We start from the raw sequence: 65,882 nt of genomic DNA, 5'->3' as shown, positions 1-65,882 counted from the left end.
CCAGACTCCAATCATCTCATCGAGTCCTTGATGAGGTGAATGGAGTCTGGTTGGAAAGAAAACCTGCAGCCACATGGCCCCTTCTGCAACCACCCCCCCTGTTCTAAAGCATCTCAGTGATGCGAGGCGCTTTCTAACCGTGGCCTCAGGCAGCGCACTAAAAACAGAAATTAATGACCTCTATTCTGGTTCTTGTTCTGTCAGGAAGCGGCAAGCAACCAAAAAGCCTCCAGATGTGGCGCAGGGGAACCAGGTAGGTTTAAGAGAAACACTGTGGGGTTGGTTCTGTTCTGAAGAACCCGTTTCTGCTGGGATTAAAAGCCTGTTTGTGTTTGGGTCAGACGGATTCCTCCAGCCTGTCTACTTTCGACCAGGAAAGCTTCTTCAAAGGCCTGCAGCAGGAAGGAGGTCAGTCTCCTCATCTGATTGCACCTGAAACTAGGAGGGGGTCACTTGATGGTTTTAACAATCATTGTGATGGGAACCAGAAAATGACATGAACTACACGAATGTAAATTTCCATTTAAAATAAATGGAAATTACATTTATTTAATTTCTTACTTTATTTTAAATAAACCATTAAATTGTAAAAAGTTAAATAATTAAATGTTATTAAATATCGAAATGGTAAATAATTAAATGTAATTATAAGAAGGGTTTTTATTTAAAAAGCTAAATAATTACTTCATATTTATAGATCAGAAGTGTGTGAAGGATTATGATTCATTTAAAATTTTTATATTAATACTTGTGTCATATAATTATTTAATTGTGCATTTTATAGTTTCATATTCTGTTTAATTAACATTCATTTATTTCATAGGATCATCATGTTTTTGTATTTCTGATAAATGTTCCTCCATCCTCCTCAGAGATCACAATGATTGTGAAAACAATCTCCCTCCTCCTGGAGGGTCCTGACTTTATTAGTCACAGTGTTAGATGATCCTGTCTGTTGTCTAGGTAACCTGCTTCACAGCACGGCCTTAGAGGACCGGAGTAATGTCCAAGAGGAGGGACAGCTGGACAAGGAACCTGGACAGACAGGGGGCGCTGTTCCAGGCAGAAAGAGGAGAGCCGCTGCAGAAGGAGGCGAGGAGGAGAAGGAGGGGAGGCAGAAGAGGACCAATGCCAGAGGGAAGGGGAAAAGAAGGTAACCAATCAGATGGTTCAGTGTTATTCAGCCAGATTTTACACTTAACAAAAACACTTTTTTAAACTCTGGGACCTTCTAGAAAGTCAACTTTACACTGACTGGATTAATAAAAAAAAAACTAAGACGATTTTAAAAAGTCATGTTTGTTTAAAAAATAGGTTTTTATATAGGTTTACATCAGAAGATATTGATCATTTAGTTATTTTGGCATCCATCCGGGTTGTAGTCAGTCCACATCTTCTACTGTGACTGCCTCAACTACAGATATGTTGCTGCACCGCACAGGAAAAGGGCTCCACAGCGCCATCTATCAGAGCGTCGGTGCACAGGTAGCCAAAGTCATAGGGAAATCATATTTAAATGTCAAATCATTCTGGATTAAACATGTATATAAATGTACTCTTTATCAGACGTATCATCCCAAAAGTTAGAACATTTTTATTTAAAAAAAAATCCTGTATTAAAATCTGTGGTTTTTTTCTCGTTATCTTCTGCAGGCCAGTTAGTTATACGTCAGCCTGAACACCTACATTCAGCCAATCATATATCAACGGTCATCTGTCAATCAAATGTTTTTAGTCATAGCATCTTGATTCATATGTCGCAGCTAATATACACAACGATTGAAATAAGAATCATTTCCTTTCCCATTGAGTTCCGTCCCACTAAGTTGCTAACTGGTTAGCAAGATGCTTTAGACAGACTGCCACAACCAAACTTGCTTGTAAACCGTCGGACACAACAATCCCGACCCCTTAATAAACGACCAATCACATTTAGGGGAACTCATAAATTCAGTGGTTGGAGCAGCCGTTTCCCTACGACTTAAAAATTGATATTAGGAACTGAAATCGATATATCGGGCTGCCAAAAATCACCAAAACGCAACACTCATAGTTTTTATATATCTCTCAGTAGTGAATATGAAGGTACTGATCCAATATTGAATCTTTAATCGGCTCAGGTATCGGCATCTGAACATGATCCATAGGTTGATGAGAAATGGTTCCACTGGCGTTGAATTTAAAGGAAAAGTCCAGTCAGCAAGGAATGATCAATGGATTATTTATATCTAAAACAAATACGTTTGCGGTGATTTAATGAATTTAGCATGAATCGTTAAAAAATAAAAACAATAATTTTTTGCGTTATGATCACTGAGTCCAGGAGCGGCCATTTTTGCCCAATATAGTAACCCCTCCTCCTGCCATCTTCCAGCAGTGACGTCACGGTGCGGTAATCCTAGCGCCATTCTCCTCGCTTTACAAGCTAAATCAATGGGAACTACTAGACACATCTGCAATCAACAACAATTATTGAAGATTTCCAGAGGACTTCACAATTGAAATTCACCAGAGCTATAGTGAAACTGACAACGCCCACGTGCATGGCAGCTGGATGATGGAATACATCGGGTAAAAGTGAAAATAAGAGTTCTTTCACCTTTCTGAATCCTGATCCTCCACTGATGAGTGGAGAGCGAGGATTTGCCATCGAACTTCTGGCCAGAGAAAAAACAGGTAATATGTAGCAAACATTTGGAAGAAGAATGTTTTCAAGATGACTTGGATAATAGCGCGTTGTGACAAACACCAGATACAGCACTGGGACTTGATCAACAGCCGATACCGCACCGTGACGTCACAAACCAGTAGGTGGCAGTAGTGTTCTCTGACAAACATGGATGCCTCCAGTAAAGCACATTCACATGAAAATTACTCTTAATTACAAACACATTTACTGAACAGTACGTAATAATTTCATACTTAAAGTATTTTCAGAAGTTAGAATTCTGAATATGAGCGGACTTTCCCTTTAACAGCTTTCTGTATCATTAAATGAGTCGTAGAAGTTGGTCTGATTCATGCTGACATCGTATCAGGTGAAAGTCTCGATGAATACCCAAAGCTGGGACATTATTAGGGGATCAAGACGTCCTTAGAAATGCTGTCAGAATCCATCCATGGACTCATTAGACTTGGAGGCGTTGATGCAGTCAGGCTGTAATCCTGTTTGATTTTGTTTTAAAGTCTGTATTTCTTCCATAATGCAGCGTATTTATCTTCAGAATTAAATCCACTCTGATTAAAGCTGCAGTGTTTGAATGACTAAGTGTTCAGCAGAGATGCAGTGCTGCAGGGCTGCTAGAAATGCTCCGATTCATTTGTCATATCAACAGGCAGGCAGGCAGGCTGCTCCTCCGTCTGCTTTCCATCCTGATCCTTTACTTTGATCTGCTGTTTGCATTCAGGCTTTTCTAACCTTTCTTATTATTTTGAAATTTTAAAATGTAAACAGATGAAGTGAAAATATTCGGCTTAAAAACTTCAGCAGCTCATCAGTTTGACGGTTAATGAGGCATCTTGAAGCCAAACTGCTGATGCTGCATTGATACTGTCTCACAGAATACTGACACCTGCTGGACATTTAAAGACACTACAGGCAGCTTATTTTACAAACTAAACTGTATTGGATTGATGACCTGGTACAATGATAGAATTTAAGGTTTGTAGGTTATATTGTATTATTTCATATCTATGTTTAAATTGAAAATATATTTGATATTTTTAGATGCAGCCAATAAACAATGTAAATATATATCATAACGTAAAAATTTAGTGGAAAATGTGAATGAGGATGTTTGTGGACTAGGGTGTGAAATCGTAATTTTTAAAACAATGAGTACAGAAAAAAAAGTAAATACACTTAGACTCAGTTTGGAATTAACTTTAATTTAGATTAGTTGTGTGATAACTGAGAGCAAAAGGAGGAGCCAACGAGAAAATTAAAATTAAAACGCAGCGGCTGAAATGTTCCTTTTCGTTTTAGGCTGCTCCAATATTTTTGATAATTTTAATGATTAACTGCAAAAGATGAGACTTTTATTTAGCAGATGCATCGTGTTGACAGATACATTTTTAAACCCAGTTTAGTGAGTCAGTCAGTTAGAAACAGCTCCAGTATTGGTCACATGAATTTCTTGAAACAAGACACGCACCGATGCAGTGTTTTACTATATGGGCTCCATGCATGCACGATGCATCGGGGTTGTTGGACCCATCATTGGGGATCAGTTAGACCAGGGGTCGGCAACCCAAACTGCTCAAAGAGCCAAAAACAAATTAGTTTGAAGCCGCAAAAATGTAAAAGTCTTCTATCAGCCTAGTCTAGCAACACAGGCTCTAAGTGTATAAGACCATTATAGAAAAGGACTATGTGGGCTTAAATATATAATAAGCAATCATGATTAAATGTTTATCTGGAGCAAATGTCACACAGCAGCATGAGGTGAGGAAGTAGCAGTAAACGCTCTCACTGTGCGCCACTTCACCGCCCTTCACTGCATGGTTTAGGTTTTGTTGCATTGATGAAATTATAGAAACAGGATAAAGGAATCTTTCTATGGTGGACGTGTTTCTGTTGGGAGGAGCTGATTGAGTCATGAGGAACCAAGCAGGAGCTGACATCCATCAGAGCAGAGCTCTCTGACCATGAAATCAACATCCTTGGTTCCTTGGTGTTGTTTTTATTTTTAGGATTTAGGGAAACAATGAATGAAAGTTCCCATCCCTTCATCAGAGCGCTAACTGTTGGATCTGTGGACGGGTTTCCATCCTTGCAACCAAAATAGCAGCAGTAGTGGAGTTTGGAGATGCAATCCATTTCTTAAATCCATCTTTGCTCTCCTCTAATTTATCCAGAAGTTCTGCAATCGCACTTTTTCTCCTCTTCCCAGCTTGGTGGTCGGCTGCATATTCAGTCTTCCCTTAAAATAAACAAACCAAAAAAATCACATTTTCATAAATTTTGGAAAAGCTCCAGGGAGCCGCAAGGGGGCGCTAAAGAGCTGCATGCGGCTCTGGAGCCGCAGGTTGCTGAACCCTGAGCTAAAAGGAAAAATTAACTTCTAGAAAATGGTCTTCTCTATTTAATCCAGCATCTGATTGAAAAAAAAATCAACATTATTTTGTTGTCTCTGGGTATAAATCCAGGGATTAAGGGGTTAGTCACGCTGACCTTTGACTCCTCTATCAGAAATACAACAAACGCCTCAGATATTCCACTCTATGCATTATAGATCTATAGTTATCGCGTCCCCTGATCATCCCGATGAAATCGTTCTGTCCATCCAGGCCGGCGGTGGACGGGCAGCTGATGGAGGGAGCGAGCCAATCAGCAGCTAAGAAGGTGAGCGTCTGACCGGCTGGAGATCCTCTCCAAGGAGGTCTGGAAAAATCCTGGAATTTCAATGGTCTGTTTTCCAGGTTTAAATACGTTTGTAGACTTGATCTGAGGTTGTTTCTCCATCTGTTGATCCAACCAGGACTCTGAGCCGGACAGAGCCCAGAAGAAGCGCAGAAGGCCCCTATCCTCTGACCAAGATAACGATGAAGACGGCGACTTGGTAGGAGCTCAAATCAGATGCTGCTTTCAGCCTGAACATGGCGGCAGGACCGGATGTTTACGTCTCCTTTGATCCAGACCTCAGGTCCGAAGAAAACCAGAGGGCTTCCTTTGGGAACCAAGTCTGAACCAGGTTAGAGGAGGCTGAGAAAGTTCTGGAGAAGGACCAGTCCAACATCTGAGCTGTTTCTATCGGGTTTCAGACAGAGCGTCATCCAGAGAGCCTAGAGAATCCGACGGTGAAGACGGCGAGCCCGCCGCCAAGGGGGGGTCCCAGCTGGAAGTGGTTCTGAGCGCCTTTGTGAATTTCTGCCAGCAGTACCGGTAAACTACCCAGAACCGACCCCGTCAGAGGTCACATGGTCTAAACCTGCAGCCATTGTCTCCTTACGACCCGTCTGCTGGTTTCCAGGGAGACGGTGGAGTCGGCAGCCGTCAGAAAGTCCATCGATCGGTTCTCCAAAAACGTGGAGGTTAAGCTCCTGGAAAAGGTTGGACCTGTTAATGATCTTTGTTAATGAAGCTCTGTAACCAGTTTTCTCCAGATTCTGATTGACCCTCATCTCTAAGGGGGCGGTGCTTAGAGTAGAAGGTCAGAGCATCTGGTCCAGAACTCGTAGGAGGAGTTCCAGCAGTGAGAGCTTTACCTGCAGAAGATGGAGCTCCCAGTCCAGACGTGCCTCTGGTTGATCTGGTTCATGCTCCTCATCTGATGGTGGTGATGCTTAGAATGTAGACAGACGGGTAAATCAAGAGCTTTTCTTAGTTTTAGAAGAGCTCCGCCCACATTAGACTCAACTCCATCCATCCCGCTCCTTCCTTAATGGCCGCCATCTGTAAAGCTGCACCGACATAAATCTGCTTCTTTCTCTCTTTCCGTCTGCAGATCTCGTGTCTGAAGGAGTTCAGGCCTCTGAAGAGAGAAAACACAAAGGTAACAGGAGAGTCACAGCGATGGATGGAAGCTGGCAGCCAGCTGCTCGGTCTCGCATATGGAGCACAATTTGATCCATCATTTTCACAAGCAAAGAACACACCTGGAAATGGACATTTAGGGGAAAAAACAATCCAGAAATGAACTTTAATAATCCCAAAAAGAGTATTTTTTTAGATCAACTTTGCTGTTATCTTATTTTTTTATTTATATTTTTCATATTGTAAAATATTTTACATATGTTTTCATTTTTTATTTATTTTTAAAGTCATAGGGAAGTCATATTTAAATGTCAAATCATTCTGGCTTTAACATGCATATAAATGTTCTCTTTATCAGACCATATTGTCCCAAAGTTAGAACATTTCTATAAAAAAAAAAATCCATTAATAAAATGTTTTCATTATCTTCTGCGGGCCAGTTAGTTACACGTCAGCCTGAACACCTAAATTCGGCCAATCATATATCAACGGTCATCTGTCAATCAAATTTTTTTGGTCATAGCATCTTGATTCATATGTCGCAGCTAATATACGCAACGGTTGAAATCAGAATAATTTCCTTTCCCACTGAGTTCCGTCCCAGTGTTAACGGGGATGAACGTCTGTGTCTTCAGCAGGCGTAGAGCTAACAGAACTGGCAGCGTTGCGAGGCAAGGGCTCAAACATGTACGGCTGGAAGCCTTCTACACCAAACCAAGCTTCTGACGCCCTGGCGTCCTCTTCCACAACATCTTCGTCCCGCTTTCCTCCTCTAAATAAAAAATGGATGATGGAGGAGACTCATCCACGACCTCTGACACTAAACTCTCCTCCTCTTGCATGTTTCCTCTGTCCATAGCGTTCCTTGACAGTGTCGTTTCTAAGTTACCAATTTAGTGCTACTTGGTCCCAATGGAATTTCCCATTGGGAACCTGCTAGCACTAAATTGCTAACTGGTTAGCAAGATGCTTCAGACAAATCGACCACAACCAAATTGCTTGCGAACCTTTCGCCACAACAATCCCGCCCCCTTGATAAGCAACCAATCACATTCAATTTATTCACTCGTGTAAAGTCGTACACTCCTCGGGAGAATTTGGAAATGCGGCGGTTTAAACAGCCGCTTTCCTATGTCTTCAAGGTTATTATTTTAATTTTACTTATTCAAACTTTACTCTTTCTTGTTTTAATTTATTTTAACAGATTTTCTATTTAGAATTTTCTTTTTGTCCGTTTTCTGAGTTGCGTTCAAGATCAGGATCTCTTTACGTCAGACCCAATAGAAAAGCTGCTCCATCCATACTGGCCAATAGTATCACACCTTTCCTCCTCACCCAGATGAAAGCCCGCCCCCTAGAGGTGAAGAGAATGAAGTTTTTAATCTCAACAAGAGAAAGAGAAATAATATTTGAAAACCTCAAAGTTCCTTAAAACCTTATTTTGATGAAGCAGATTCATTTCTGGATTCCCCATTTTTCCCCACATTTCCTTTCCAGGAATGTTTGAACATGCTTTTCTCAGCCGTCTGTGTTTTTCTCTGCTTCTGCAGATGGCGTCCCTGATCCAATCGAAGAGCCAGAAACTGTTGAAAGCCAAGCAGGAGCTGATGAGGTGAGACGAAAGCGGCGCGTTGAACACTTCACGGGAGGACTCCTGCAAACAGAGGGCGGCATTACTGACAAAATATTAAACAGCTAAACCTTTATCTGGAAAAAGTACTGCTTCTTAAAAACTGAGAAATACAGCTGACAGGTCTGTGGAGGTTTACCGCGCAGCTTCAGGTCACAGGCATAACTTTCTGAAGGACTGGTGTAGACATGTCCCCACCAACAATTTCCCTTTTTTCTTTCTTTCCGCTCATTTTCTTTAGCCAAAGGTAACAGAGTGAGGGGCAGCTAACGGTGTTCAGAGCGTTTTCAGTCTGTTTTTTTCCTCTCTCCCATGTCCCGCCTCTCGGTCTAACATCCTCAGATCTGTCGCTTTGACACATGGGATCTGCGGTCGCATTTCATTGCTTAGAGAGTCGCTACGTGGTTGGAGGAGAGACACAGCAGCACTCAGTGAATAATAACCAGCTGCTACTTCGATGTTTAAGTAAAAGTTAGGAGACGGGTTGGTTGAAATAATTAGAGACACCACCGAAAAATCTGTTCATTAGACATATGGAGGTTTTTCAGCTTAAAATGACAACAGATTATAAGTTTATGAAAGTTAGTATTATAATGCAAGAAGCTTGAGAAAACAGTTTGTTCTTCTTCACTATAAAAGCTTGGCTACTCAGAGGATCATGACTTACAGTTACAGCTTAAATTAACACGTTTTCTTATTGAACAGACAGAATCAGACTGCAAATGTTGTTTCTGGCGTCAATATATTAGTAAATAGGTTCATAAATCTTTTTAAACAGAGAGAAGCAGGCAGAGCTGCAGATTTAAAGGTGAAACAGATTTACTGGGATATGCAACATGCAATAAAATATATTTCCATGTTTACCAGAAAGTTTACAAGAAAATTATCTGCTATGCTATATTTAATGCAGCATATCCATATTCTTCTGGATGGATAGAATTTAAATAGTTCTTCTAGGGATGCATGATTTATCGATCTTGGCATTGGAATCGACTGTTATTCATTATTTTTTTTTGCATGAATGTTTTTGGGCCTTTTATTTATATATATATATATATATATATAAATGCAATAAAAGGCATCTCTATAACTATCTATAAATATAAATATCATTGTATTATGGTTCTCTTGTGTTTTCAACAATAGGAAAGCATTTAATAAATATTTGTTTGAGCTCATTTCTGGAAAATAAAGAAATGTCATGAAAGCGTTCAGGTGGAGTAGCTGTAGGTCCATCACCCTTAGAATGTCCCCACCAACTTTCATCACAAAGTTACAGTCTTGCTTCAGGTTATATAACAGGGATCTCTGAGGAAGCTTTAAGATCACAGTCCCTGTAGGGGGCGCTCTGCTCAGACGAGGCAGGAAGGAGCTTTTATGATGAGCAATAACTGCAGGACCTCTGAGGCTAAGCAGAATGATCTCTGTTTATTCACTGGGTAGCTGATAGACCGCTGGTAGTACACGCTGCTGTAAAGTCACCAGCCGCCATATTGGTACTCCATAGTTAGGCCGATCGGAATGTAAACAATACGTTAGCTGGTCTCCACTCTCCTTAAAGCCAATCACGCTGTTTTATTTCCTGATCTTATTAAAGAATGGTCACCATTTTTCACATTCTACAACTGAGTTGAGAGGGGATGGGATTTATTTATTTTTGTTGTTTTTTTTTTATATGAGCGAGATGCTCATCGTTTTATTTTTATTTAGTCATATTTACAGTAAATGAAGAACTAGTGAATTTATTTTTAGATTACACAAAAAAAAAGAGTAATTGCAATCTTCTCCTTCCTCTCTTTTCTAGCTGTAGCGCTATTTTTCTGTCTTTTAAACACATTCTCCTTTCTTTTTTTTTTTTTTTTTTTGCATTTCTGCATTAAAATCTCTGGTTCCAGTGGGGTGAAATAGGCACTTCCTGTTGCCTGTTGTCATGGAGGCTCATCCAATCGGCGCTCCACTGATCATGGCTTTTCATACTTGTTGCGCACGCGTTTCATTATGAGTGGACCTATTTAAAATTGATTTAATTGATAGCAGCCTTTATCAGACTGAAGACTCAGACTTTAGGATAGATTAATTTAGAGTTGAGGATTAGAATCTGAATTTGTTAAACCTGCTTGGTGAAACGGACCCCATGATCTGTTGTGATGCTGCTAAAGGAACTGAAGTTTAGGACAATGGAGGCCAACATGATTAGCTGGCTCATGCAGGGATCTACATCCTGGTCCTCAGCTACCATTGCTCTGCATGTTTTAGATCCTCCCTTCTGCCAAACGCATCACTTCTATTAGAGAAGGATTCATTTGAAGCAAATGCATGGCGTGTTTTTCTGCTGTCGTTGGTTTGGTATATCATTAAATGAAAGCATAGCTTCGCCCCCAACATGAAGCTGTTGTTTCTGTTACCTTCAATCCAGAGCAGAGAAGGAGGCGTCTCTGCTGCAGAAGAAGAAGGCGGAGCTCCAGCAGCGGCTAGCTGACCTTAGAAGAGGGCGGGCGTTTCTCCAGGACATCAGAGGGCTCACCACGCAGTACCTGGCCTACCCCCGCAGGAAGCCCACTGAGAAGAAGACGGTATGAATGAAAGACGATATAAACCGAAGTTTTGATCATTTCTAAGGGGGGAGGATTTACCATTAGGCAATACTAGGCAGTTACTCAGGGCCCCAAGTTCATGGGGGCCAAATAAAACTCTGTTTACAGGTATGGTTAATACAACTATTCCTTATTTGTGCACATTAATTATGTTTTTGTTAAAGATCCTTTCTTTAAAATGCCATCAGAACGCCTATAATAATGTATGTCTGTTCTTATAAAATTTGAAATTAACTTTAATTCAGTAAGTTGAGTGATAACTGAGAGGAAAAGGATGACATAACGAGAAAATGAAAGCAAAAATGTAACGGCTGCAACATTCCTGTTCCTTTTAGGCTGTTCCAAAATTACAGATCATTTTTTTTTTACATTTATGTTTTTATTGAGAAAGCACATCACATTACAATCATATAATTATATCCATTTCGTTGTCATTTTTACACTCTCAGTTTTTACACTTATTTTTCCTTAACAGAAAAACAGACACCCACACTAAAATAACAAAAAAAAAAAAGAAAAAAAAGAGAAGTGGTGGGGAAGCCTGGGTATTAAGAATCAATGACATCACAAATCCAATTGAACTGAATGAAAGTGAGGTCTATGTAAAATCACTCATAACATGTTTGACATATTCTGTCCACTTCGACCATATCTTGTAGAAACTGTCCTTCTGCACATTAATGATATAAGACAGTCTCTCTAATACATAAATCTACATTAATCCAGGCCTCAATTGTTGTGAGGTTCCCGCTTTAAGTCATTTTCTTGTGACGCCTTTTTGCTCCACGCCAGCAAAATGTCCCGAAGCTTCTGATCAATATAGTTTAGTTTATCGACCGCTTTGTTACACAGAAATATGCATTCAAAGGTTAAAGGAAATGAAATATGAGAATGTTCTGTAAATGCTCATGAATTTGAGACCAATATTGCTGGATGGTTTTAGCCTAATAAACTAGCCCCACCCGACAGCGGCCAAAATCATTTCTGCCTGCGAGTTGGTCTAGCCTCCATCAATGTCCCAGACCCTAGAACTGGCTGGCCAATCAGAACGCAGACATGTGTTTTGAATTTCTGGATGCAAAGTGGGCGGGTTTTTGAGGGCGTGACGACAAAGCTGCTTGACGCTGAAGAAAGCACAACAAGGAAAATGGCAACAACTATAGAACAGTTCTCGTTCAGCTTTGGAATCAGTTTTGGAAGGATTAGAATTTGGGTTTTCGTTGAAACGTGAGCAGGAAGAGGCTCTACGCTCATTCTTTTTTAAGAAGGACACATTCGCCATTTTACCTACAGGCTGTTTGTTTACACTCCTCCACCAGCTTTCTGTCACGTACAGTAAGTTGCGCTCATTGGTCAGAGCATTGGCCAATAGGCACAGACATGAAAAACAGCGGGTTGTTCTCATCAACAATCTTCCGATGTCTCATTCATCGGGACCAGACTAAATAACACATTTAATCTCACATTTAGTCTGTTTTATCGGGCTAGGATGGTTTGACAGCTCCAGAAAATATGGAAGTGATTTGCACCATTCCTGCCACATCTCCAGCAGGTGTCACCATTTCACCTGATATCTTTTTCTTTGCTTTGGAGTTATGAAAAAATCTTATAATACTTTTCCAGCAAAATTTACGCCAACCCTTTGATCTTGTTGTTGTCCATTGGTATCTTACAGATGTGGTCCCAATCGTCCTCTGGAATCCTCACGCTATTTCCCACTTCACTTTAACATAAACAGTGCTGTCCTTCTTAAGGCCAATTTATACTTCTGAGGCATCTGCGACCGTCAAATCTGTCTGTGCGTAACCACGCCCCCCGTGCAGATGTTCTGCAACTGTCGTCGCGCACCACATAAAATATTGATGCATCGGACAGTCGCAAACCCCAAGTAGACCTCAACCAGAAGTGCGCAGACAAAAAGCAGCCGTGATTGGTCCTTTCCGGGTGTCTGTGTGGTCGTCCTTCTCAAATTAGTGCCAGGTCGATACTCCCCAGTCTCATCCCTGGTCTGATTTAAGGGGCGTACAGACACACTTAATATTATTAGCCTTCTGATGGCATTTTAACGAAAGGATTTTGATCAAAAACATAATGTGAATGAATGAGGAATGGTTGTACTAACCATACATGTGAACAGAGTTTTATGGGGCCCCCAGGATGTTGGGGCCCTTGGCAACTGCCTAGCGATGGCCTGTGGGTTAAAGAAATCACTGGAACATAAATTGATGGTAAATAAATTTAAAAAACACAATTGAAATCCCTCTTGCGTTTGGCAGCCAATGGTAGCAAAGGAGCGCTCTAAAACTAACAGTATTAGCCAATCAGAAGAAGAAGGGGGCGGGTGCTGTTTGTGCGGTCAGGCACACTACACATCTCCTGCGCGCTACGCTGACAGCTGATGTACCAGCGTCAATAACTGACCGTGTATGTGAGTTAAAAATAAGGTGTGTGTGATTTCCTCGCTGATCACGACCTCTCATTCACGCTAGATATAGATGCACTTCTGCCATCTTCTGGATGATTTTGGTATTGGATTTACAAAAAGTTAAATTTAGTCTTCAAGCCTTCATGCAGTCTCTGATCCCATGGCCCCCACACCCCCCTGGCATGGCTTGAAAACATACACACACATGCACATATAAAGGAGTTTCTTGCGTGTGTCGGAAAAGTTCAGGCTGTGGATTTTTTTTTTTACTTTAATCCCTGCTAATGGTAAATCCCCCCCTGGATGTAATAATGATCAGATGGGTGAAGGGTTTGGTGTAAAGTTATGATTGTATATCATGTTCCAGTAGAACAACACCTCCTGGCAGAAGGAGAATCCTTCCTGAACCTGCTGTTTATTTACCAACCAGTGCAGCGGATGTGATGTTAATGGGATGTTTTTTCTCCTTAGTATGGAGGATCCAGTTTAGCAGCTCTGCTGCTGGAAACCAAGCTGACCCAGAGAGCCAGCAGACGTCGGACGAGAGCTGCTCAGCAGGCCAGGAAATAATCAGCTCCTCCTTTACATCAACGCAGCATTTTACACATCAAAACTCTGTATTATTACTCAATAAATCAGTTTTTCCCCAATGTATTTCTGTTATTATTTATATCATTCAAAATGGGGTCAGTTTAAATGATCCTGGTGACTCTAACTAAATTTCCCGCTGGCATTGATAAAGCATCATTTAGCTTTATTACTGTAATAGAGTTGAATTATGAGGAATTTTTATTGTGACTTGTTTATTCCAAGGAAATAAAGCAGGAAGGTAAACTGTGCTTCCCATCAACCAATCAGCTTCAGTCTGTGTTGGCCCGCCCACATAGCAGCGGCCTCTGATTGGCTGATAGCTACAAGTTCATACTCTAGTAGAAACATGTCTAATGTTGAACAGACACCTTTTCCTCCATGCTGGTAGCAGCTGACGGGGCAGAGCAGAAGAAGAAGAAGCAGCACCTGTAGCAATAAGGTGAGTGTTTGATCCAGTTAGCTGGATTATTAATCTGTTACAGAATACTTCAATGATAATCTGCTGGAGTTTGATCAGTTTTCAGTAAAGTTCTGGCTGGAAGCCTGCAGGTGATCTTTACAACTGTCAGAAAGACTGACTCATTTCCTGCCGCTTTGATTCATTTTCGATTTGTTTTCATTATCTGCTGATTTATTAAGGACTAGATAAGGTCAGAGTTTAATAACAGGCTGATCTGAATGAAAAGCAAAGCTGCTTCGTTTTCAGCTCCAGCTGCCTGTCAAAGAGGTCAGTCCACCGAGAACCAGCAAAAAAAAACCCAGGAGGAACACATTTTTACTACTGAAAACAATGTAATCATTGCTCTCTTTTGCACATTTTCACTTTTTTTTTTTTTAGATCTGTAAATATATATAGTTACATATGTATTTATGTTTAGTGGGAAAAGTTGTATTTCCTTAGATTATAAATGTGTACAATATGTTGTTTGTAACGAAGATAATTTCATTAAAGTATTTCTGATTCAAACAAAAAAAGCTACCGGTACTTGGAGGAAACAACTACCGAGGTACTGAGTAATTATGGCTCCTAACATCTGATTTAATGTTTAGAATCGATCAAATCAAACCCAATCATTGTTTAAATGTATAAAAGTAGTATCTACAGTAGGGGATACATGAATGTCAGAAAAGGATCAAGGATGTCATTATTTACTGTGTTTCACCTGATTTCTAAATATCTTCTGTGGTCTAAGTAGGAATCACTTTACTTTTACAAGGAAATGATAAGATGGAAAAAATACCATAAAGTGAAACTACTCCTAAAAAATCTTTTCCCCTTAAAGGTTACTCAGCTCTTTGTAATTGAGCAACTAGCCTCTACCCAGAGGAGCCGCCATGTTCCTGTGGGCTGGTCTCTGCTTTGAACAGCTGATGTTCCTGAACTGAAATGTTCTGCTTTCACAGCGAGTCATTTTCCAGGAACAAACAGGTTATATCCACCTCCTGAACGAGTTAAAGTAAAACCCAACAGGATGGTGAATGAAAGGGATTATTTTCCCAACCATGAAATCCTTCAGCATACATTAAAGTCGTAGGGAAGTCATATTTAAATGTCAAATCATTCTGGCCTAAACACGTATATAAATGTGCTCTTTATCAGACTATATTGTGCCAAAATTTAGAACATTTTTATTTTGAAAAAAATCCTGTTAAAGGGAAATTTTTCCTCTCCACTGTTGCTACAAGCATGCTTAATGGCATTCTAGTTAATCAATCAATGCAATCAGCTGGTTTTCCTTAGATAGAAAACTTTGAATCATTTTGACTGTATGATCTGCTGAACTATAAAGAGTCTTGAGATGACATGTTGTGAATTGGCGCTATAGAAATAAACTGAATTGAACAGAATAGAATTTAACCCACGGCTGCAAAAGATGTTTTCAAATGTTTTAACAATAAAAAAACTGAAAAGTGCTGCATGCATTTATATTGGGCTCCATTAATGAATAGAAACAAGAAAGCCTGCATGTTTCTTTCAGTCTTTGGCAGCCTGATAGAGACATTATGTTCTGATTTATCAAAGAAGTCAAGCTAAATCGGATTAGATGAAGTGGATCTTTTATAGCCCTATAACTGGACTTTGACTGGACCTCTCTGTCATGAGATTATGCCTTTATCTGAATCCAGTCTTAAAGTTCGTCCCTCTTGGGTCACATGGTTAATTCTTTAGCAGGAATCATGTTTGCTGAGAAGTGAATTCATCCACCTGATCCAGGTGTGTTTTGGACACCTGACAAACCTCAAAGTAATGACATTCCAGATCTGGAACTGGACACTCCTGACCTAAAATGCTCCATTAAAGTTATTTTAACTCTTACCAACAATTGACAGATGAGGCACCAAAAGCCATATTAAAACTTTATGAGCCTCAAACTTCATGATTGGCTCACTGGGTTTCCTCAGAACCCTCTCCAATGCTTTACTTTGCATTTAGGATATCCCAAACATTGATACTGGGAATTTATTTGCACTTGGCTCCTCTCGATGTGGAGGATCGGCAGCTCCTCTTTGAGCCTCTCACCCTCTCTGTAAGGAGGTGCTTGGCCACTTGGTTAGCCGCTTCTACCCAGGATGTTCATAGCTTTTATTGACAGGTTGGGGACCTGTTTGGGGATAGGTGGCCTAAATACGAATCAGCTCCTCCAGATCCGAAGCCATGGTTCTGGTTCTGGTTCCGGACTGGAAGAAGGTGGCTTGTTTTTTTCAGGTTGGAGGAGTTCAAGTATCTTTGGCTCCTGTTCATGAGGGAGAGGAGAATGGAGCAGGAGATCAATAGATGGATCAGTGCAGCTAATGCCTTGTCTGTTGTGGTGAAAAAAGCCAAGTTTACTGGTTAGTCCAAGTTACTACCGTCACCTATAGTCATTAAGCCTCTGGAGCATAGCGTCACTGTAGTGGACAGCTACAAAAATGTAAATATCTCTTTAATTTTATGGTTTCTATGGTGAAACTGCATATTAGTGTCTAGAATGCTCTCTGCTGCCACACTCCATTGAGGTCAATTTAGTGGTCAGTCATTCTAACTGCAAGTAAATTTCTTCTGAATCCAAGATGGCCACCAATCATCAACTCCTGTCGACCACTGCTGGAATATCCTCTCAATCCTTCTATTGTAGAAGGGCACAACAGATAAAAAAAAAAAATGATGATTTACAGTAACATAAGGAAAGATATTATCAGTTTGAAATATAAAATTTTTTATCCATTATGTAGAAAATTACCGTTAACCATGTGTCCAATGAAGTGGACGTCATGCATCAGCCATTACATTTTTCTCAACATAGGTCATATAATTGCTTATATTATAATTCAGTGTATTAACCTTGGACATATAAGCTATTCATTTAAAATTTACATTTTAGTATACTTTGTATATTTTGTGTAGATAAGCTGTAGTATGTGACTATTTTAAATTGAAAAGCTTCCTGGATTGGAAGCGAAACATCCTCAAACTTGGAAAACAAATTCCAGTGGTTTGTTTTGAAAACTTTTTTTGCAAGGACTATAGCATTTATTTATATTGTAGACTTCGAACACAGCGAAGAATAAGGCAGCCTACAGGAAATTGAGGATGATGAGGGCCAGGATACAGAGGAAGGTCAGCAATGATTAGGAGGCTGTGGATGACGGGTACAGAGTACCCGACCATACTGATGCCCATAAATATATCTGGATAATCCAAAACAATGAATTTGATTGAGACTTGACCAAGGCTTTCATAATTAATGCATCAGAGGGTTAAATCTGGATCATGACTGAAGGAACGACATCCTGGACCCAAGCTGCTAAAATGAGCTTCCTCTGAAGGGTGGCTGGGCTCTTCCTTAGAGAGAGGGTGAGGAGGTTGGTCATCAGGGAGAGGCTCGGAGTAGTGCTGCTTCTCCTCCACATTCAGCTGAGGAGGATGAGACATTTTTTTCTGATGCCCTCATGACGCCTCCCCCAGGAGGTTTTCCAGGCACGTCCCAACCAGGAGGAGGCCCAGGGGACGACCGAGGGACCATGGAGGGACTCTGTCTCTATGCTGGTGTGAAGTTAGGAAGCTGAGACAGAGGCATTCCTTGCAAGAAAAAAACATTCAAATGTATTTAACGTCCTCAGACGGAGAGATACAGCTCTGACTGAGGCAACGCTCGGTACTTACATTTATACCTTAAAAAATACCAACACAGACACTCCCCCCAGGGGAAACAACCCATCCTCTGCATAAAGAACTTTCTCACACTTGAACATTTGGAGGAAAAAACAACTTCAGTTCATCAAGCCCATTCCCTGTTAGGTTAATATATCTTTCACTGGCCAGATGGATCTCCTCAAAACAGCAGTCCTCCCCTTCATTCCATGAAGGAGGCTGTGTAACTTATTCTGATCTCTCATGACCTTTCTTTGGAGCCTGTGAGGCTAAGAACAGACATACACCACCGTTCACAAGTTTGGGGTCACATTGAAATGTCCTTATTTTTTAAGGAAAAGCACTGTACTTTTCAATGAAGATAACTTTAAACTAGTCTTAACTTTAAAGAAATACACTCTATGCATTGCTAATGTGGTAAATGACTATTCTAGCTGCAAATGTCTGGTTTTTGGTGCAACATCTACATAGGTGTATAGAGGCCCATTTCCAGCAACTATAACTCCAGTGTTCTAATGGTACAATGTGTTTGCTCATTGGCTCAGGAGGCTGATTGATGATTAGAAAACCCTTTTGCAATCATGTTCACACATCTGAAAACAGTTTAGCTCGTTACAGAAGCTACAAAACTGACCTTCCTTTGAGCAGATTGAGTTTCTGGAGCATCACATTTGTGGGGTCAATTAAACAATAAAATGCCCCGAAAAAGAGAACTTTCATCTGAAACTCGACAGTCTATTCTTGTTCTTAGAAATGAAGGCTATTCCATGTGAGAAATTGCTAAGAAATTGAAGATTTTCTACAACAGTGTGTACTACTCCCTTTAGAGGACAGCAGAAACAGGTTCTAACCAGAGTAGAAAAAGAAGTGGGAGGCCGCGTTGCACAACTGAGCAAGAACATAAGTACATTAGAGTCTCTAGTTTGAGAAACAGACGCCTAACAGGTCCCCAACTGGCAGCTTCATTAAATAGTACCCACAGTTGCCTGTTTGTGCTGTCCTCCTTTTTGCTCATGACCAAGATTTTAAGATGTCAGGTTTAGGGGAAGGAACGCCGTCCTATTGATCTTCCCTTCATCCGTTAGGGTTATTCTAATCCTAACCTTTTAGTTTCAGATTAAAAGAGCATCCCTTTCCTTACAACCACTACTGAGCTTTTCCTTTGAGAATTATTGTTGTCTGGAGTTATTATTTCCACTGTACCTCTCTGGTGGTATGTCAGAAAAAATGCGCTGCAGGCTGTTTGGAACGTGTCCAACTACTGAAGACATTCCACAGCAGTCAGGAGGAGATTTCTTTGTTTGAAAGATATTGTGAAGAGTAGTTCAGCAGGAAGTAAAACAAGTCTCTTATCTTTTCCCCTCAACGATGGACTGATGTCTCCGTTTCTGTTCAGGTTCATAGGAGCATGGAAGACGTTCCCGATGGCGACTACACTAAAGACGGCAATGGAGACACTGTGGACGCCTTAAAATGGCGTGAAAAAAGGTAAACACTGCCTGATAAATATAAAACAAAGATTGTTCTTGCCTAAGAAGAAATGGCAATGAGGAATTAAAGTGTAAGCGTTCACATGTGCCACCTACGCTTGTTCCTCTATTTTAGACTGTATTATCGTTCATTGGTTTGCTGCTCAGCGAGTACTTCAGGTTCACAGTGAAATGTCCTCATAAATTTGTGAACAGTTCTAAGCAAAACGCTGCAGAAGATACGAAGATGAAGAGAAGCTCGGGCAGTGATGCAAAGCCCTCGGACCCTTACCGCTACAGAATGGACTACCCCTGCATGGGAACCTGCCTGGTCATCAACAACAAGAACTTCGACAGGAGCACAGGTAAAAAAAAAGCCCATCTCCAAGCTGGTTGATTGATGATAAGATTCAGTTTCATTGCTGAGCTGTTGCTCATCTAAGTACAGTAGTATCTCAGTAGGTTAAAGCTCATCTCTGACTTTGACGTCAAAATGGTTTAATACATAAGCATTTAGAACATTTAGAGTGGTGCAAAAGCAAGTTTTAGTTTTACTGAATCAGATGCAAATCAAAGAGTCAGTAATTCTTTTTTCCTAGGTCCATGGAGTCCGTTGCTCCAAATCATTTAAAACTCTCTCTTGTAACTCAAAGTTACACAAGCTCATCGTGATTCAAATGGCTAAACACAAAACCAGAGAAAACCACTGACTCCATCAAAGCAAATGTAACCCGCAAGGGGGGGGGACTTTTAAAACAAGATACACCAGAACAAAGAATACTCAATATTTTATTGAATAATTTCATAAAACATTTATTTTAAATACATGGCTTCAGGCCTAAATCTAGGTCCCTGGAAAGAAAAGGGATAATAGGAAATAAGGCCAATTAAAATAATTCCAAAAACAATAAATGAACAAACAGAACATTCAATGCAAAAGGAAACAAATTAGTAAATCAAAAATACATTAGTAATTTCAATAATAAGCAAACAAACTGTAAAAGAAAATAAGCAAGCAACTTCAAGCAGTGGAACAAATTGTCATTGTCCAATTGGATCTGCCTTTAAACGGGGCCAGAGGAGTCATGCCTGCTCGCTTAGCCTGTCCAAGCAGCAACAGGTGTCGTTGAGAGCAGCCCAAACAAACACCGTCAAAACAAGACAGCAGAGCGTCCAAAGTCCTGCGGCTCCAAGAAAACCCCAGGAGAGGAAACACAGCCTAACTGAGGAGAAAGCAGACCAGCAGGCGAGGACTAGATGGAAGCAGCACGCAGCAATACCCCCAGATGCAAACTTCCTGATATACTGTCGGTGTTCTGTCAGATGAGCATACCCGGTCAGACCAGCACACCCATAGTCAATATCTGTTTATCCCTTTAGTTTACTGCTTTAATTTATCGCCTTAGTTTTGTACGGAAAATAGATTTTAAACTACCTCAACGGGTTTGTATACCTTTAGTCATGAACAAAACAACTATTTGATGACCTCATTTTTGGTGTTTTTTGAAGCGTACACCGATCTGACCTTAACTTGTTTTTTTTCTTTTGTACATGCATATTAACTATGGGTATGCTGGTCTGATGGGGTATGCTCATCGGATATAACACCTGTTTAGGAATACTTGGATTATTTTATTTTTTTTTACGAACAAAGACAGAACCAGTCTAGTTAGGAATACGATCAAAAGAAAACAAAGCAATTCAAGAATATTTGAAACAACTGCGTCTCTTTTGTTGTATTTTCAATAGGTATTTATTCTGGGTAGGCTTTATTTGATTGCTCTTCATTTATTTTCTTCTATCATCTGCTGAAATAAAAGAAGCACCTTAAAGCAGCGAGCTTGATAAAGTTCATCCAACCGATTGTGTAGAGCAGGCATCCCCAAAGTGGGTCCTCGAGGGCCGCTGTCCTGCAGGTTTTAGAGGTTTCCCTGCTCCAACATAGCTAATTTTAATTGAAAGCTGATTAACAGGCTGTTGCTCGACTTCAATCATCATAATCAGCTGTACTAAAGCAGGGAAACCTCTAAAACCTGCAGGACAGCGGCCCTTGAGGACCGACTTTGGGGATGCCTGGTGTAGAGAAACCAGCCCAGTTCTGCTGCTACTGAAAGTTATCTCCATATTCAGTCTCAGTGTTTCCTCCTGACCAAATGTCTGAATTTAAATTAGTAATTAGTATTAACAAGTACTAATACAAATACATTTTAACTATAGGTAACTATTGCACCAAAAAATAAATAGAGATTTAGGTTTGTAGCAAATATGCATCAACAGGCAAAACAGTCAAAATTAGCATAACACTCACAAAGTAATAAAACTGTAAAAAGACAAAAAAAAAACAGATTTAATCAGTAAAAATGACACATTACATTTCTTAAACTGTAACAACTTCCTTCTTCCTTCCTGTTTACTGCTTCTGATTACCAAACAGGGGTTGATGTTAAGGATTTTTACCCAAAGGGCAAGTGACTTTCACATTTCATTTGCCCAGAAACAATTTTTACTTGTCCAGTATAATGTTTGATAAATATAGTTCCTAATATGCATTTATATAAATATATCAATGAAACATGTTTTTTTTTATTATGTTTTTTTGTAAATTCAGTAAGTTTCCAGGTTCCTGGTGTGTATAAGCATGCGTCAGATAATGAAATCAAGCCTACATTACTGTGTTAACATGCTTTTCAATCCTTCCGGCACATTCTTTTCAAACTAAACTTTGCTTTAAACTGTTGTGTGCTTGAAAAAATATAAATTGTAATGTTAAAAATCTAAAAAAAACTTGACAGGTTAAAAACTTACACTACTACTACTCACCAGTTTAACATGTCTAGCTCTATAACATTTAAATGCACCACTCCAATGTCTAAGAGAAAAAAATTTAATGAACATTTTTTAATGTATGACCTGCATCACTGTACAGAAGACTGCCATATGATAGAAATATTTACACTATTCACATACAATTATTATTATTTTCCTAATCCTGGACTGATCATTTTCAATCTAGCGTGTGTTATAGTATAGATAAAATTCATCATCCAGCTGCTGCTCTGCAGAATTCTCTCCCCAAGAGCTGAATCACGCAATCTAGCGGAAAATCACGCTGCTTTTTCAAATCACACGAGAATGTGTACAAAACAACAAAAATTGCGCCGGCAACGCTTCTGGGTCGTTTTCAGCGAATGTCGGTGATTTTAAAGTAGTTTTGAGTGAAAATAATTTTCTTTTGCGATCATTACACTTGCCCGGCGGGCAAATGCAATGAAATATGTACTCTCCCAACAGTAAAAACTACCGTACTTGCCCCGGGAGATCAGGCGATGGTTAACATCGAGCCCTACCAAATAAATAACATTTAATTTAGTAGATAACAGTCTTTACGGTCCATAATGACATACAAATAACTCAGTGATACAAACATTTATATCCCAATTTTTTCTTTTATAAAGATTATAAAAATATAACTAAGGGTCCCTGAAGCAAACCAGTTCTGGAAGTTATTTCTATACAGCACTGTTTAGGATGTAGCATGAGCTGGATGGCATAGGCTGTGCTGTGCTTTTATCTTTGTTATTAGTCGCCGCTGTCAGGGAGTGACAGCCTATGGGGACAGCGGGCCGCTGTTCCAGCAAATCCCATAATGCTTTGCGAGAAGAGCTCTCTGCGCAAAGCATTCTGGGATATATCTGCTCGTCCAGTGACCATGGATGATCACTACTTTTCAAGATGCATTGTGGAAAATTGTCCACTAGATGATCGCGCACTCATTTAAAATGGCGCAACCACTATATAGTGCCCAATATAGGGATTAGGGCATACCTTTGGACACTAATGTAGCAAATATGCTGCAGAATGAAATGTGGTAATAACGTTCTACAATATTTTCATACAGTGTTAATCTCAGAACGTAGGTTATATAAGCTTCTTCACAAACAGAGCTCCTTGGTTCCTGACTGGTTTCAGCTCTGCAGTCAGCAGAAAATATGTCCGTGTTCCAGTCCTACTGGAAACAAGTGTTTGCCAAAGGTTCCTATGTTCACACTGAACATTTAAAAATTGGGAATTAAAAACACTATCTTGGCTGTTTGTGTCATACTAAGGGTTATCAGTTTAACCGCCGGATTACAGAGCAGCTCAGAGACTTAAGGAAGGATCCGTGGCTCCATGTTTGCTTTTTCCTGTTTTTTTTTTTATTTCTGCATTAGTCATTCATTTGTTTTATGCTGATTGGTTTGAAAGATGGAGGAAATTTAGGCAAATTTAGGCTTATTTTCAATTAAACATAAGAAATTCTATATAGATCCAATCAAATAAGCATCAGTAACTTCAGCAGCATAATCAGCCTAGGTTTAAACTGTGGATCCTTCTTATTCTGTTACTGATCCTCCTGTTGGTTCATCCAGCGGTCCTCATGTTGACTTCAAGCTAATGTCAACATGATGTCAACAAGTTCCTTCTTGCCTTTCAGGAATGAGCTGCAGAAACGGGACGGATGTTGATGCTGGTGCCGTGAGGAAGACCTTCACTAACCTGGGCTACAAGGTCAAAGTACTCAACGACCAGAGTGTGGATGACATGAAAAAGGAGATCAGGAAAGGTAAGCAGCTTATTTGACCATTTCACTCTTCAGGTTCCTTGGTTCTATTTCAACTTCTTGAAATCTGCTGAGGTAAAACTGGGATCTTGGTTCCGTCTCTGTCACAATGGGGTGGAGGTTTTTGAGGATCCGAATGCAGAGATCAGGAGGCTGAGGTGAATCTTGTAGATTTAATGAGTAACTGAGGCAAAATCCCAAAATCCCAAGAAAGAAATGACCAGAAAACATCAAGGGAAACTCACATGGGGAGCCAGAGATCAGGAAGCAACAAACAACAGCAAGGAACCAGCACTGAGTGACTGCAGAGGTGGAGAATAGAAGGGGAACAGAACAAAGGATGGACTAATGAGCTGAATATGGAGCAGGTGTGAGTGGAACTAACTAGAAGGAAGACAAGGAGGTAAGGAAACAAGCACAAGGGGGCAGCAGAGAGTAACTAAAGACTGCTGGAATATAATAGAAAATAAAACAAAGATCAACATAACGGAATAACTGAAAACTAAAACGTCAGAGTCCTAAATGGGGAGAACCATAACAGTCTCAGTCTGGGGTAGAACCAGACCTCTCAGAGACATTGTCCCTACTATAATGCTGCCACTAGCATGCTTCACACTGAGGCCTGTGTTCATCAGTGAACTCAGTAAAATAGGATTTTGAAATTCAACTTTGTTCTTTGGAAAAATGAATGCCTAAAAAAAAAGGAAAAAATATTAGAAAAATTGATTTTCTCCCGCCAATTCTGTCAGGGTGGCGGTGGGGCAGGTGCCTATCTCTGGCAGTTAATGGGTCAGAGGCGGGGTCCTTCCTGGAAAGTTCCCCAGTCTGTTTCAGGGCAACACAGAGACACACAACCAGGCTTTTCTACTTAGCCAATTAACAGTCATGTTTTTTGGACTGTGGGAGGAAGTCGGAGTACCCAGAGAGAACCCATGCATCACAGGGAGAACATACAAATTCCACTCAGAAAAGGCCATCAGGACCCAGGGCTTGGAATTGAACCCAGAACCTTCTTGATGCGGGGCAGCAGTTCTACAAACTGCTCCACCGTGCAGCATTTTTACTTCCCTGTTTTTTCAGTGCTTATACCGCTAATGCCATAACAATGACAGTATAGTTGTGATGCTTTAGAGTAAATGCGGTTGTGTGTCTGCAGTGGCTGCAGACGACCACAGTCAGAACGCGTCGTTCGTCTGCGTGCTCCTGAGTCACGGCGACGAGGGCGTGGTTTACGGCACCGATGGATTCGAAAAGTTCGAGGATCTGATCAGATGCCTTAAAGGAGACAATTGTAAAAGCCTGGTGGGGAAACCAAAGCTGCTCTTCATACAGGTCAGTTACCCTTTAGGTTTCACTCAAAGATCTCCAGCTTTGATGGGGGGTTGAACTTTGTATTTAATCTGCTTCCCTTCTCCTTCTTTGTGTTTTCAGGCGTGCCGAGGTTCAGCCCTGGATGACGGCTGTTCGATAGAGACGGATTCTGTGGTAGATCAGACATCTGAGCGGATTCCTGTAGAGGCAGACTTCTTGTACGCGTACTCCACAGCTCCAGGTAACCATCCAGACTGTCTTCCTGCTGGTTGGTTGGTTAAACCCGCTCTCTAACCTGTCCCTCCGCCTGCAGGCTACTACTCCTGGAGGAACACGAGCAACGGCTCCTGGTTCATCCAGTCTCTGTGTAAAAACCTGGATAAGTTCAGCGGACAGCTGGAGCTGATGCAGATCATGACCCGAGTCAACCACCATGTGGCGTTGGACTTTGAGTCTGCATCCAACCTGCCCGGGTTTGACTACAAGAAGCAAATCCCCTGTATTGTGTCGTTGTTGACCAAAGATTTCTACTTCCATAATAAACAATAAACGATCTGAATCCTTAATCTGATTCATTTCTCCTCGGCTCTGGGAGAGAGAAGCACTAAAAGAGCGACCTTGATTTCACTCAGTGTATACAGACAACTGACTTTGGTTTAATAAAGAGTTGTTTTTCATTTGGGGTCTTTTATATGTCAGAAAATTATCCAGAAACTTTTTTTTTTAAGAAGCAGGACAGCCAACTCACAGATTTCTGGTTTTCAACCAACACAAAGTTCATGTAACAGTTTAGCTGTTTTCATCCAGCTGGTTGCTGCTAATAAAAAACTGCAGGATTCAAAACGGGTCTTTAAACAGTTTAAAGGTCCATCAGATCCTCAGACAAGCTTCTAAATGTTCCTTTAAAATAAAAGCAGCAGAGACATCCCAAGTTCCAAAAACTTATTTCAGTCAGATATATATACTCATACCCCAACCGCCCGCCCCCCGGGAACAATGGATCCGGTCCCCCATACATACACACTTAAGGCCAGCAACTTTTCATCAACTGTTCATTAACTAACAGTTATTTCATAAACACTAAAAAGAACAGTATTTGTCTTTTATTTTCAATACTTTCAATCTTGTAGCCTTGAACATCGGTTGTACTTTCTGTTTTTCATGGAATTTCAGCATACAGTGCACCCCGCCACGGTGTCATCATTCCTCACCATGGCCGGTTCTAGACAAGGGCCAACAGGGGCCAGTGCCCCTGTAGATCATGTCCTGGCCCCTGTTATGGCCCCTGTACTGAAGACATAATACTTAAAAGAAATTCTAATGATGATATGCGCTGGAACAGGCATGGTAACTGATAGGTCATTTGGATCTATTTCATTCTTTTTCTTTACAAATTCTGTATTACTAATTAATCAAAAACAATAAGGTGATAGCTTCAGTGGTATTGAGATAGGATCCCAGTTTTCATCTGCTAAATGTTTTTTTTTCATAACAAGTAAAAAAAAATCCTCTAATTTTTATAGATGAATTTAACAGTTTTTCTTGAGTTCTAATTCAAATTTTATAGAAAACGATAGTTTTAACTTAAATCAAGTAAAAAACTATGTAAATTCCTAAATTATAAATGTATATTGACCTCATAAGAAATAGAATTTTTATTGAACCTAATAGAAAAGAAATTTGAATTTCAATCCCTTGACCTGATTATTTATATCATGCTTTTCTTTTTCCCTATGAAAACAGGCTGGCCCCTCTTGGCCCCCTGGTAAATTTGCTCTAGATCCGCCACTGTTCCTCCCCTTCACTAGACGTGGATAAACTTTAGTATATTCTGCAGTAAAATTAGTCCTATATTTTGTTTTTTTTTACTCGAGGATTCAACCTCTGTCGTTTCCCAGGATGCACAGCTTTGAGTGGTAACTATGTGACTGCCAGAGAGTAACCCAGAGAAACTTATCTGGCTGATCCATCAGTGCTCTGACAACCAGTCGCCTGGAACGTTCATTGAACAGAGCATCGCAGCCTACACATCAAACAGCAAATGCTAAATATAAGACATAGTTAAATAGACATAGCCACATTGAAACATAGCATGTTAATCATGCTCAGCGTGTCCCCCTTAAGCGTTGGGGTCAGGAATAAATGAGTTATCAGACTTGTTAACATATTCAAGGAATGGTCTCCAAAGACTCATAAACATTACACTTCTACCTATCATAAACAGTCGGATTTTTTAAAGTTTGATAAAATAGTAATAATAATAAAATCAGGAACCAATAACCTTTAGTCAAATGATTCTTTACCCTCTTTGAAATAGCTAGCAGCTAAACGACATCAGGATTCCACTAAATGACTCTTGGTCATGCTTGCTAATGGAAATGTAATGAGCATCTGAGGAACACATCAATATTAATGTTATATCAGTGTTTAAATCCTTAGTGAATAAAGCTTGTCCAAGCTTCAACAACAGCTCAACACATGTTAATATAGCATAGCATACAGTCCATCGTGTTAGCTTTGTTTTTACTCATCACCAGTAGTGTCAAAAGTACACATTTGTTACTTAAGTAGAAGTATAGATACTGCAGTTTAAAAACACTCTGGTAAAAGTTGAAGTATCAACTTGACCTCTTTACTCAAGTAAAAGTGGAAAAGTATGTGCTCCAAAAACTACTTAAAGTATAAAAGAATAAAGTGACCTTTAAAAAAAACAGCCAGATGCAACAATATGAATTGAAAGGTAAATATTTTGACTATTTGGAAAAATTCTTTGAGATAGGGCCAAGGATGAGGGAGGTCTTGTTGGTCTCCATCTCTTCATCATACGCTCTCGCCTGTGTCCGACCTTTCAGACATTTGAACATCTTTTTCTGAATCCTACATTGTAGCATGGCATAGACAATTCACGTTTGCAGTTTGAAGAACACCGGCTTGCTGCTGATGATTTCCTTTAGCTAACCAATGAGTGTTTGCGTTATATGACTCATCCAATTACACCAGTTTTCACTAGATTTGGATGGAGAAATGATCTGCATTGGATGGAGCACATGATGTGAAATAAATATTTATAAACATCAATATAGTATAGATACCTAAAAAGTGTACTTAAGTACAGTAACTAAGTATTTGTACTTCGTTACTTGACACCTCTGCTTATCAGTAAACACAAGAAATGATCAAAATCATCAAAGACATATTGTTTGTTCTGCAAACCTCTATGTTCGTTTGGAGGGCTGGAGGCAGCAGCAGCCACACCTATTTAGGAGGTTAGGAGGAGTCCTGTGGAGCCAGTTGGCTGATAGGGGGGTGCAGAGCAGAGAAGAGAGCTATCACAGCTGTTTTATGGGTGAAACAACATTCTCTTCCCCAGTTATCATGTTTAAGATGAAACCTGAACATTGGTTCTAAATGTCCAAAATTATGATCATGGATTACGGCACAACACATGGGATAACTGCATAAAGAGGGACAATATTTAATGGGATTGAATCAAGAAGTAAAACAATGGCTGTTTGTTGGTTATTTTAGATGGAATTTAGAAATAAAATTAGTTATTAAAACCAGTATTGTTACTTCAAAGGAGCCATAACCTGCTATTTTACCAATAACGTCCTTTTGAAATTCTTTTTAAATTCATGTTTAGTCACTTTTAGGAGTAAAAAATAGAGATAATAGAAATTAGCTAATTTAGACCTCTTTTCACTCCCTTCTTTTTGTGTGGATGAATCTGAGAATCTGGATAATGTGTATCAGTGGCGACTGGTGGAGTTTTCTCCCCACAATAAATAAATTCAAAATAGACATATATAAACAACCAGTCAAATGTTTAATAAATTATCACACCAATATATCTGTATGAATGCAAACAACAAAAAACATTATGAAAACACTTTATAAAAACAAAACATAATTTCATGAACAGGTTTAGTTTTTGTACATAAATCTTGCCCTTATGAGCTTTGTGAAGATACATCTGTGTTTTAAATGGTCCAATATTGTGTCACAAACCTAAAAAAATAATGTACCTGTTTAATAATGGAGAAGCTAATAGTCAGCTTTGTACTTTTTTAAGAAATGAAAATTATTTTCTGAAGATGTGTTTACTTATCAGCAAGTATGCAAATTAACAAACACCTAGAAAAAGTGCACTATATTATATTATTTTCCAGCATTGTTCATTTTTCTTTGGCTTCTGCAAAGTGCTTTAAATCAGTCCTAGCTGTCTTCATCCATGCTAAGTCAGATCCTGACCTTTGAAAAAGGAGGCAGCGAAAGCAGAATAAAACCTTAGCATCGCTGTATGCGGTTAGCCAAGCCTTGTAGCTAAACCAGCTCCTGGACAAGGATGTTTCTTGCGCCATTTCTTTCTCTGTCCAATGCATCTCCTCCCATCACTCGACCTGTCAATCACCTGGAAAAAAAAACCTATTGCTGAGCAACAACATAGGTTTTAACGTTTAAAAACTCAGGCAATTTGCAGGCAATTACTTCTTTAATGAAAGCAGCAGAAGGGATGGTCCCTATCTTCGTATTTTAAAATAAAAGCATTTACATAACATCATCATTACACTTTAATAATTCAGCTTAAGGTGTGTTCCTTTTACCAACTTTTAATGGTTTTTGTTTCTGCTAGAACAGAACAGTGGCTTTTATTTTAATCAGAAGGAGATCTCTGAATGATCTCCGTTTTAAATAACGGCAATTATAGAGAGAAACTCTGTTCTTTGAGAGGAAGCTTTTATATCCATGGAGTGATCTGAAAACCTTTAAGTAAAAAGTAATCCAAGAATGACAAGAATAACAGTAAAAAACATCGGTAAGAAGATCTACTACTGATCTCAGCCTGATTGACTTTATAAAACGACGTTATCAGACAGACCAAAATATAATGTTTTTTTACGCAAAGATTTATCTCTTCATAGATAAAAATCCCAACATTAATACAAGTGTAAAATTAATTGGAAAACAACAAACTAAAGCAGAAGAAACACTTATTTGTGTTTTCCAACACAAAACCAATGAAACCAAAAATGTCCTTACAGCATGGGATGTAGTCATTATTTCTACATATCGCCTTGACCTCCATAAAACAACAAAATTTAATCATAAAAAAACTAATATTTCTAAAGATAAGAGTCTTTGTTCTTAATGAGAGCAGTAAAATAAGATTATGTTTGTGCCTTAAAATGAGATCTTTTGATTTTAGGCATGATCTCTGATTCCAGTTGTCGCACTCTACATATGAATATACAAACTGAGGGATATGTTTATATATATATATATATATATATATATATATATATATATATATATATATATATATATATATATATATATATATATATATATATATATATATATATATATATATATATATATATATATATATATATATATATATGTGTAAACCTGTGAAAATGTGTTTGTGTATATAGAAATAAAGAAATATAAATATTTATGAGTGGCTGTGCTTTGCAGCATACATATATCCTATCACTATATTCTACTATTCTTAACCACACGAAAGGATATTCAAACGCACTGAATCATTTGTTTGTTTTAACAAATCAACAACCATGAAAATGAGTTCAAAGTTCAGTGAGTGAAAGTTGATTAAAATGTTCAACACATTACAGAGCGGAGCTGTCAACCGCCCAAGATGGCGCCACCAGATCCCGTCAGTATTCATTGGCGAAAGCGATCGATGCAGGGTCTAGTCTTATATTATGTATATGGGCTATTCTCCTGGTGGGCGGAGCTCCCTATGCTACATGAACTATCGATAGGAAGCTTCCTGCTTCCTTACTGCCACCACCATTTGGACAGAACCTATCATGGTGACCGCGCACACTTCCACCGATTCTAACTGAGCATCCATTCCTGTTTGTATCAGTTCAGTGTAATGTCTCTGTTCTGGTCCCATGGCTTGATGACAGTCTCCTCCTAGTAGTCTGCAGCAAATCTGTTGTGAGGAGCTAGTGTACAGCTTTACTTAAAGGTATAACGGAGGATTTTTGCTAATTTTTGAAAAAACCCGCCCTCTACATAAAAAAAAAATGCACATGCACAACCCTGTACCCGCTCCGGAAAGGGAACGCTTAATAAACATGTGCGAGAGCGTGCACAAGCCAAATTCTCCTTGTGTACGCTCTGTTTAAAAGTTGCTGTCAGACTCACCACCGGTAAGTGAAAATGGGAACAAGCAGGTAGGACGACCTTATGTACACATATCACCAGAATGACTGACAATTAGGAGGACCGCTTATTTGGATGATCCAACCGGAAATCCACTATACCTTTAACAGTGTTGCATGTTTTATGTGTGTTAAGTTTGTTTTGAAAACATGTATTTATTCAATTCAATTCAGTTTATTTATATAGCGCCAATTCACAACACATGTCATCTCAAGGCACTTTATAGTTCACTTGATCATCCAGTGTAATTGATTCAAAGTTTTCTATCTAAGGAAAAACAGTTGATTGCATCAACTGATTGACTGGAAGGCAATCCCTCACACTAAGCATGCTTGTAGTGACAGTGGACAGGAAAAACTCCCTTTGAACAGTAGGAAACCTCCAGCAGGACCAGGCTCAGTGTGAGCGGCCATCATTTATGGTTTTTGCATTTTCACCCCTCAGCTATCGTACTATTAAAATCCTAGTCTTCTGTTATGTTTGCTAAATTATTCTCAGTTTATCTAAAGAACACCAGAGGGAGACAAAGATCCTTGTACATGTCAGAAAATCTGCCTGCATTTCTAGATTAAACTGTCTGCAGTTTCCAATGTGTAATTTGTTTACTACTGGAACTACTGGAAGTCATTCAAAAAACAAAGATCTAATCTGCCACCCAATAATACTATAACTCAGGTTCTGACTGACACTGGAACAATAAGCAGGAGTCGGTGTTTAGAAGACTCTCATATGGAGTCACAGTGCAGACCCATCCTCACAGCTCTACTATAGATCATACATCCCAAACACGCTCAAACCTTCCAGCTTTGCTTCCAGCTCTCCGTTTCACAAACATAACTCGTCATGATGAACTTCAGAAGCCTCTCCTCTCAACAACCTGTCGGGACATGCTGCATCCAGGAAATCAGCTTCTGAGAACTCCAGCTGTTCCTGGCCATCTTCCAGGAATAGACTTGTTCTGATAACACATATTTTAGCTGTGAGGTGTTCCAGAGAAACAGAAAAGGCTCCACAAGCATTTAATCAGCCTTTCATTTTAATCAGATAAATGTTTTCCACTGCTGCAGAGCTTTGATTTTTGCTGTAAAACAGGCAGTGAGCTAATGAGGGGAGTCGGTAACACTGCTGTACATGTTGATGCTGGACTAATGACTGTTCTAGACCTGACCTGACTGCTGTCTGTCCTGAGATCTGTGGTCCTGAACAGGGGTTCCCAAAGTGAGGGTTGGGACCCCTCAGGGGGGCATGAATCACCAACTCTGAGTCACACTGATGGTTCTACAATCATCATGATGTGATGCCTGAGGTATGTGGAGGCGGAAATATGTCATTAAAATAAATAAATTTACCATTAAATAAGTGAATGTCATTTCTATTATTTATCTAATACCTCCTTTTAAATTTTGAATATCCCATGAAATTGTAAAATACACAATTAAATGATTAGATGTTTCTTAAAATAAAAATAATACATTTAAAATTAGTTAGCAGATAATTAAATGCTTTAAAAAATATTATAATTACTTCATATTTATAAATAAAAAGTATATTATACTATCCATCCATCCATCCATCCATCCATCCATCCATCCATCCATCCATCCATCCATCCATCCATCCATCCATCCATCCATCCATCCATCCATCCATCCATCCATCCATCCATCCATCCATCCATCCATCCAATATTATATAATATTACATTACATTAAAATACATTATATTATATTACATTTTTGTTTTTCGGAGGGTTACCAGTCTGCGGTCAAAGGCTGAAATGTTTGGGGATCCCTGGTCTAGAACAGGGCAATCCCAAAAAATACATATACCGGTAGTTATTTGAGTAATTAGGTCACTTAAAAAGATATTGTGACTCATTAATTTCCTGATTTAAAATGTACTCTCGGTTATTCACAAATCTAATTATTTAATTAGTATTAAAATGGATGTATTAGATAAATGAATCAATGTTCCATCAATTTATTTCATGATGCATTTTTTTCATTGGGGGTGGCTAGGTGGGGCCATTAAAAATCTTGGGGTGACACACTGAAACTAAAAGCCATGATTTCAGGGTTTGAATCTACTATTATGTTGAACCTGCCAGTAGAAATCATAAAGACCTAAGTTAAAACCTACTTTTATGGTGTGATTTTTAATGTTACGTCACTGGCCGTGCATTATGGGATGAAATGCTAAACCGATGCTACTGCAATTTACACTGGCATGTGGGGTGGCCAGGGCATTGCACAGGGAGGCCCTGGCCACCCCCTGGTGGCGCTACTGACTGTGGCGCTGTCTACAGGGAGGGACAGAGCAGACTGGACTTCTAGAGGAAGCTTAGGTCCTTCGGGTGCTTCAAGACCTTCTATCAGTCTGCTGTGGAGAGTCTGATCTCTTCCTCCATCATCTGCAGAGGTAACAGCATCAGAGCAAATGATTGAACAGCTAATAAAGAAGACCAGCTCTGTTCCAGGAGCTTTTCTGGAGATGATTTCTCAAAGAGGATTTCTTTATAAAGTGAAGAAGATCATGGATAACCGTGAGGATCCTCTTCATCAGACTGCTGCACAGTGTCAAAGGTCTCCAGACCCACAGATAGACGGACAGAGGAGATCCTTTCCTACAGATGTTAACGTCTATGACAGCTGATGGAGAAAATAGAAGCCTTGTATTATTGAGATAAATTTGTTTTTAACTGAATTTATGTTAGATTCTAATATCTGACAAAGATATCATGAAAATATTTAGTAATCACATTTTCTTCTCGTTTAGAACATTTTAAATTCTAACCAAATAATTATCTGTTGTACGAAAAATAATTACCTCTAACAGAGGCATAGCTGGATGGGGGGGCCAGGGGTGGCCATGCCCACCTTAGCCAATCAATGGCCACTCTCTGCACCCACCCAGCAGGTGAGTTGTTGTTTCCATGTGGACATAGCTCACCACCAAGCAGTTCTTCTCTAAACCAGCAGGGGGCAGCAGTGATTCTCTCAAGTGCTCTGTTTGAACTAATTTAACATTTTAACTAATTAACTCTAAACTAACATCAGAAGTACAGAAATACATTATACCGCAATATTGAGACGTTAAAGATGACAAATACATATTTCATGTTCTTTTCAGAGCTAGTTTCTGTGTTTTATGTGGCGTCAAGGCAAAGCCATGCCACTGTTAATTTCAAGGAGTTTCAGATGTTATTAAATGTTTCGCTCTTCTGAAGCCTTCCTCTTCGGCTCATACTGTTATTAACCCTTGGTCATTTCCACTGTACATGGTGGGAGCAGTGGAGCTGAGTGGATACATAAACGCCAGACATTCCTGCACAGCCAGAGCAACACAATGGTGTTAGGTGGCTTCGCCACAAAGCCTTACATGTGGGACAACGAACACCAGAAAACGAAGGAGAAAGATTTACTGTTCCTTTAATTTCATTAAGGCTGCATGGATGTGTAAATATGTTCATATATTTATTAGCAGGTGGTTTAGCAGAATCTAGGCTGTTTTCAGTTATCCATCCATTATCAATCACCAAATGGGTTCGAGAGGGGTGCCTATCTCCAGCCGTCTAAAGGCGAGAGGCAACACAGAGACAAACAGGACAAACAACCATTCTTGCACACACTCACACCTAAGGAGAATGTAGAGAAGCCAAATAACCTAACAGTCATGTTTTTGGACTGTGGGAGGAAGCCGGAGTACCTGGAGGGAACCCACGCATGCTCAGGGAGAACAAGCAAACTCTATGCAGAAAGACCCCAGGCCGGGAATCGAACCCTGCTGCAGTGCTACTCACTGTTTACCTGAGCAGCCCGTCTTCAGTGAATTATTTGGAAAATGCAGATGTTTTACTTCAATCATTTTCCTGTTGGTACAGCTGGATCAGTGCAAACTGACCCTGTTGGACCCCAAACCTAAAATCCTCAACAACTCCCACTGAGTGCTTGTGATAGCTGAGAATATGCGTCCTTCAGTGTGAACTGAAACTGTCCCCCTCTTTTCTTCAGCCTCAGTGGAGGATTTTCAGACATGAACATCCTGTTTCAGTTTACGCCACCGGAGCTCAATGAGACTAAAGTCCTGACTTTGATTAGAATGCTCTGGAACCTTCTTTAGTTTTCAGCCAAATGTTCCCCTTCAGGAGCCCCTTTTTGGTTCCTTATTATACAAACTGATCTGATGTTATTATTTAATGACAGAAAACAGAAGAAAAACTTTTTTAATTAAATCAAAGATTGTCTGACATGTTGGCTAGTTTAATCCCCAACCACACAGAGAATTATCAATAGAATTAGCGTCTGCCTTGTTTTTCAGCGTGTGATAAAAACACAGGGTGTCATTTCCACTTTGATGATAAATGGTGAATGAATGAAACCGTGTAGTAATGCTGTGAACATGCAGCCACCAGAGGAAACCACTGGAAGTTTCCGAGCAGTTTGCAGTCAGAAGCTCTTTGCTGTTCCAGGAACTCCACCTGTGGTTCAATTTAACTCTTAAAACAACTTTTCTATTTACCTTTCCTACTTTTAGACTCCAGTTTACACTTCTACAAGCTCTACCATGCAAATACTAAAATTGACTCTCTACCCCCTAAAAGAAAATCAGCCATGGATTGTTTTGCTTCATATGCAAAGTTTCTCTGTTGATGTTTAAACGCTGTGCCGCGCCCTGAGTATCGCCCTGCAGAGCATGTGTCTCTGACAGATAATCCCTGGCAGGGCAGGAGCTACATTACTGCTACCTGACATACCCTGATACAGACTTTGTCTGTAAGGAGTTGGTGATTTAAATAATAAAAAAATAATGCTTTCTGTTCCTCAGTGAAAACAGGCAGTGCTCTCTATGATATAAACAGAAAGTGTAGTAGATCCTCAGGGCCAGAAAAGAGCAACTGGAAAATGAAACCCCTGTTTATCAGATTCAAAACATGACAGCTAAAAGTTTGTATGTTTGTTTTTTAGGGAACCATATCTGTAATGTTCAGGCCTTCTATTAGAGGCTCGAATAGGTGGAGTTTGCTAAACTCAGCTGGTACTTTAACTGGAAACATCAGACAAGACTGAAAATGCAAAAAAATAAACAATACTATTAGCACAATGCTGGTGATGATTCTCAGTCATCCAGGTCAGAGTCATTCCAAAAAAAAGTTAAAAACAATCAACTGGACTTTGGTTCCAAGATTGAAGACATTTTGCTTCCCATCCAGGAAGCTTTTTCAATTCAAAATGTCGGAATTAGCGTTAAAATTGTACGGAAGTCATATTTAAATGTCAATCATTCTGGGTTAAATATGTAATAAAATTTACTCTTTATCAGTGCCAAAATTTAGAACATTTCTATTTTTTTTTTTATTGTCTTAAAATCTGTGTTTTTCCCCCTTTATCTTATGCAGGGCCGTTAGTTATATGTCAACCTGAACATCTAAATTCGGCCAATCATATATCAACGTTCATCTGTCAATCAAATGTTTTTGGTCGCAGCTAATATACGCAATGGTTGAAATAAGAAATCAGAATAATGTCCTTTCCCATTGAGTTCCGTCCCAGTGTTCATGGGGATGGACGTCTGTGTCTTCAGCAGGCGTAGAGCTAACAGAACTGGCAGCGTTGCGAGGCAAGGGCTCAAACATGTACGGCTGTAAGCCTTCTACACCAAACCAAGCTTCTGCCGCCATGGCGTCCTCTTCCACAACAACTTCATCCCCGCTTTCCTCCTCTAAATAAAAAATGTATGACAGATGAGATTCATCCACGACCTCCAACACTAAACTCTCCTCCTCTTGCATGTTTCCTCTGTCCATAGCGTTCCTTGACAGTGTCGTTTCTAAGTCACCAATTTAGTGCTACTTGGTCCCATTGGAATTTCCCATTGGGAACCTGCTAGCACTAAGTTGCTAACTGGTTAGCAAGATGCGAAATGTCTTCAAGTCCAGTGGATTGCTTTTTTTTTTTTTTTACTTTTTTAGAACCACTATTTGCACAGCAGAGGATCTGTGATGCTCAGGGCCTTTTCCTCTGTTGGAAAATGTCTTTGGGTGTTTCAGGAGCTTAACGATCCAAAACGTTTGCTCAGATCAACATGAAAATGATTAACAAAGACAAAATCAAGCTTCTTCAATTACTTAATTTGCATTCTTCTGAGGAGAGCATAAGAGAGAAACCAGGATCTGAATATGTGTTTGTATATAGAACGAGTCCTTGGACAAACGGATAACAGTGGATCAAATCAACATCTTATTTTTTTAGAATTGGCTGCAGGAGCCCAATACAGGTGCTGGTCATAAAATTAGAATATCATGAAAAAGTAGATTGATTTCAGTAATTCCATTTAAAAAGTGAAACTTGTATATTATATTCATACATTACATACAAACTCATATATTTCAGATGTTTATTTTGTTTAATTTTGATGATTACAAATGACAACAAATGAAAATCTCAAATTCATCATATCAGAAAATTAGAATATTACTGAAGACCAATAAAAACAAAGGATTTATAGAAATGTTGGCCAACTGAAAAGTATGAACATGAAAAGTATGAGCATGTACAGCACTCAGTATTTAGTTGGGCCTCCTTTGGCCTGTATTACTGCAGCAATGCGGCGTGGCATGGAGTCGATCAGTCTGTGGCACTGCTCAGGTGTTATGATAGCCCAGGTTGCTCTAATAGTGGCTTTTAGCTCTTCTGAATTGTTGGGTCTGGTGTATTGCATATTCTTCTTCACAATACCCCATAGATTTTCTATGGGGTTAAGGTCAGGAGAGTTTGCTGGCCAATTAAGAACAGGGATACCATGGTCCTTCAACCAGGTACTGGTAGCTTTGGCACTGTGTGCAGGTGCCAAGTCCTGTTGGAAAATGAAATCTGCATCTCCAAAAAGTTGGTCAGCTGCAGGAAGCATGAAGTGCTCTAAAACTTCCTGGTATGTGGCTGCGTTGACCCTGGACCTCAGAAAACACAATGGACCAACACCAGCAGATGACATGGCACCCCAAACCATCACTGACTGTGGAAACTTTACACTGGACTTCAAGCAACGTGGATGAAGTGCCTCTCTTCTTTTCCTCCAGACTCTGGGACCTTGATTTCCAAAGGAAATGCAAAATTTACTTTCATCAGAGAACATGACTTTGGACCACTCACCAGCAGTCCAGTCCTGTTTCTCTTTAGCCCAGGCAAGACGCTTCTGACGCTGTCTGTGGTTCAAGAGTGGCTTGACACAAGGAATGCGACAGCAGAAACCCATGTCTTTCATACGTCTGTGTGTGGTGGTTCTTGAAGCACTCACTCCAGCTGCAGTCCACTCTTTGTGAATCTCCCCCACATTTTTGAAGGGGTTTTGTTTCACAATCCTCTCCAGGGTGCGGTTATCTCTCTTGCTTGTACACTTTTTTCGACCACATCTTTTCCTTCCCTTCGCCTCTCTATTAATGTGCTTGGACACTGAGCTCTGTGAACAGCCAGCCTCTTTAGCGATGACCTTTTGTGTCTTGCCCTCCTTGTGCAAGGTGTCGATGGTCGTCTTTTGGACAACTGTCAAGTCAGCAGTCTTCCCCATGATTGTGTAGCCTATAGAACTAGACTGAAAGACCATTTAAAGGCTTTTGCAGGTGGTTTGAGTTAATTAGCTGATTAGAGTGTGGCACCAGGGGCCATCAATTTTGAACCTTTTCACAATATTCTAATTTTCTGATATGATGAATTTGAGATTTTCATTTGTTGTCATTTGTAATCATCAAAATTAAACAAAATAAACATCTGAAATATATGAGTTTGTATGTAATGTATGAATATAATATACAAGTTTCACTTTTTAAATGGAATTACTGAAATCAATCTACTTTTTCATGATATTCTAATTTTATGACCAGCACCTGTATTTGGACAAACATCTAACTGAAATAAAAGAATAAACATGTTTTATTAATTCTATTAGGGGTGAAAATATTTTTTCAGCAAATCCATGTATTTAACATTATGTATAAGTGTTTTTGCAACTCTAACTTGGCTTTTGTTTCTTATTATTTCAATTTCAGCAGTTAAATCCAGATTTTAGAGCAAAAATAAAAAATATTTATTTTGTTGTTGGTGGTGCATTCCTGTTGTTATGGTTCATGATTCATTATCATATAGCTGCTTATTGTTTTGATAGCTGATTTTAAGATCCAGCAGTGCACTTTTACATTCTGTTTGGAAAAATATTTATTTAGCAACCACAGCATTTTACCAGTAGCAAACTCTGGAAAATAAAACGCAGATTCGGTTTCTCAATAACTGCTGCAGCTGCTGGGCTTTGCACTAACGTGTGCACCGCTGTGAGAAGTTTCTGGTTTCGTTTCTGGCACCGAGCGTGTACAAAAAAACAAGCTGCGGTGGGTGAGTCCGCGAGGGAGGGGGGATTGAGGAAGCGAAAATGAAATCCAGTTCAAAGTTCGTCTATGTTGAGATGATGGCGAGGCCGGTTTCAATAAATACGCGTATTGTTTTATATCAAATGCATGGGTACATATTATCAGTATTTTTTATACTTTAGGCTTAACTATTTTAATAAAGGTGTTAGACGCATTTAAAAGGATCGCTATTCGTGGTGTATTAGAATTCTCCTCTTTCGCAACAAGAAGAGGAACGAGTCCAAATACAAATCAGAGTGAGCGCTCTTCGCATTTTGCATGGGAACGCGCATAGGATCTTCGGCAGCTGGGCTCAGAGCGAAGCGAAGCTCGCGAGTTCGTAGGGGGATTTCCAGCACGCGCCCCGACTTCCCGAAGCAGCGCTTGTTTTGCTTTCGGTCTGAATGCAGAAACAGAAATAAACCACCGACACCATCTCTGTTTTTTTTTTTTGCATTTTTAAGCCCTCCGACTGCCCGACTTCCGCGGACAGAGCGAATTCCACCCGACAGCGGCGCTGAGGAGCCCCAGGCCGGCCGAGCTGACCAGGTAACCGCTTTTATTTCCGCATATTAAGCTGCTGGCTGCGCAGGCAGGGCGGTCAGTGTCACAGCGGCTTCCTACGGGACGACATGACAGCTCCTCGCTCCGCTCTGTAAGTGAAAGTACCCCCTGCTAGAGTGTGTTTCTTTTAGTTTTCGTTCGTTGGCGGGGTGTTGGATTTATTTTCACTTTTGTCTCGGTAGTTTGTGGCTCAGCTCGCTGGCTTCAGGCAAACACTCCGCTAAACTTTTGACCTCCGAGGCGAAATTCAACTTTGCTCAGACCAAACGGCTCCAGATGCGCAGAGTTAGCACTCAAATGGCATATTTAATTTTCAAACGCTTAACTTAAAATATGAAATTAATATTTTTTCCTTAAATGCTAGAGATTTAAAAAGCATTAGAATTTCATATGGAATTACCGTTCTGTATTTGCTACTTTTCTGATAACTGGCTTTATTTTCACATAATTACCGTATTTCATAGATTAAAGTAGATTAAAAATATTTAGAGAATAAGATCTTATGTATCGGCGTGGTTATTTTTACAAGCCAGTAGAACAAAGGTCATTTCAGTGCAGTAAAATGTTTTTAAGTGAACTTTTTTTTAATTTCCGGCTAGATCTGCTCAGAAATGAAGTTGAGTAATAAATAGTAGGTATGATGGGGGTAGGTGTTAGATAAAGGCTGGAGCTTTGCCACATTACCCGGTCTGACCTGTCAGGGAGCTGCTGTCTGTCACCACAGGACTAGGAACCATCAGGCCTGCTGGACTTTGATGAGGAACCAGCAGCTTTTTTCCCTCTGTGGTCTTAAGGAAGCATGCAGCCATTGCTATCTTTGTTTTCAATTTGTTTTTGCATTACTTCCTGCTGTTATTTATTTAGTTAACAATCAGATTCTCTTGGAATAAACTGTGTAACGTTTGGCCACTAGGGGCGCTCGACCTGTAGCTGTCAGGTGAAGCTCCGTGACAGGAGCTGCAAACCTGGACTGTAGATCAGGAATCCCCAAAGTCAGTGTCCTGCAGGTTTTAGAGGTTTCCCTGCTTTAGCACAGCTGATTATGATGATTGCAGTTCAGCAAAAGCCTGTTAATCAGCTTTCATTTAAAATTGTAGGGAGGTCATATTTAAATGTCAAATCATTCTGGCTTAAACGTGTATATAAATGAACTCTTTCTCTGACTATATTGTCTCACAATTTAGAAAATTTCTATATAAAAAAATCCTGTCTTAATTTCTGTGGGGTTTTCTAGTTATCTTATGCAGGTCAGTTAGTTATACATCAGCCTGAATGCCTAAATTCAGCCAATCATATATCAACGGTCATCTATCAATCAGATTTTTTCAGTCATAGCATCTTGATTCATATGTCGCAGCTAATATACGCAACGGTTGAAATCAGAATAAGTTCCTTTCCCATTGAGTTCCGTCCCAGTGTTCACGGTCCTCCAGGATGCTGGATGTAGATGGATGAAGCTGTGTTCCGGTTCTGGTATCAGACCAGTTTGGAGCAGTAGATTAAAAATAATGGAGTTCCTGGTAAATTCAAGGCCACATTCACCCTCTGGATGAAATCCTCCATCAGAGAACCTGAAACATGTCTGATCAGCTGAGGGTCAGAGCTAACCCCAGGCTCACACCGACTCCGGTCTTACCGTTGCGGTGCGGTGGGTGCGGCGCCACAGTGATTCCAAGTCATTAAAAAGACGTAAACCCCTCTCACCGGCTGCTGAGCTGTCCGGCTGCGGTTACCGAGACACTCTGGCGCTGCAGAAAATTCAGCAAGAAAGCTATCCTTGTGGCGTGCCGGAGCCCTCCGCAACAAGCTCTCGCAAATATCCTTATTTGGGCCGTGTTATCGCGTGAAGTTACGTGAACTCAAGTGAACTTCTGTTCTCGCGAGTTAAATCTCCGGACCTGTTGCCGGAGCCGCAGAGCCGCACCGCACCGTAGTCAAAAGGGCGGTGTGAGAGGGGGTGTGCGGGAGTTGCGGTCTCCGTTGGCTCGGTAACCGCACCGGAGCCAGTGTGAGCAAGGGGTAACAGCTGTTAGCCTAGTTAGCTCTGATGTTTAAGACATACCCTCAACTTTATGTATCCCTTGGGATTAGTCCTTCATGGAAACTCTGGTTCCAGCAGCTTATATGGAGTATAAAGATGCCAGTAAAGATAAAAATACAGCAGACAATATAAAAAAAGTATATATAGTCCAAAAAGCCAAAATAAATAAGTTGTAATATCCTGGAATATGTTTCCCTTAGATATGAGTATATGTGCACAGTAGAGAGCTAAGGGAAGACGCACAGTAGCTGACTTGGATTATTGCACTTGAACTGCACAAATGTACTGACCTTATAAATGGGTAAAAACTATACAGAGTTCAGAATGACGGGACGCGGCGCTCTGGGTCACATGACTCAATCAGAGATGGATCCCATCCTCTGAGGTGACAGAGGAGAGTTTAGAGAGAAAGCATCAATAGCTGAATATTGACTGATCTTTTAATGCATCAAATTAAACTGCTGCACTGCAAAAATGTAAATCTTAACAAGTCATTTTTTCTTAAAATAAGTGTATTTTTCTCTTGGATTGAGGAAGTGAAACATTTTGCCAAGGGAAGAACACAATTTACATTTAAAATAAGAATAAAACAATTGCATCATCTTATTTCAGGTGCGTTTTCTCTTAATTTGAATTAAATATGCATTAATTATCTTAAGAGTAAAATAACGCATTCCATCGGCAAATCCTCTTATTTACCTACTCAAATTAAGGTTAAATACACTTCATTTAAGACATTTTTACTTATTTTTTTCTAGATTGTTTATGCAGTGTGGCTCAGAAGATGCACACGCTGCAAAAAATGTAAATCTAAGTCATTTTTTTTTTAGTTGAGCAGGTAAGTGAGACACTTTTCCAACAGAATACAACAATTTATATTTAAAACAAGAAAAAACAACTTTGGTCTTTTATTTCAAGTGCATAATATCTAATTATCTTATTCTTAGGGTAAAAATGTTCATTCCATTGGCAGATCATCCACTCAAATTAAGGGTAAATGCCCTTATTTTAAGACTTTTTTGCTAATTTTCAGAAGGTTTTTGCAGTGCAGTGTTGCTTTAAATGCCCCTGGGTTAACTTTTTTTTTAGTAGCTGTATTTTAAACCATGTAACCCTTAGAAAGGAAACAGAACCATGTGCTAAATAAGGGTCCATCTACTCTCAGAAACAGTTATTAGTGTGAATGTAATGATGTTGACATGCACTGATATGACTGATCTGTTTCCTGTGAGGCCATTGAAATAATCGTCCAGTTCCTTATTTTACTCCTATAGTAAGGATTATAAAGGAAAATGTGCTGCAGGTGAAACTACTAGTTTTAAATTTAACAGGAAACAGGAAGTTCAATGTGTGAAGGATGTGTTTACCAGATTATTGGATGCAGGATTGTCAGGTTCTGCTCTGGACGGGTCGGTTCAGTCCAGCATGGTGGGTCAACGGGTTTGGTAGTTTGTTGAACCTGTGAACTTTCCTCTCGTAGATCGCAATGCCAGTAGAGAGGATGAGGATGAGGCCCTGGTTGGAGGAACAGATTAATTCTTGTCAGATCCCAGGACTGAAATGGGTTAACAAAGTAAGTGTTGGCTTCAGCGCTGTCTCTCACTGACGCCTCTATAATACTGACAGACTGGCTTTTCCTCAGGAGAAGAGAATCTTCCAGATCCCCTGGATGCACGCGGCGCGTCACGGCTGGGACCTGGAGAAAGACGCTCCGCTCTTCATGAGATGGGCCATTCACACCGGTACCTGCAGCACACTGCTTCTCTTTCACTAAATCTCTGTCACATAATCGGAGTCGGCTCACATTTACTGGTTTAGAAAAACAAACAGCAGCCAGTCTGCTTTCAGACGACCAAATTAAAACTTCTACTGTCTTTTATTAGGAGAATAAAGTTTTTATTTTGTTAATGTTCTAACATTAAGATGGAAGCTTCCATAGAGGATCAACCAAACTGCAGCTTTTGAACTCAGACTGCTAAGACTTTATATTAAGGTTGAGACATGATTTATTTCAACTCTATGATTCTAAAATAGGACTGTTCTCTGGCAATGTTACCACTTTATTCTCATAACATATTTGCTTTATTCTGGTAATATTACGACTTTAACCTCGTACATGTATTATTAGGACAAACTAGAAAAAATCTAGTAATTTTTTCTTAAATTAAGTGAACTTGTTCTTGGATTGAGGAGGTAAAGGAGATATTTTGCCAATGGAACAAGACAATTTACACTTAAAATAAGAAAACACAATCGGATTTTCTTATTTTAAGTGCATTTTATCTAATTATCTTATTTCAAGAGTAAAAATACTCATTCTATTGGCAAACTATCTCCATTACCTACTCAAATGAAGGGTAAATACAGTTAATTTAGGACATTTTTGGTTATTTCTATATCGTGTTTCCAGTGCATTATTCTGCTGATATCATGACTTTATTTTTGTAATTAAAATCTTCAAACATCTTTCAGTATGGCTCTAAATACTCAGTCATATGTTTTGGATCCAGATTTAGGGAGCTAATAATTTCCTAGTCAGTAAAATGGGACGATTCTGTCAGAAATGTTGTAGTTCCTGCAATTTTAAGCTGTGAAATGATTGGTTGCTTCTGATTGTCTATAAAGGCAGACATTGCTGAGGACAGGAAGAGAAGCAAATGTTCAGATCGTTCAGTATTGTAGATTAAACCCTTATAGTCTAAAAAATATCAGTCTTTGATAAGAAAGCAACAGATGCTGGTTATTTAAGGCCAATGTCGATTATTCAGGCATCAGTTTATGCTGCTGAGTCTTTGAGCTGATCTCACTTCCTTCATCTGCATAATAAAAATCAAACAATGTTACATAAGCCTCAGCTGAAATAAAAATTAAACTGATTTACAAATCAAAGCGTGCATCGCCTGATGTATTGCAGATTCAGAAAACTTTGCTTCCAGTTTTTAGACTTAAACTCAGAAAATGATTTATTTGCTGCTCTTCACATGTTTTGTTATTAAAAGTATTCACACCCCTTTAAAAATGTTTGTGTTTTAACGTATATTATTGCCATGTGAGTAAAAAACAACTGTAGGTCATAAATGTGTTGGTAGTGCTCCACCCTGAGCTCCAGTATGTCTGCTGGTGAAGGTTTTCCGTCGTCCAGGTCAGAGTCATTCCAAAAAAGTTAAAATCAATCCACTGGACTTTGTTTCCAATTTTAAAGACGTTTAGCTTCCCATCCAGGAAGCTTTTTTAATTCAAAATGTCAGGAATAGCGTTGAGTTCCAGGTTTTATACAGCAGCCCAATAAAACCTTGTTTTTGTTTGGAAAACATGCAAATTGGAACAGACTGTTGGTCCACTCTATAAAACCCCGAACTCAAGGCTGTTCTTGACATTTTGAATTGAAAAAGCTTCCTGGATGTGAAGCGAAACGTGGAAACCTGGAAACAAAGTTTGTTTTTCATTTTCTTTTTGGAATATTTGAGCAGAGATGATGTAAATCATGTATTGCATAATAAACGCATTAAGCTCTGTTGTTTTTAAAAGGTTCAAGGGGCGTGAAAACTTCCTGGAAGCTCTCTAGATAAAAGCTGCTATATCCGGTTTTACCTGTAGGGTTGTAGTTACTGAGTGAAACTCAGGATGTTTCTGCTTGACTCTAAACCCTCTCAAGAAGCTAAAAAAAAACTAAATATAGAAAGGTTTCCTGCAGGTAAATACCAGCCTGGTGTGGACCGACCCGATCCCAAGACGTGGAAGGCTAATTTCCGCTGTGCCATGAACAGCCTGCCCGACATCGAGGAGGTGAAGGACAAGAGCATCAAGAAAGGAACCAATGCCTTCAGAGTTTATAAGATGCTCTCCTCCTCCGAGAGGAGCTTGAAGAAAGGTGAGAGCCGCTGATTTCCTCATCTGTTCTGCAACTAAAGGGGAAAACCATCTAAAAAGGTTTCAATCACTGTCCTCTCAGGAAAGAAGAAGGCAGATAAGGAAGGGAAGGCAAAGGCAAGTAAAGAGGTAGGTGAAAACCCGGGCTGTGGAGGGGTTCCTTGTTTCTTTCTGTAAACTTGAACCTGCAGCAGATTAAATCTCCTCTCCACGGCCAGTTTGGTAGCATGTCGCTCATTGTTGGAATACTTTACTCAGAATTGCGTTTTAGCTGCAGTTCCCCCTGCCAGGATGGAGAAAAACTCCTCTAGAGCGAAGGGGGGAGTGGCTGGGCTGAACAATCAGCTCTCCTTCCTGTTCCCACATGATGCTGGATCAGATAAGACACTGGGAGCCAGTGGGAGGGGCTCCAATAGGGCAGAGATCCAGCTGTTGTTCCTCTAAATCAGAGAAGCTTCCTGCTCGCCGCTCCATGTTTCATTTTTCAGTGCGAGGTTTGGGAATATCTGCTCCTCCTGCAGCAGTGGCGTTCTGCCTGCAGCTAGCTTCCTACCTCCATGATGTTTCTCACCACAGACCTCCATGTGTTCAACTTTACTGCTGCAACAAAGCGGTGCTTGGTTCTATAGCATGAATTCATTAAAAGGAGATTTATGAATAAACAATGCAAACAGTGTGGAACACTTTTCCCTTCAGCCCTGTTTACTTTGCTGATCCCAAATACAATCCTAACTGGTAGATGGAGCCCAGCTTGGTGGGATGGGGCTAAAAATTTCCACCTGAAATCAAAAGGCAGGAAAATGTTGGATAGTTTGAGATAAAACCTTTAGTTACTCTCATCAAAGTTCAATAAATAAACACCTCTGGCCCTCTGATGGACGCCGTACCCGATCAGTGCCCCTCAGAGCATCCGTGTTTTTATAAATCCAGCTCTTCTGTGGAAACCTCAGAGCTTTCATTGAAAAATGATTAGCTACTCCATAAATCCTTATTAATGTCAGCCATTTTTTATTTTTTATTAAAAAGAATACAAACATTCCTTGACAACATCTCAGGTTATGTATGATGGTCACATGGCAGGAAAAAATCAAACCCTTTAAGCCCAGAAGGCTTAGTAATAGGCTATACATGAGTGAAAATAATAAATAGTAAATAAATAAGTGGACATTTAAGACATTACAGCATACTTTTGGAATATGTCGGCCATTTTTCTGCATATCGGCTGATTTTTGGAAACTTTGCAGTTATGGCTAATCTTTAATGAAACTAATTTATTGCTCTGATTTGGCTCTTATTTTTGGTGTTGTTTTTACTCCATAGATTCTAGTTTTTAACTTAACCAACCCTTCCCATCCTCTTCTTTCCAGGGAGCTTCTCTGTCTCCAAACACGACTTTTTCTGAAGGCTTTGCCGGACCCATCGACTGCTCCAGACAGGCCAGGCTTAAAGAGGAGGCTCTGGAGCTCACAGTGACCAACCGTACATCAGGTACGGCTCCGTGTTCTACGGAGGAACCGATTTTCCTCCATATCCAGCTAGATTCAGTGTGATTCCTGACTGCGATGCTTTGTGCAGCCATGGCCACTTCAGCCGGGGAGCAGCTGATCCAAAGCGAGCAGCTGCCGGACGTGTGCCAGACCATCGAGGTGACCACGGAGAACGAGGAGCAGACCGTCAGCTCCTCCCACTCCTACCCGCTGCAGATCTCTCCTGTGTCTTCGTGCGGTGAGGCGCCACACACTTCCTGCTAAAGCGCGACACGTTAGGAGGGAAGAAAAGCTCCTGACCAAAAACAGACCACCTTAACATCAGAGCGGTTTCTGAATGAACAGATCTGACTGTGATCATGGAGGTCGGTCCTGAAGCTGTGGTTAGATGCTGAGCTGATGAACTGATGGTGGCAGATGATCATCCAGGCTGAGCCTGTGCGGCTTTAGCTTCCCTCTCTGCCTGGGTGTTGTTTGTTCTGGCTGTGACACCATCCTGGAGAGAAATATCAGCTTTGCTGCTGCCATCGACACCTTTGTTTATAGATGCTGGAGATCGGCCTGTTTTTCAGTGTAGTCCTGTTTCTCTGACTGTGACTGGCTGGATGTGCTCTCTTCGTCCTCTGATATGGGAGCTGGCTCGGAGCTCGTCTGCCTGGCTGTGTGTTTCCTGGATGGGGCCGCCTTTTACAGCTGCCTTTTGTATCTAATTCAATTCAGTTTATTTCTATAGCGCCAATTTCAGAACACATGTCATCTCAAGGCATGTTACATTTCACCAGATCATCCAGTCAAATTGATTTAAAGGTTTCTATCTAAGGAAAACCAGCTGATTGCATTGACTCGAAGGCAATCCCTCACATTAAGCATGCTTGCAGCGACAGTAGAGAGGAAAAACTCCCTTTTAACAGGAAGAAATCTCCAACAGAACCAAGGCTCAGTGTGCCGACTGGGGTTCAAAGAAACAGAAGCAGAGATACAAATCTCTGCTCACACTGAGCCTGGTCCTGCTAGAGGTTTCTTCCCGTTAAAAGAGAGTTTTTCCTCTCCACTGTCGCTGCAAGCATGAGTCGGCTCATATTTATGAGTCGATGCAATCCTTAGATAGAAAACTTTGAATCACATTAAATTAAGGCCGTAATTGGCATTAAAATTCATTAAATGTGATTATGGTGGCATTTAAAATGCTTTATAAAAACAAGTTTCTAAAAACAATTTTTTCAGATATATTAAATCGTGATATATTTGCGCGGATCTGCTTTGGGGTGATCGTAAAGCCATATGTTTGGAAAAGAAGCTTGAGGCGGAGAAAATGGAAATATTAAAATAATGGTGCCTGGAAAATTAGGGATTTGTGTATATATATATATATATATATATATATATATATATATATATATATATATATGAATGAGCGTCATGGGTACTTGTTGATGGCATTAGAATTATTTCTAAGTGCAATAAAAAGCATTAAATAAGAGTTGCTCATTCCTGTATAAACTTTGAATCAATCTGATTGGATGATCTGGTGAACTGTAAAGTGCTGTGAGATGACGTGTGGTGAATTGGCGCTATAGAAATAAACTGAATGGAATTTTCACACCTAACTGTAACGGCGGCGCGTAGCAGCGCTGTGGCCGCTGTCTCACTCCTCCTGATTGCTCCTCTCCTCCGTCCACAGGCAGCGACACAGAGAGCGACACAGAAGACAACAAAGAGGTGGGTCTAACACACACACACACACACACACACACACACATGAATCAGCAGCCGGACCAGTTTTCCGTTTAACAGGTTTCTACCTGTTTCCTCCGTACTGCTCAGAAAGGGTGTGAGTGTAGGAGGGTGTTTCACAGTTTGTGGCCATGACGACAGTTTGGGATGGTCTGCAGGGTTGTTTGGTTTTACAGGTGTGTGAGTTTGTTTCTTCCTGTAACACTGCAAAAGGCCAGAGTGATCTGGGGGGGGGGGGGGGGGGTGCGCTCCGTCAAACATTAACAGTTTGATCTCTGCCCCTCTTCACACCAACAAGAGATTCACTCGACTGCCAGTCCACGAGAAACGCACTTCTATCCTGTTTAACCAAGATGGCCGCTCCAGCAGAAGCATCAGAGGGGTTAAACATTTACTCTGAATCATGCCTGTTGATTCAGCTGCTGCATAACCTTGGAAAAGTGTCGACACGCCTCTGGACTTTTTTGTTTGCTGCCATCTAAAAAAAAAAAAAAAAAGCACAATCTGCAGCTCATTTAATTTGAGGACAATCAGAAATAAAGCAGCTTTCAAACATGGATCTGAACCGGCTCAAACCAGCCGTGAAACCGGTAACCTGAAGTGTTTTGATCTCAGACTCTGAAAGAGAAACTGGTCTTCACCGTTGGTGGAAGCTGTTTTTAGAAGCCAGATGTCTCTTCCTGTTTCAGTTCAGGAGACATCCGTCCAACTGATCCCTGATGCTTAATTCTTCCTCAATTCACATGAAAAATAACACAATGTTACACCAGCCTCAGTTTGAGCAAACCAAACATTAATTAACCAATCAAACACGAATGGTGACTATGAGACGGATAAACAAATAAGGGACATTTAGGTTGTTGATTAGACAGAGATGCAGCTTTTTCAGCTGAGCGTTTCTGCAGTGACTCACTCTAACATGTAGCTTCACATCTCCTGGCTCTAAACTTCCCTTAAACCTCTGAGAATCACCCACCTATAAACAGTTCCAGTCACTGCGGCTGCGTTTAGTTTCCATCATATTTAGTATTAAAATCCTTCACTGTTTTGGTCAGTAAAGGATTTTAATGGGCGTCCTGGCTGCAGCTTGGTCCTGATGTGAGGATCCGGTGTAAGTACCAGGTCTGCTCAGGCTCTGTGCGTGCCAGAGGTGTTACACTATATGAGCGGTAACAGATTAGAAATCAGCGGGGTCCCAATAAACTGTGAACTGCCTCACTGTTATTGTTCCACAAGTAGAATCACTTATTTTCTTTGCCTAAAATCTCCATCAAAGTCATTTCTAAGATGTCCCATTCCTCCCCTGCTCTGAGATCTAGATAAAAAGAAGCACTCAGACTTTTCGTGTCACCTCGTTAAATGGCTGAGCTCAGTCTGAGAACGCATTCATGCTGGTGTAGATTCCCAGTCATCCATAATCATTCCCGAAAAAAACAAAAAAAAACAATCCACTGGACTTTGTTTCCAAGTTTGAAGACATTTTGCTTCCCATCCTGGAAGTGTTTTCATTCCAATCAGACCGGTGTGGGACATTTCAGGCTAACAAAAGAAGCAGTTCCTAAGGGACGGACCCGTTCATCCGTTTTCTAAGCCAAAACAAGGCTTTGTTGGGCTACTCTCTAAAATAATGCTGTTTCTGACGTTTGAATTGAAAAAGCTTCCTGGATGGGAAGCCAAACGTCTTCAAACTTGGAAACAAATGTTTTTGGACTGAGAATGATAGTTTTCTGCTTTCCGCTAGCTTAGGTCACCAAAGAAACATAAGAGCAAATATAGGTAATAATAAGTTGAAACTCCAGAAGAGATGCCATACAGTTTGTTTGAGGGTGTTGCCATACTGTGACATCATCAGCAGGGGCAGGACCCCGAGCAGATCGGGTACCTACATTCTATCTGATCTGTGTTAAGAACGTGATGCATGGTGGTGGCAGCATCATGCTGTGGCAGCATGTTTTCAAACGCTCTAACCTTTTTTCCTCCAACAGGCCGTGGGTCTGACGTGGAAGCGGGAGTACCCGTCGGTTCTGCGCGTCCCGCCGTGTTCCCTCCCCAGCATGGCCACCTTCGTCAGCCCCAGCATGTCCAACTTCAGGGTCACCAGCCTGAAGGACCCCGCGCCGCTCATCAGCTACCACATCGACGGCTGGACGCCCGCCTACAGCCAAAACTCTCACGCTTCCTCGCCCAGCGCCAGTCCCAGCGAGGTGCGCGCCAGCGTCATCAGGAAGACCTCTGACGTCACGTCGTCCTGACCTCCACGGTTTGCTTCAACATCTCTGCGGATCTCCGGTTCCCCTTCTTTAACGGACCGGCGCTCCGCCGGCCGCCATTAAGGGGGCGGTGTGACGGATCTGCAGGCCGTCCTACTGTGTGAGGCGGACGGAAGGACCAGACCCGCGTCCTCCATGTGTGGCTGCTGCAGAGGTTCTCCTTTCACCAAAGATTTGAATCCCGTCCGTTATTTGTGACGCAGGCGGTTGGGAATCACCTCCCGTGGTTTCAAACCGCCTAACCCATCCAACCAAAGCCCAGGACTTCAACTACTGAGTTAGACGCTCTGCTGGGGACACATGGAACCAGTGGCAAAGGTCTATTTATATTCTCACTCTGCAGACACTGGACCATGCGTCGCCGCAGCGGGGTGGGGGGGGCTAACGGACCGCCGCCAGGCCTCCGCCATGTACATAGATCTATAGTGTGGGTTTGATTGCTTCAGCACCTTACAGACAGCACAGAGACAGAGAGAGGCGGGGAGCACAGCTCTGCTGCAGAAACGTGCCTTTTTGTTCAAACCAGGCGCAGCCCGGCGGGAAATCAGCAACAATCCACAGACTCAGAGTTTCTTCCTACTCTGATTCAAAAGGGTTTGAAAAAAATACTTTTCTAATCCTGAAGACGGGCGGACAAACGTTTGATGGCCTTTTATCGTCTCATTGAGCTCATTTAAATCAGCCTCTGTTGCCTCAGAGCCAAACTGGTTCAGGATCATGTTTATACTGCTAAAGGTGTCCATCAACTTTACTCATTTTGAGATTGATAAACTAAGCAATAGCAGATTCTGTGAGATTATTAATCTTGCTGTATAGAAAATTCTAATCAGAATAAGAGAAACTGTCTGTCAGAGCAGGAGGACGACATCTTTGAGTTTTTGTGTGGATCTAAGATTGAACCGTCTGATGTTTACTGGTTTAAAGCTGATCTAAAATCTGTTTATTTTCCCTTCATTTGAGCAGCTAAATAACCGGATTAGCCAATAGAAAAAGTGTTTACTCCCTTAAAATAAGAGGATTTGTTTTAAATAATCCCCATTCTTAAAAAAATCTTAAAAGGATCTTGCCGTCTAATAGAACCTGAGAAAAATGACATGAAATAAAGCAAATAATATAAATAAAATAAAGTGTATATATAGAGATGAAATTAAAGGGATTCTTATTAAATTACTATTTAAAATTAGCTCTTTTATTATTGCTTAGGCAGTTATTCAGTTTATCAATGTTTTTTCTTAGACTTGTTTGAAGGAGGGCGTTTATTCCCTCAGTGTGTTTAACAGAACGGGTGAAAATGATGTAATTAAATAGTAATATGTTTGGATTATCTTTCTTTGCCATATTAACTCTAGAGACATAAGAGTTAAAATCTATTTCTAGATCGACACAATATATTAATCTGACAGCTGAAGAACAGGGTTCTTTTTAGGGCTGAAACAGTTAATCGGATGGATTATTGAAATAATCGTAAACTAAGTGATCGATTAATCGTTAACTGGAGTATAAAGACTCTAAAACATGCGTTAAGCTTACGGAGCAACCCTCTTAAAGCAGTAATTATGTCAAAATTGTAAAAAAAAAAAAACACTTAGCATTTAAGAAACTTTTTGTCAATCTGCTTTGTCAAACATTTTGTTTCACCTGATTTATTTACATAAAATTAACCTTTTTGCTATCTGATTATTAATTGTTTGATCAAATAACAGAGTAATCGATTTGTTGCCGCCTTAATCAGGTAATAATTACCTGTTAATCAGATCGAATCTTCCTGCCTGCTCAAAACAAGGGAAAATAAAAGTAATCTGAGGAAATCTGACGTATGTTTCATTTTTTAAAGTGTGAGTTTCAGACATGCTGCTTGTAGTTTTCATCCTTAAATCTGCTCTTCAGTGGCGTAGCCGTCAGAGGGGCGGATCTTTCCTTTAGAGAGAGAAGCCAGTCAATCAGTCAGCTTTCAGCCAGCTGACCAGCAGCACCCAGCCAGTTCAGACTGACGGCTCAGGCCAGCTTCAAGCTAGCTGAGCTGTAGCCGGAGTGGCTCCTGCTGCAGGATCTGAGTTCGTCCAGGAAAGAAAGTTGCTGTCGTGCCTTTTATAGAAAAAAACAACTAGATATGTTTTATCAAACCCAGGGTCTCAGTTCTATCTGCACACATCCGCCATAACAGCTTCATCTTTGCCTCCAACAAAGAAAGGAGATCTCAGGGGTGGTTGGTGGCCGTTCTGAGAGCCGCAGCGGCTAGAAGCTAGCAGGCTAAAGCAGAGAGGGCCGAGCTGCACAGGAAGCCAGCGGGGCCCCTGGGAGCCTGCAGGGCTTTGGGAACAAACCCCTCCAGAGTGAAACACTGGATTCACACAAAGCTTTGCTGTGATTTTTACTTCAGGACTCGTGGATCTAAGGGGCTTTTTGCTTGCTTTACCTTTCAAACACGTGCCTTTATTGTTGCTCTGAAAGACCAGGCTGCAGCTGCATGGGAGTCCGGCGCTGCAGCTCGTCTGTGATATTTATAACTTAACCCATCAGATTTTATGGACCAGAGTCGCTGCTTTGACTAGAGTGAACGCTTTATAGGATAACAGCTGAAACGCTGAATGTGCCAAACTGCACGAGGTGTTTCCTGTCGTATAAAACAGGAACAAGAAGAGGGACGAGTCGATGCCTTAAAGAAGCCTAACGGTGACATCCGTCCTAAAATCTGCTAATGATGGATTAGACTCAGCAGTGGAAGCTGATCAAATATCTGTCTGTCTGTTTTTTTGGTGATTTAGAGCCATGGAATTAGGAAAAAGTTTCCCTCTTCATGTTCAGCTGCAAACTCTAAAGGACTGAGTATTTAGCTGAAACCCAGTAGAACCATCATGGGTCTGCGTCTCATCACGTCTGTCTGTACATTCTGAAATCTACATGTGAATCAACATGTTAAATGAAATAAAGTCCTGTTTTTTTATTATTTGCCGCGTGTTCAGTATGATTTTATGACCGTCACAGATAGGGCTCTGTTATCTGCTGTCAGCAGAAGGATCAGAGTCCAGGTTTTATGGCTGCTGGGCCTCAGAGAGCTCGTATATCTGAAGCCGTTAAGATAACAAGGGGGACGGCCTGTGGCGGGTCCTTTGTTGGAGACTTCAGCCAACCTGCAGGCTGAGTTCAGGATTACAGGTTGGCTGCTGAGCCGTTGCAAGTCGTTGCCTGTAGAGACACGAGGAGCCGTGGTGAACACTTGTCAGCATGAGGCCCCCTCTGCTCTCAGCCACTTCTCTGGCTTCTTCCACAGCTCTAACCTCTGTTTCAGTTTCAGTTGCTGTTCTCGGTTCTCACTCTGCTTCCTGTTTTTCTCAGGCCCCAGCGGATGGCTGGCCAGTTGCCTTCACAACTGCTAACCACATGCCATTAGTCATAGTAAACAGGCAGTCAGTATGTTCCTTTTCTATTGGGTTTATCTCTCTACACAGATCTTCTGGACCTCACACAGTGCTGACAGCAATCTGCGGATGTGCTTTTAGAAATCTTCACTTTTCAGGAAATTTTAATCATGCTATTAAAATTTATTTTCCCCCTTACACTTTACTTTGTTTACATCGTAAACAAATTTCTCCTTTTTTGTGTAACAAACATTCATTTTTAAAGGTAAAAAGAGGAAGTTCAGTCCACCAAAACAGAAATAAAAGGATATTCTATATAGGTATGGTATTAATGCCACCTAGTGACCAAACACAGAATTACAGCTGCTGATCTATTAACATTTCAACTTGTCCCAGTATTGTAGTTCATCTTTTGTAAAAACTTGAGTCGTTTTTGATAGGTGCTACAATTCAATTCAGTTTATTTTTATAGCGCCAATTCACAACACGTCATCTCAAGGTGCTTTACAGTTCAACCAGATCATCCAGTCTTAATTGATTCAAAGTTTTCTATCTAAGGAAAACCAGTTGATTGCATCGATCCATTGACTGGAAGGCAATCCCTCACACTAAGCATGCTTGTAGCAACAGTAGAGAGGAAAAACTCCCTTTTAACAGGAAGAAACCTCCAGCAGAACCAGAGTCGGTGAGCGTCCATCTGCTGAGGCTGACTATGAGAAAAAGCAGAGAAAGCAGAACATTAGATTGAAATAACAGATTCTGCAGAGTGGAAGAATAGAGATAGAATAAAGCAGAACGATGAAATAGGGGTCCCTACGTCCTCCAGAAGTATAAGCCTATAGCAGCATAACTATAGAGATGGCTCCGTTTGATTTCACAAAGTTAGATTTAATTGAAGTTATATTGGTTTAAGTTTTCCCTTTGTTTGAGCATATTGTACATATACACATATACAGTATCAGCCATTCAAAATGGTCCTCCCCAGTCAAATGCCCGCTGAATGGCAGCCCACTCACTGCAACTACCAGTAAAATCCCCCCAACTTTCAGCTACTGGACTCCACCCTTACACTGAATTACATGGTCTGACCTGGAGAAGGTGCTTCTCTTTAGCCAGTCAAGGGCCCATCAAGGAAAGTGGGGACATATATATATTTTTTGGCCTTTATTTGAAAGCGGGCTAAGAGGAAAATGATTGGGAGAGAGAGGCAAAGACATGCAACAAAGGTCAGCAGGCTCGGCCTCAAAATAACGACGGCCCGTAACGCACTAAGGCCTCCATCCATGGATATGGATCAATCAGTTTTGACTTTCTTTCCTTAAAAATCTGAGCCTATGACACAATATATATATATATATATAAAAAAGCTTTCCCCTTTTGCTTTCCTTGTTTTTGCTTTTTCTAACCAATGTTAGAGAATGTTAGACTGTTTTCAGAGGGGACATTTGGTCACATGGCGCATCTAAACCAAATGTTTACCATTGGTGTCAAGATAAGATACAGCAAAGAACCTCGTCTGTAAAACAAGCTCCAGCAGAACAATATCAGAGATGTGTGGTCAGGGATGGAAGGATGATCAGACAGATGGAAGACTGGACAGAGAAAATGAAATGAATGCATTATTTAACAGATTCAGTTTAGGAACAAGCTCAGCTTCTTTCTTTATTGCCTACAGTCACATGGACACCCTGCCCTCTGCCACTGACTTCCCTGCTTCTATTATTTTGTCATCAGCCAAATCATCCCTACAGTACGTCTTCCACCTGGCTATTTCTAGAACAGAGGTGCTCAAGTCCAGCCCTCAAGAGCTACCATCCTGTAACTTTTAGATGTAGGTCTTCTCTAACACACCTGAACTGAAAGGCTCAATTCCCTCATTTAGCTCAGCAGAGGCCTGTTAACAAGCCACTCATGTGATTCAGGTGTGTTAAAAATGGGGTGCATCAAAAAGTTGCAGGAGAGTAGCTCTTAAGGGCTGGACTCGAGCACCCCTGCTCTAGAAGTCACGTGAAGAGGCAGCTGGAGAGACTGAATCATAATAGGTCACCAGGTCTAGGTGAGTGTCAGCCCCAGAGTCCTGAAGGCCTGTGCAGAGCAGCTCTGTGGGATTCTACAGCCCCTCTTCACCTTTTAGACACAGTTCCAGGGATGTGAAGGCCTCCTGCCTTGTTCCAGTGCCAAGAGGACTCAGCCATCAGTCCTCAGGGACTATAGACCTGTTGCCCTGATATCCCACATCACGAAGGTTCTAGGGGGACTTCTGTTGGTTCACCTCAGCAAATGAACAAGTAGCTATCAGGATCCCCTACAGTTTGCTTATCACTGTGGAAGATACCATCATACACCTCCTTAAACAAACCCACTGTCCTTTAGAACAGGCAGACATCACAGTGAGGATCATATTCTTTGCTTCTTCCAGTTCATTCGGGAGAAACTCCAGCATCATCAATCACATGGATCACTAGTCCCATTTACTCTACCCTCTGAAACCGCTCCGTGCCGAGCTTTGTTCCTTATGGCCTTTTACACTCGGTTCCTCGCCTCTTACTGACCATCTACGGTACTACTGATCTCTAGAGGTAAACAAGTAAACCAACATGGCGGTGTCCATAACATTCAGGAAGTTTGTGGAGAGTCAGGCGAAGAAGGCAGCCTTTGGTGAATTTACCTGCCATAGTCGGCTTTTTGGAAGTGGATACGATAAACGATGGTCTAATCAGGGCTTACAGACGCAGGAAACAATGATAGGAGTTGTGCTTCATCTCACTGCTAAGCATAATCTTCACTGGAAATCGTGTGGCATGGTGGAAAAGCTAGGATTTATATGAATGTCTGAAATTTCATGATTACAGAGGCTGACTGTAAGGAGATGATGCGGTCTGCTCATGTGCTCTTTGTTATCTGAGAACCGGAACTGAACCTTGCAGAGCCCTACTGATGAAATAGTACCATGTTAGCACGGTTTGGTTGTGTCTGGTGTGGTCCAGTTCAGTTTTGCGTGCCAACCAATGATGTAACTATTGGTAAGCAGAGACAGCTGTTACTTAGGGGCCCCCGACCTCTTAGGGGCCCCTTCACTGACACCTGGTTGGCCCCCAATGCAATTGTAGACTAGGACGTCTCTTTGCAGATATAATGGTGCGAAAAATTTATCCTAAACACACCTGATACTGATTTCACTGACTGGACCTTATTTATACAGCAACACATGGCAGATTTCACCATGATGGTGAGACGTTTAAACACGACACCAATAGCAAAGCAGGCAGTGGTGCTTTTAATTACTATGTTAATAACTGTGTATAGTTCATTAGACGGTTGGTAAAAAAAAAAAAACGCTCATATGTTTCAAACCGCAATAAAGATCTTACCCAAGAGGGAATTGTGGACGTTGGTGCTGCAGTGAGTAAAGATTGTGACCAGGAGATGAATGGAGACAGCGTGGGTGAGGAGGGGGTCTGTGAAGATGAAGGTAGCCCGATAAGGCTCATTTTACTGCAGAATATACTAAAGTATATCCATGTCTACTGAAGGTGAAGAATGATGAAATAATAAAGTGTGTATATATGGGGCACATTTCGGGTCGGTTGTCTACGAGGTGGGGGTGGGGTGTTGTACTTCATATGATGAACCGCTTTGTTACATGGCGTGGAAACAATCATCTTATCCTGAATGTCAACAAAACAAGAGATGATTGTAGATTTCAGAAGAAAGAGGGATAAATTGAATCCTATTACCATCATGGGAGAAGAAGTGGAGGTGATGGAGGAGGATGAATACAACAAACTGGACTGGAGATGCAACTGTGAAGCCGTCAACAAGAAGGGAAAAAGATGATTGGACTTCTAGAGGAAGCTTCATCTACTGGGATAACAGCATCAGAGCAAATGACTTAAAAAAGCTTAACAAGCTAATAAAGAAGGCAGGTGTTCTGTCAGACCAGCATAGCCATAGTCAATACCATTATCCCTTTAGTTTATCTCTATATTTTGTACGAAAAATAAACTTTAAACTACCTGAATCGGCATGTATCCCTTTAGTCATGTACAAAAAAACGACTTAATTACTTACTTTTTGGTGTTTTTTGAAGCGTATGACGATCTGACCTTAACTCTTTAAAGCCAAGAATAAAACAAAACAGAAAATAACTTTTTTTTGGTTTGAATTCCTTATTTGCCCTTTTAACAAAATATGTAAAAAGAAAAAAACAGAAATACATTTCTGATATTAATAATTTATTACTATGCGATAAGTCAAGATTATTTTTTGTGCAGTCTTCTGCCCTCTGTTATCAGGTATATCTGATTGTGTACAAAAGGATTTTAAGCAAAGTTTTTACCATTAAATTTAGCAAAAGGTGTCAGACGCAAAACATTTCAGAAACCGTATGTATCAAATACGATACATTTGGCATTATAGGGTTAAATTATTTTGTTTTGGTACATGACTAAAGGGATACACGCCTGTAGTTTAAAGTATATTTTTCGTACAAAACTAAAGGGATAAACAGAAATCTGACATCTTGCGCGTATGTATTGACTATGGGTATGCTGGTCTGAGCGAACACCTGCTCTGTTCTTTATAAAGAGAACGTTATGTGAGCATCGTCTTTATCAGACTATTAAACAACAACAGAGTCTTCAGTCACAGACAGACTGATACAGAAAACCCTGTTATCAGCATCTACAACAAAATAAAAAATAAAACAACGACTTTCTACATTTAATTTCCCTTTGGGGCTTATTATAAATAAGTGTTTTTTATTGGATTTTAATTGAATTGTTTTTTTTTTGTATTTACTTAAAAAAGATTTGGAATTAAAATTATGATCTGAAACATTAGAAAGTTAAAAGGTGAGTAAAAACAAGACATTTGAAAGCAGGTAAATCCTCCTCTGAAGTTCAGCTCTGTAATCCCTGAATAAAAGAATAACAAACAGGAAGCAAACTAAGTATTGGATGATTTGATTAATCATTTTATGAGTAATAAACTGATTTGTCTCATGCAGATCAGTAAAGCAGAGTGAAAGAATAAAGTTAGTTTGGCCTTTTTTTTGCACTACTAGCAAACCAGAGAGTCACATTTGACCCATCAGAGAGATAACAGCAGAGTTTCACATAAAGCTACTGCTCAAACAGGCGACCATCGTGTTATGCAGTAATATGCAAACACTGTAAACATTTCATTTACAACCAGAGTTTGAGATACAAAAACCTTTTGTTGATACTTTCACATAGATGTGCAAACAAGTCTTCTTTTAGTCCTTTTTTCCAGAAATAGTCCTGAAAAGAAGGTTTTCTTAAATTTAACCCTTTTTTTTTTTTTTTAAACAACTGCTGGTTTAACTGAAGACTGGAAATTTTTTTTGAACCGAAATGTAATATTTGTCTCTGAGGCAATATTTGCTGTGAGTCGGAGCTCTTAAAGAACCTCATTAAAGGAATTTTGGTCCATTACTGCTGAAAGCAAAGAGGATGTTTATAAATGGAAATCTGAAAAATATGCAACCAAAAAGGAAACTTTAAAAAGTTCTGAATCAAAATATTTTCAGAGTAACTTTGCAGTTTTCTTAGAATTTATAAAAATAAACAAAAACATTTTCTTGATTTCTCCTCTGATTTGTTTATTGTTAGCAGTGTCCTGTCTGGCAATGTGGCAATAAGAATAATTGTCTTGATGCCAAAAAAAGAGCCCAACAGATTTTACTTTCACAAGTGGAGCAGCACGGCTATCGCCATCGTGATCCGCTTGATTTATGCATATAAATTGCTTTATTATAATTATGCAGGGAGTATTACAGATTATATGGACACTGCAATGTAAGTAGAACAGGAAAGGAAAAACAGAAAAAAATGAGACAAGATGAAAGAAAGAGGAGATAAAATGGAGATAACGATAAAAGTTTTTATTTTTTCAGATTAACATCATTTTTTAAAATGTCTTTTTTTCAGATTAAGCTTTAAGAATGTCCTTCTTTTTGAATTGCATCATTCAGATCACATTGGATGAATCCCAAACCGCTGCCTGACCACTAACCCTTAACTATCAAGTTTCACTCGCAATAAAACAAATCAACAATCAAGGCCTGGATTGCATGTGTGGGGTATAAATGTGAACAGGACGGCCTTTTCCTTCCAGCAGGTATAGCAGTCGTTCCTACGGCAACACAGTGATGGTGCATGTGTGTGGCTGTAGCTCTGTTATCATGACATAACTTTTGTGATTTTTTTAAAAATAGATCTCTCCGGTTAATGATTTAATGATTCATTACGTTTTTTTTTCTTTTTCCTAGCTTGTGGTTTTCTATCAGTGTGAGGAAAATGCAGCAAACCATCAGAGCTGACATTTAAATGCACCTGTTTCCTCCGCCAGTAGTTCGCCTTTACATCTGCTGCCAAATTCCTGCGAGCTTACACTGAAACAGATTTGCTATTTAGGGGGTAAAGTGTCCGCTCGCCCTACCCACCATGTGGTTTGGGATGGCCCTTGGTGTGGCGGACCCTACTGTATGCAGGAATGTGCAAATGGAGGGTTAGTGCTCAGGGTTAGTATTTAGGGGCTGTTTGGGATTCAGCTTAAGGGCTTTTATGGTTATTTTAAATGAATTAACCTCCAAACTCATCTTATTTTTTTGAAGTTTGGACGCTGACTTTGATTTATTACAATGCCTAAGGCTGAAAAAAAAATACAGCTCAGAAAGGCACGGGATTATTTTAACTTGAAAAGCAGCAGTTTCACTATTTTCTCTTTTTATAGACTTTTATGTTATTTTAGGTTTGTAAATGTTACATTTTGTTATATTAACTGATTATGAAAAAAAGTGGAAAACACTTGCTTCATAAATGTTTTGTGGCTATTAAAATGCTTCAGTGTTATTCTATGGGTCATATAGTTGAGTAAAAGCATTTGGCACGATCTGGCACATTTGGAGAGATTTGGAGACACAGGGGACAGCAAAAGTTCCAAACCCCACAGCTCTGGAACTGTTGTAGCTAGAGGTCTTACATGTTCTACATTTGTGGTTGATATAATGTAGAACAAATGTAATACAACGAGACATGCCTATTCTCAAGGATTGCTTTATTACTGCTTTTCAAAAATGACCTATTATTTACAGTATGACAATAAAAAAAGAGTCATGCTTGAACTCATACAGCTTGGGCTGTTTTACTCACCCAATTTTCATGTATATATTCATAAACCAGAAGGTGTTAGCTTTCAAATAATGTATCACACATGTAATTTGGGCTTACAGTTCCTAGTACAGCAGAACACAACATTTAAACTATGTTTTCTAAAGCTTCTTGCATTATAATACAAACTTGTATAAACTTACAATCTAAAACAGAGTTTTCAGTGGCATCTCTAATTATTTCAACCAACCCGTCTCCTAACTTTTACTTAAACATCAAAGTAGCTGCTGATTAATATTCACTGAGTGCTGCTGTGTGTATCTCCTCCAATCAGGTAGCGACTCTCTAAGCAGTGAAATACGACCACAGATCCATTGTCTCAAAGTGACAGATCTGATGATGTTACACTGAGAGGGAAAAGAAATACGGACTGAAAACGCTCTGAATACAGATAGCTGCACTCAACCTCTGTTACCTTTGGCTAAAGTAGATGAGCGGAAAGGAGGAAAAAAAGCAGAAATTATTGGTGGGGGTCATGTCCCCATCAGTCCTTTCCGAAAGTTATGCCTGTGTGTAAACATGATGCATCTGCTAAAAAAATTTCTCATCTTTTGGAGTTTATCATTAACCCTCTTAGGCTCAGATTAAGTTGTAGTTGCAGGAAAAATCTGATATTTTTAGAAAATGATATTATGGGCTAGTAATATACAATTCAGACTTTTTTTTGAGAGAGACCCCTTCACATTCAATGAATTCTGGGATGTTACTGATTTGCAACAGTGGCCCTGGAGTGGTAAATTAACACTGAAGACTGAATCTGATATGAACGTTAACTTTATTTTAATGTCAAAAACATAAATTAACAAAACAAAATTCGAAAAAAAAATGTTCCCTCACAAAATTAGACAACTTTTTCTCGAACTTTTTTTCCAATGACATCTCAAAACCTCTTGAGAAGGCCGTTTCTGTTAAACTGTTGCTCAAAATATAGGCAAACTAGTAGATAAAGCATGTAGCATCCATTAGTACCTGTTTGGGCACACGTTGCGAATCCACAACATTGAAATTGAGATGCCTCTGGTGAAAAAACCAGAGGAGATGAAATCTACTAATTGGCATGTGTCATATTTATACACATTCATGATTCATCTTATGTAGTATTGATTTCAAAATAATGGAAATTGGTAGTGCCCTGCGATGGACTGGCGACCTATCCAGGGTGTACCCTGCCTCTCGCCCATTGACTGCTGGAGTTAGGCACCCGCACCCCTCGCAACCCTACTCGAGACAAGCGTGTAAAGAAAATGGATGGATGGAAATTGGTAGTGATACTTATATGAAATTGGTGCTTAGAAAATCTGTTTCAGTGACACCAAGAACTCAGCCATGTTTAAAGTGAGTCAGCAGTGCTATCTGGTGAGCTGGAGATAAACTGTTTGTTTCAAATGCACAACTAAGTCCTTCTGTTGAACTTCTGAGTAACAAAAGCTCTTAAAATATGGATATGGAGTAATTAGCTAAGTAGCATTTAGCTGTTGCGAATTTGCAACATCTGCCTGGAGAGTTTTAAAATTATAAAGAATTTTGGAGTAGCCTAAAAGGAATAGGAACGTTTCAGCTGTTTTTATTTATATTTTCTCATTCTGTCATCACTTTCCTCTCAGTTATCACTCAATTTCACTGAATTAAAGTCAATTTCAAATTGACTCTAAGCTTATTTACTGTTTTTACTGTACCTATTGTTTTAAAAATATGATTTAAAATCCTAGTCCACAAGCATCCTCATTCACATTTTCCTTTAAATTTTTACTTTGTTATAAGTTTACATTATTTATTGGCTGCATCAAAAATATCAAAGATATTTTTTTAAATTTATACATAGATATGAAATAATACAATATAACCTACAATTAAATTCTATCATTGTACCAGGTCATCAAATTAATTCAGTTCATTCTATCAAATAAGCTGTCTGTAGTGTCTTTAAATGTCCAGCAGGTGTCAGTGTTCTGTGAGACAGTATCAATGGGCTCTATGCACAGCTCCACTACTTCCTGAATTTAAGGCAGCTCCTTTGTTTCCTGTCTTTCATTACTGGACGAACTGATTAATCCAGGTGTGTCTGGCCAGTTACTTAGGTCATACACACCTGGATTAATCAGTGCATCCAATCATGAAAGACAGGAAACAAAGGAGCTGCCTTAAATTCAGGAAGTAGTGGAGCTGTGCATAGAGCCTATACAGTTTGGCCACAAGTTGCCTCATTAACTGGCACTAATGTCAGGTCTAATAACAGAAGAAGTACAAACAGTATATTTGAATGTAGACGCTAAGAATTTGTATTGGTATTTATATTGGTTTGGGTTATTTCTAAACCTAAGTTGTCATTTAAAATAGAATATTTTCTTTTACCCACTATTGTATGATCACCTGTTTTTCTTTGTCCTACTGGGATATTTCCACTGAACATAAGATGCATTAGAACTTTTTTCAACCAACAGGATATAATTGAAACAAAATTCCATCTATTTTAATTTATGATATTCTATGACAGTTCAATCTATTGGTTTTACATTTAAACACATTTATTTTACTTTGATCAACAACTTGCTGCTTCCATTGACTGAAACCATAACTCGATGCTGCTAGTCCTCCTGGCTGCCAGCAGGTGGCACTGTTACTCCGTCTATCTTCATCCTCATGATTTTTTTTTCTGCCTTTGCTGCCTGTTTCATCAGAGACATCGTTGTACTTTTTTAAAAAACCTCCATTATCTGACTTAAAACTCCCAAAAGTAATTTTCATTTATTCATTTTTTTCTTTTATTTTTGCAAAGAAATTGGGATTCAACGTTTTTCAGCCAGCACAATTTTAAGATATAATGAGGAAAAGTGACACCTCTGCAGAGATTTCTGACAGAAAGCTGCATAATATTCTTCAATAAAAGAAAATCTGTGTCCTTCTTTTTAAAATGGTAACCCCTTCATTTCTGGAGTGAAGCCATACTGGACCTCACCACTGCATTGCAGCAGTTTGCAAGGAATATGTATTTTTTTTTGTTTTGCAGCAATTGAAATAACTGCAGAAATGTCACTAATCAACTCCCACAGTGACTCCAATGCAGCTGTGCTGTAATGAGGGCTGCAGGGCTGGGTGTGCACTGACGCACAAAAACACACTCCAGTTAGGAAGTAACCAGGTATTGTGAGTCACCAGTGAAGCCTGGTGTAAAAAAAAAACCTGACTCAGAGGGAAGACAGTGTGACACAGATGGGTGAGAGAAAAGTGAAATGAAGGGGGGAGAGGCGGGGGAGTGACTCTGGAAAACAGACGGGTAGATAGAAAGTGTCACCAAGGGGTGAGTTAAATGACATTAATGATGCTGCGTTGGTGTGAAGTGGCTATGAATCTCAGCACTCTCCTTCTTGCTACTTGTTACCATGGTTGCTGCTGCTGACATCCTGATCGCAGAGCGCAGATAATGAAGTCAGGTGTGTGTGTGCAGAAGGAAGAGGAGAGAAATGCAGAAGATGGGACTTTGTGGGCAGATAACTGAACCATAACTCACTGAGCTGTTCAACAGTGACCTTCCACAGAGGGGTAACCA

At 40.1% G+C, this 65,882-nt stretch overlaps 3 protein-coding genes across 4 annotated transcripts; all 3 read left to right on the top strand.

Moving 5' to 3' along the window:
- Nucleotides 1-5,210: 5,210 nt before the first annotated feature.
- LOC119794098 (centromere protein U-like) lies at nt 5,211-13,778 on the top strand. The gene is made up of 9 exons (XM_038301450.1): nt 5,211-5,344; nt 5,481-5,561; nt 5,639-5,693; nt 5,764-5,884; nt 5,973-6,051; nt 6,447-6,494; nt 8,026-8,087; nt 10,522-10,678; nt 13,596-13,778. Exons 1-9 carry the CDS (start codon nt 5,267-5,269, stop codon nt 13,692-13,694), a joined length of 780 nt encoding a protein of 259 aa, XP_038157378.1. The 5' UTR covers nt 5,211-5,266; the 3' UTR covers nt 13,695-13,778.
- A 256-nt stretch (nt 13,779-14,034) lies between these two features.
- LOC119794097 (caspase-3-like) lies at nt 14,035-25,789 on the top strand. Its single transcript, XM_038301449.1, has 7 exons — nt 14,035-14,154; nt 19,244-19,335; nt 19,533-19,681; nt 23,791-23,919; nt 25,073-25,248; nt 25,348-25,468; nt 25,541-25,789. Exons 2-7 carry the CDS (start codon nt 19,256-19,258, stop codon nt 25,774-25,776), a joined length of 891 nt encoding a protein of 296 aa, XP_038157377.1. The 5' UTR covers nt 14,035-14,154; nt 19,244-19,255; the 3' UTR covers nt 25,777-25,789.
- A 14,367-nt stretch (nt 25,790-40,156) lies between these two features.
- irf2 (interferon regulatory factor 2) lies at nt 40,157-51,766 on the top strand. 2 transcript variants are annotated; one of them, XM_038301472.1, is made up of 9 exons: nt 40,157-40,366; nt 43,903-43,995; nt 44,065-44,164; nt 46,117-46,293; nt 46,375-46,421; nt 47,660-47,780; nt 47,868-48,017; nt 49,461-49,498; nt 51,499-51,766. In XM_038301472.1, exons 2-9 carry the CDS (start codon nt 43,909-43,911, stop codon nt 51,763-51,765), a joined length of 987 nt encoding a protein of 328 aa, XP_038157400.1. In that variant the 5' UTR covers nt 40,157-40,366; nt 43,903-43,908; the 3' UTR covers nt 51,766. The 2 variants fall into 2 exon arrangements, with proteins under 2 accessions (XP_038157400.1, XP_038157401.1); XM_038301473.1 differs by having other exon boundaries at nt 40,337-40,472.
- Nucleotides 51,767-65,882: the final 14,116 nt, after the last annotated feature.

The sequence above is a fragment of the Cyprinodon tularosa genome, unplaced genomic scaffold, assembly GCF_016077235.1.
Source record: "Cyprinodon tularosa strain WSP-4 unplaced genomic scaffold, ASM1607723v1 ctg468, whole genome shotgun sequence".
NCBI lineage: Eukaryota > Metazoa > Chordata > Actinopteri > Cyprinodontiformes > Cyprinodontidae > Cyprinodon > Cyprinodon tularosa.
Note: the sequence above shows the minus strand (reverse complement) of the source record. Positions and strands in the feature narration are given on the sequence as shown.

Bases quoted from the DNA above. Each gene is read 5' to 3' on its own strand.
- LOC119794097 (XM_038301449.1), top strand. From the start codon at position 19,256: ATGGAAGACGTTCCCGATGGCGACTACACTAAAGACGGCAATGGAGAC. The intron at 19,336-19,532 runs GTAAACACTGCC...ATTTGTGAACAG, and splicing joins TTAAAATGGCGTGAAAAAAG to TTCTAAGCAAAACGCTGCAG. The intron at 19,682-23,790 runs GTAAAAAAAAAG...CTTGCCTTTCAG, and splicing joins GAACTTCGACAGGAGCACAG to GAATGAGCTGCAGAAACGGG.
- LOC119794098 (XM_038301450.1), top strand. From the start codon at position 5,267: ATGAAATCGTTCTGTCCATCCAGGCCGGCGGTGGACGGGCAGCTGATG. The intron at 5,562-5,638 runs GTAGGAGCTCAA...CCTTTGATCCAG, and splicing joins ACGATGAAGACGGCGACTTG to ACCTCAGGTCCGAAGAAAAC. The intron at 8,088-10,521 runs GTGAGACGAAAG...CCTTCAATCCAG, and splicing joins GCCAAGCAGGAGCTGATGAG to AGCAGAGAAGGAGGCGTCTC.
- irf2 (XM_038301472.1), top strand. From the start codon at position 43,909: ATGCCAGTAGAGAGGATGAGGATGAGGCCCTGGTTGGAGGAACAGATT. The intron at 43,996-44,064 runs GTAAGTGTTGGC...GCTTTTCCTCAG, and splicing joins GACTGAAATGGGTTAACAAA to GAGAAGAGAATCTTCCAGAT. The intron at 46,294-46,374 runs GTGAGAGCCGCT...CTGTCCTCTCAG, and splicing joins CGAGAGGAGCTTGAAGAAAG to GAAAGAAGAAGGCAGATAAG.